General features: G+C 39.8%; 1 protein-coding gene across 2 annotated transcripts; it reads left to right on the forward strand.

Annotated features, from left to right (window-relative positions):
• The first annotated feature begins 1,087 nt into the window (after positions 1–1,087).
• On the forward strand, positions 1,088–56,433 carry LOC120720925 (AT-rich interactive domain-containing protein 3B-like). 2 transcript variants are annotated; one of them, XM_040010798.1, is made up of 9 exons: positions 1,088–1,523; positions 2,506–3,138; positions 29,545–29,619; positions 30,269–30,341; positions 47,723–47,906; positions 49,921–50,180; positions 52,550–52,822; positions 53,590–53,682; positions 54,849–56,433. In XM_040010798.1, exons 1-9 carry the CDS (start codon positions 1,488–1,490, stop codon positions 55,049–55,051), a joined length of 1,830 nt encoding a protein of 609 aa, XP_039866732.1. In that variant the 5' UTR covers positions 1,088–1,487; the 3' UTR covers positions 55,052–56,433. The 2 variants fall into 2 exon arrangements, with proteins under 2 accessions (XP_039866732.1, XP_039866733.1); XM_040010799.1 differs by lacking the exon at positions 1,088–1,523 and adding an exon at positions 1,543–1,675.
• Positions 56,434–61,976: the final 5,543 nt, after the last annotated feature.

Raw genomic sequence — 61,976 nt, forward strand, 5'->3', positions numbered from 1 at the left:
CTTATGTAAATCCAAGAGCTGGCCAATCCCTTTTTTTCAGTGCACACTGTTCTTGAGCTAATCTGAAGGCCACATGAAGTTTAGAGGTCTGCAGCAAAAGTTGGCGACCTCTGTACACTATGTCCCTCGGCGTCCGCTGACCCTGCTACTGTAGTAGTAGGGTAAATATTTAGTAGTGAGAAAATTTCACAACTGGACTTGCTGCACAAGTGGCATCCTGTCACAGTACCACACTGAAATTCACTGAACTTCTGTGTGGGTTCTCAATCACCTAGGTCATTTTCGTCTAAGGGACTACCATGGAAAGAAAGTTTTTTGAAAGTTAAAGAAGTGGGTATTCGTCAGGGTTCAGAGGAATTAATGTACAACACAAACACCGAACCAACAGCCATCTACATATCTCAGTTTCAAAACACATAAGCACCAAAGCCTTGTGACCAAAATGATAAAGAATAAAAGTAATATTGTTTATATATAGTTTTTGGTTACTTTTTATAAAGTCTATTTTTTTTTATTTCAGTTTACTATAAAATTTTCCCCAACACGTTTTAGTTCTTAGTTTAGTTTTAGTTAACTGTAATGGCCTTGGATCAGTTTATGAGCTAAGCAGCATGAACCATACACTGTCTGTGGTTTCCTCAAGGGGGTAGCAGGGAGCCACACTGCAATTTAATGATTATGCTGCGCTTCAACCTCAGCGCAGCCCTGTCCCATTAACTTTTTGTAGAATTATTTTAAACCTTGCCTAATAATGGTTCGTGTTTCATTTTAAAGATTAATTAAACAGGTTGTTTTCTTTAAACGGGCCGACTTACTAACCGTCTACCTATTGAGAGACCAATATCCATGTGCAGAAAGATCAATTTCAAGCTTTAAAACTATCCATTTGTAACTGACAACATCCACATCTACTTGTGCTTACATTTTCATATATTGTGCCTGCATTTGGCACTTTAAAATCAGTTCAATACCTTCTGAAAATATACCAATTTGGTTCGAGTTTTTAGTTGATCTTATGCGAAGAATCGGAATTAACACATTACAGGTAAAAGAGCTTAATAAAAGTGGTGAACTGAAAAGGGCTGATACTTGTTGCTGTCGCTGGGCGGGCCTAACGTTGTAGTGCGCCATGCTGGGGGTGTCAATTGAAGGCGAGGAAAAAAACCGACTGGGAGTTACCTCAGCGCTTTCCGAGATATGAGATCTGGCCGTTTTCCAGTCGGTGCACTTTTTTATTAAAGAAGAAAACCCCGAAAATCACGGGGCAAAAAAGAAAGAAAGAAAGAGACACATACGCATTTGAAGAGGTCACCCAGAAAAACAGCGTTCAGCGGCTTTCTGCCGGCGGATCAGTCGGAATCTGCGGTGTACGCTCGGAGTCTCTCTCCCCCAACCCCCCCGTGCGCGCGCGCGCGTGTGTGCGTGTGTTTACAAGTGTTTGAACGACTGCCAAAAGAAGAAGGGAGGAAAACGCCAAGGAAGGAGGGATGGTGGACAATTCAAGCAGTAGTAAGGCACAAATGGTGAGTCGGGGTTCTGCTTCTCGCCCTTTTGCACTTTCCTAAACGGCAGCGAGCTGAAAACGCTCCGATTGTTTTTTTTATTTTACGGCATTGGCTCGTTCAACGTTGTAAAATTCAAAGAAAAAAACTTTTTAGGGGTAATCTGACTTTTGGTATGTTACTTTTATTTATTCATTTGATAGTTTTTCGACAACACTGTAATAACTTTATTCATTTTTCCCTAAAGCGTTGTTGCATATTTTGCATTTGTTGGGAGTATCCTGAAATCGTATCCAGGTTTGAGGTTGTGGCACCTCACTATATAAACGCGGAAAATGTGTTTTGCCAGTTTTTTTTCTTTTCTTTTTTTCACTTTGATGGTTGTTTATCTAGTTTAGTTAAACTAGTAGTTAATCTAGTTTATCGGGATAACTACTTTTATGATTGTAGATACATGAATATCCGTTTAACTTTCTTACTAATACACACCTCTTACTGCGTTGTCGTTTTGACAAATTATTGCAATACTTCCTTAAGAGCTTAGCAAAACTCAGGGTGGGTTACTGCATTTCAATTATTTCCTCTAATCTTAACAGAGATTTTTCTGTGGCTGGTTACTGTAATGTTTACTTTCCAAACTCTTTATGTAGATTAGTCCTTTGTGTAAAAGTTTGATTTGGCTACTTTCTAGTCTAGTATTTTTTTTTCTGCTTTTATTCATGCTCAGGTTTTAAGAGCTCCAGTTACCAGCGAGATTTTTGTAATTTTTTTTCAATTTCTTTATTTAGCTTAAAATAATTTAAATTTGTTGTTGGGATATTGTAGGTTTAAAAGTACACAAGGATTTTACTTCTTTAATCTGAGGAAAATCATGTGGGTGAATTATCCAAATTTGTTTGAGTTAATGTTTAAATTGGGCTTCGTTGGCTCCATTGTAGCTTTCAGGAGTAATTGGGTTTCAGTATACAGTAAGTCATCCACGACTCCTCTCTTCCTCTCACAGCCCGGAATGTCTCAGGAGCCTAGTGTGGCCTTTCCTCCAAGCACCTCCGCAGGAGGAATGAAACTCGAAGCAGTGATGGAGCAGCTCCAGCGCCAGCAGCAGGCACGATTAGAAATGGAGCGCAAGGAGAGAAAGATACGAGAAGCCCACATCATGTACGCTCAGCAGGTTGCTGCCCAACAGGCCATCTTAGCAGCTGCCCGGGCTTCTGGAGCCAGCTTCATGGGGAAAGGCCTGCCTGGAGGCATCGCTGGTGGTGGATTGCCTCCCCGGGTGTCCAATCAGAGCAGTGTAGACTCAGACAGAGAGGATGACGAGGACAGAGGTCGGGATTCTGGAGATGAGGACGATGACAATGAGATGATGGAAGGGGATGAGGGCAGCGATGATGATGAGGGAAGCGCCAGTGGTCTGGAGTTCCTCCGCAAGCAAACCCTTGCTTTACAGCAGAATGCCTCACGAATCCCAGCCCGTCCATTTGGCAGTTACTCTGCATCGGCTCCCCAGAGGGCTGCTTCCCCACCTGTTAGAGTGAAGCAGGAACCTGACGAGGGCCTGTCTCCTGCAGGGGCACACTCTGCTACTTCTCCTAATGGACAAGCTGACTGGGGCTTTGATGACCACTTTAGACAGGTTAGTATCTTGTCAGTTGTTGCCCTTCTTTCCACAGGATTTCCTTTGTAATCCATCTGATCCTATTATGTCCTTTCACAGTTATCTCATTCAAATATGAGTATAAAACTTCAGAATTTAAAATTGTCCATCTTTCCTTAAATATTGCAAATCAAGGCAGAATTTTTGTTTTGTTTTGTTTTTTTTATAATTTAAATTATCACTATAGTTTACTGAGATCCCAATGAGTATGTCCTTATACTGCTTGTCAGTTTTCCATTTAGGGTCTTGTTTGTATTCTAAGTCCAGCCCCCTGCCGTGAGAGACAACTTAATCTTAACTGTGGCTTGAACCGCTCCAGGAGTATCTTTGTGAGTCCCTTCAAATCTCTGCGGAGGTTTGACCGCCGATTGGCTTTTGTGGCAAAAAAAAAAAAAACAACTACTAAGTGACTGCTGGCAGAGGGCCAGGCCAAGGCACAATGTTTTCACGCTCACTAGTTCTCTCCCCACGCGCTCTCATTTTGTATGCCTCTCTCACTCTGTGTCCCTCTTGGCGCTTTGCTTGGGCTCTGGTTTGGCTCTGATCCAGGTAGTGGAGTCAGGCGAGACATAGCTGCTGTAAGGCTGTGGGTGGTTTGCTGGGTCAGTTGGAGGATTTCGGGTGGGTGGAAAGGTTGGATGTAGCACACAGCAGAAGCAGTCTGTCACACCCCACTCTCGCCTCCCCAAGAGTCAGGGCTCTGTGCCAAGTGTAGGCTACTTTCACTTGAAAGTAAATATTGCCTCAGCACAGTCTTACTGAACTCTGGAATGCCAACTGGGAACCAAGCCGAGCTGCATGTTTTAGCATCATGGCAGGTTAAAGAGACCGCAGCAGGCTGCGGGTGATATAAAAAGCCTTAGCTGTGCAGTAGTTGGCAGTGTCGCAAATATATCTGTGCTCTATCAGTGGGCTGAGGGTGCTGGACTATCATGTGTCGGGATTTTATTACTGTCTATTTAAAGGTAAATGTCTTTGCATGGTGCTTCTCTAGTTCACATTTCCAAATTTAGCTTTAGAGCGTGTACATTTGGTAGTGACACGTAGAAGTGCCACAGCGTGAGATGGTGAGAGAAGCCAGTATATACATGTTGTGGAAGGAGGCACAACGTTGTTTATATTGTTCATTTGCTAAAGTCACCGGCTTCACATGAATCTTCACACTTTATCGAAGGGATGCTGCTGGGACTGTTTAAATGGAGAATAAATGAAACTGTCTTTCTTATGTTCTTCAATATTTATTATTTTAAGTGCTGCTGAAATGTGCAAAACTTGGCAGTAGATGTCATTGGCAGTGTCAACACCAGCAGCCTTATTTTCTTTCGGGTTAATTTCCATGTCATGCCAGCATGAGACACCATTGACTGTCATCTGATGAAGGTAGCCTGTGGGTTTAATGGCCATTGTTCTGGTATCCGGGCTAAGGGGTACATTTCCAAGAAGCTAATAGCTGATTGTTTTCAGATTGGACAATGTCTTCCTCTCTTGCTCTTCCCATGGACCGCTTGTGTGCATCGAGCCATATGCTCGCTCAAATGTGATTGGTCAGTGATACTTTCATTATGAAAGAAAACCAGAAAGCCTGTTTTTTTTCTTATGCCCATTGCCTATAGATTCTGCATAGTCATATACAGAATCTGTACACAGAAACACACTCCTGTTCCTGTTCTTATCAGGATAATTTTACCCTTACAGACACTCATTGATTCTACTCTGAATGAAACCAGGTATGTGTGCAATTAGTCAACTAGATCAATTTTTTAAAAAGTTGGTAAAAACTGTTTTTACTTCATTAATATACAAAGGCAGTTAACTGTTGGGTCTGAGATTTCATCCCCTGGAGGCGACAATGGAAATTTGTAAGCAAGCAAAGTTAAAATAACACAGTTGAACGGCCCCGCAAACAGTTGCACTTCTCGTGCAGTTATTTTAGAAAACTAATCGTTATATGTCGACTTCGTCAACATCAACTCTGGACAAGCATGTGAAGGGTTTTTTTTTTTTTTTTTTTTTTTTTTTTTTAAAAAGCTATTGGTATAGCAAAACTAGCATTAGCCACTCTCGGCAAACTACGCTGTTACACATGGGGCTAAGTCAGCAGCATTTAAAATGTTTTAGCAGCTTCAAAAGTCTTTTAAATACTAGAGTATTTCTACGAAAGACCTTTAACGTCTATTCTTAAAAATTGTGTTTTTTCAAATTTTCAAAGGTTTTCTTAGTGTTTTTGATTTTGGACTTGCCAATTTGTAAAACTTTCTACTCGCATTTCATTAACACATTAGTCACTAGGAGAATCTTTGCTTAATTTGCAAGCTAATCTGCTAAGATAAGCAGGTATGAGCTTGTTTCAGAATATGCCTCTGGCATCAAGTGCTGCATTAATCTGAACAGTTAGAAGTGTTCATTAGATTATATATTTTATTAAATTAAATTAAACGACTATTTCTGGACGTGACTAACAGGCATATCAAAGTTTGATTGTCATGTGACAAATCAAACATGTGACAAATGATGACTATATAGTTTCTGTTTCTGAATATATGTATAAAATTGGGCTTTCCTGCATTGTGTGGGATGTGTTTTAGTTCCAGATGTCAAGGTGTCAGAATGAGTGGATGAGTATTATTTGCAGGGATGAGCAGGCTTTGTCTCGGCATTGTTAGAGCTGAAGATCATAGCAGCAAAGTTGTTGCTGACCAGTGTCCTATCTGTGGCCTGGTGTCTTTTATTATAGAGTGAAGGCTGAGCCAGGGGGTTGGGGGAGGCATTATGGGACGAGAATTGGTCTGGCCTTTTTTTTTTTTTTTTTTTTTTTGTTTCCTCCCTTTTATCTTTCCTGTCATTATGTCAGCTCTGCAGTATTTAATGACGGCTCATCTCTTCAGCCAGTTTCAGGTTGCACTGCTGTAGGGGGAGGGGGGGCAGTAGAGGCAGAACAGTTTTTTTTCTTTCCTTTTTCTTTCTTTCTTTCTTTTTTTTTTTTTTTTTGATGTCATTGTCTTCTAGAGGCCAGAGACAAGCCTGGCGGATGCCGCAAATACCAACCCGCTATAATAATGGGGGGAGCACATTTATTATGTTCTAAAAGCAGTGACAGAGGAAAGATGAGACGACAGCTAAAGAGCCAGTTGGATGGAAGACCATTTACATTAACATTTAAATTTCATGTAAACGGTCAGATTGGACCAAGGCTTTTATCCAAAGAACTCGTTGTATGATATCTGCCATGCTTCTTGAATCATAGCAAACCACATTCAGAGAGAGACTCCGGATTTCATTCAGCACATGACATATTAATGACATATGAATAAAATAATAATGCTCATGTGCTAGTTCACCAACAGTTTACTGAAAATAAAAGTGTTGATTGTAATGATCTCTAAACAATAGGTAGAGTGTGTCAGATATGATGATGAACAATCAGTGTATATATGTAACATATAGATATGAAGGGTTATTTGTTTTAGTTTTTTTTGACCGCACACAAATGTTGATGGACTATACAGGTCAGACTGAGTGGACAGACATGGTAGCCAGTGTTTTCTTGTCAGTGATGTATGTATGGTGACCTCAGCCCCATCCTAAACAGCAGAGTAAATAATTGTCAAACAAGGAGATGGACAAAGGCGTCGCGTGGTGAGAGAGCTGGACCGGATAACCGACCGGCCCCAGCGCTCTGGCCTTTGGACACAGGCTACATGACCTCTGTAATCCAGCCCCCACCCGCCCCACCTCTCCTGTCACAAACACACACATATCCAATGTCCTCCTCTTCTTGCCATAATCAGTCTGTGACTAATTGTTTTAATTGTGCCTGCAGATTGTGTACTATGTCCAACTCTATTGGCAGCGATATTGCTTTGGTTGGATTAGCTGGATGTTTAACATGTTGGGTGTTGTGTCTGTAGAAGCAGTAGCCTTGTTTTAGGTTCAAGAGTTTACCAGTTTACATCCAGATTTTATTTGAGGTTTTGAGTTTTATGTATGTGACCTATGTCGTTGTAGAATATTGAGAGCAAAACGGTTTGGTTCAATCTTCCTTGTGTCACATAAACTAATGTCGATGAATATTAGCACAGGACATTTAGATTATAGTTTTGCATGGTAATACATTTGCATGCAGTTGATTTACATGATACCTGAGTAATTACCCTTTGCAGCCTGATTAGATTTGTAATTTTATTTGCTTAGACTGGATGACTTTTTGTTATGGAGATGCTGAAAACCTACTTGCCTTAGCATTTCAGGCTTAAGTAAGTCAGCGCAACAAATGAGGCCCAGTCAGAACAGAAAAAAGGCAGAATAGGTGTTCGAGTTGGATGAAGGATGCGTAACACAGGGAAGTGGTAGAGATGCACTGATTGATTACCTGATGACTGGAGTTGGGTGTTTTATTTAAGTTGATCTGCCATGGCTGGCTTGTCAGCCAGAATTGAACAATCATTTTACCTGACGTTCTCATAATGATAACAGTGGAGCCAGTAATGTCACTGCTGCCTTTATGGACGTCTATTCAGAAGATCACTGGTTCAGTTCTAGTCGGAGACAAAAATCCTATTTGGGTTTGTGTCAGAAAGGGAATCTGGCGTAGAGGTAGAGCAGATTATCAACCAATTACAAGGTTGGTGGTTTAATCCTTGGCTGCTTCAGTCTGCATGCCAAAGTATCCCTGGGGAAGATACTGAACCCCACGTTGCTCTCCCATGCATTCATTGGCGTGTGGCATAGAAAAATGTGTATGAATGGGTGAATTAAGCATTTGCGATAGAGCACTACACCACAGAGTGCTACAGTAGAGTAGAAACGCACTATATAAGAACAAGTCCACTTACCAAATCTTCTGTCCTTTATATATTGCAGCAATTTCAGTAAAAGTGATGATCATGCCACAGATGGATTTAATGACCAACTCAGTTATGCCAAGATTGTTTACATAAGGTATGCAGTTGTGGAGAAGACGTAAAACTACACCTAGAAGGGATTAAAGAAAATATGCAGCCAACCGGACCAACTTGAATCCGATGTCTGGCCAATGGTTATGAATAAGCCCTGGCATCGCTATCACTCTTAAGCCCTCTTTTTGCTATTTGCTACTTCTGTTGAGGCAGCGCTGTTGCATAATTTAGCTGTCGCCCCAGCAACATCAGCCAGGAAGTGGGGAGCTACACAGCTGCAGCAAGGAGATCAATAAGGATTGTGAATGAGCTTTAAGAGGTTGGAGTGTTTGCCCGAATTTTCCCCTCATTTATGATAGATGAGCAGGACATTGTATTTAGCAAACTGACTTTTAGTTAGAATTTTGACAGGTTTGCGGAGACTTTACCAGCAGGTTGCTGTTTTTGTTGGGCGCATACAGCTGTTTCTCCGTGTCTTATGTTGAAGTGGGAGAAAGGAGCCATATATATATATGCCATATATGCCAGTCTGACCTTGTTTGTGCTTTCTCAGTGTTATGTTGTTTTCCCATATGCCATAACTGTCAGTGGGTTTTAAAAGTACTGTGTATTATTTTGTTTACTGGAATTCCTGTTATGTTGATTTTATGAGGCTGGAATTGCTGTCTGACCTCTGCTTCCACAAACTGCCTGCAAATGGAGGTCATTCAGATGAGACATAATGAGGAAGGCTGAGTTCCTTTAAAACATGCTGCAGTGCTTGTTCAGAAGAAGAAGCTGCACGGTAATGCGTGAGAACTGCATCATTTCTGCCATGCTGTTGAGCCACACAAGGAATTGAAAGCCTCAACCCTGACCGTTCACTTATTGGTGTAAGTCCTAACAACTGCTTGCATTTTCAATTAATTAATAATTGAAAAACGCTGAAAAAATCCTCTTTTACAGCCCAATAGGCATTTCTAAATTTCGTACTTGTCATTTAGCACAGTGTAGGTGGGATATGTTCGTTTGGTTCTTTTTTTAATCTTGCATATGTGTTGCACTTTTGCAAGTAAAAATTCTATCTACTTCTTTTTGTTTGTGGCAAAGTAAATTCCACAGTTTCTTTGTTACACGCTTTACTGATTTGCACTCGAATCAAAGTCCTTCTAGATGCCACTCAGCATCTTTAGTTCCTTTTGGGCAGTCATTTTGGGATTACAGTCAGTTGCGGATTATCTCAACTGGCTGTAATTTCAGTTTCACACTGACAACCAAACTGCATGTATATGCAGTTTATCTGCCAGATTTGATAACATGCTTAAAAGGTTTGGTGCCTAAAACCTAAAATAAGATTTGAAAAGCATTTCTTTTTTCCCCACTGGAGCTTATGCTTTTATTATGATCTATACTTCTGTGGAGTCCTACAGATTTCAGTTTAGATTTTGTGTGTGTGTGTGTGTTTCTCTAATATCGATGGTCAAGTATATTTCTTGTTCAGTCTTTCTTCTGAGCACAATTCTTTTTAAAAACCTTTTCAGCTTTTTTGTCATGTAGATAATGACTGCTTTGGACATTAAAACGATTTTACCTAATTTCTAAATCTGCCACATTGATTTCAGATTAGACTGGCTAAAAGGGTCATATTTCAGCTGTGTTTTTAGCGCGTTAGTGTGAGTCCCTTTCTTTCTATATGTCTTCATGTCATACATAAAATCAGCCACAGCAGCATCATAATGAATGTGAATCTTAAACTGTTTACTGTTTAAGTTCCCATAAACATGTTCGGGTTTGTTCCTCAAGCACTTAACTCTTAAAACTCATTTCCCACACTTTGTTTGGGGATCTTTAAACAGATCTTTTATAACACAGTGAGGTTGTCTTATATCCGTGGTTCAGTGCTGAGTGAACTTTGGTTTACCTCATTAAGGCCAGATGTAAGCTGGCTGGATTGGATGGAGATGTCTGGGCTTTTAGCCTTGTGTTTCCATCTTTAATGTCTGATTGATGCTGCTCTTAATGTAGCTTAATGTTGGTCACTGGCTATGGCTCCACTCGAATTTGTGTCAGGATGGAAACAAATAAAGGTGACGCATAATTGTGTTTTGCACCCCCATTTGCTAGTCGAAATATTGTAGAAGTAACATCACAACATCTAACTTCATTTCATCTGCCCGTTGTCTTAAATTGATACATATGAGGAAATCAAAAGAATAAAAAGCACATTATCTAAAAATTATTAGAATTAATTCACTTAATAATCTCAGTGCTGTAGCACAAGTGTTTGCTCAAACTTTTAAGCAATAAAATACATTATTCTCTTTTTTTCTGATAAAAGCAGCCAGCTTATCAAACATCTAGTTGAGAATGTTTTCTCATTCGAATCTCTGAATCAGTGTGTAAAGTGTAATTGCCCTGGTTATAAAACAAGCCTCATTTTGTGCAGAGCTCCTCTTAACAGTTAAGTGCAAAAGACCCCCCCCATCTGAAATAGAGGTATTGAATTTAGTAGGGAGATAAAGGGGGAGGGAAAGGGGGAGGAGATGCTATGGAACTAGAAGAGGGGTTAGTGGTCTGGCTCAGCACACTAAACTGCCCCACCCAGAGGAAACATTCCAGACAGAATTAAAGAGTTAACTCTTCAAACAGTGAACATTCCCACTGGGGGCTCCCATTGAGGGGTTTGATGGGGGTGGGTGGGTGCATGCCCATGTTGTAATCGTGCCTCTGATTGGTGATCTTTCTATTCATTTTGCTCAGTGTCACAGGGGCTGTAAAAGAAAGAAAGCCAAAGGCCCTGAATGGGAGGAGCTGGATGGGAGGACACAGTAGTCCAGGCAGAGACAGTTTTTTATTTGTCTGAGTCCCAAAGGGCACATCTGCTGCTGACAGGCAGGAGGAAGCTTCTCATAGTGAAACCAGTCACCTCTGTCACAGTGTGGCTTGGTTAAACGCAGCACTAACTACCAGTCTTGAGTCTGCCATCCACGCTCAAAACTATAACACTTATAGTTAATCTTATAGTAGTGTTTCACATGCTGGGCACAGCAGGCATTTGCCTTTAAAAAGTTACATTTTAAAAAATGTCTTTGCACATTCAGAAGATAAAAATGTTATCATTTATCTTTTGAGGGGATACTCCCACTGGGTTTAAATCTGGGACTCTCCACCATTTGACCCTTAGAACTCAAGAAGCTTCTCGGATGAGAGGTGAAACGTCTTCAAGCAACTTAAAGAAGTCCATATGCTTTTCTTTCCAAGCTCCTTAGACTACGGTGACCTGGATGACTGAGAACCTTCACAGACATGTTGTCATTTATTATCATTTTTGAAGTTTAAATAATAGTTGAGTTATTACAGATATGAGCCATCGTATCAGTGGCAACAGCTGTAATAGGTGGTTGTGTGTAAGAGTGCTTTTACATCCATTTATGGACTATTGAAGCTTGTATATGTTTTCCTGTTTTCACTGTGATTTAGATCAAACTACACCGGCTTACACATAAGTCAGATATTAATCTAATACTTTATTTGAGCCTAGCAGATAAGAAGGGATGAAAAAAAGATTATTGTATAGCAATGGTCATGTATACAGTATACCTGTTTACCGGACATGATGTCTTGTTACATCAATTTCAAACAGGGAGACATCTGTAGTGATGTGCAGCACATAAATACATTCAGATAGAGGAGATAATACTGCCATTCTAAGACTGTAAAGTGCCATAAATAGTGTCTAATGAAGAAAAAAAACAAAGCTTGAAAGAGAGCTACAACGTCTGCCTTCTTTCTCACCTCTAATCAGCTGGCCCCTCGTGGCCTGAATGTGGGTTTGTCAGGGTTGGAAAGTTACAGATAATAGGCGACACAGTCAGTGAAGTTGACTTTGGAAAAGTGTGGGCGTGAAGAGATTTCCAGTGCCACCTGACAGGCACTCAGACAGTTTGATGGATTGCTTCTGCAACATCATGCAAATGACATTTAAAAAGACCCATCTTGTCTGGCAGTGATGGCCACAGTTTTCCTTTCTGTTTAATTGAATTGAATAACAAAAATTGTCTCATTTAAATGCAGATTGCGCATATCCGTTGGGGTTATTACACTCTTAAATTGACCCTGGAGGATTGACTTTCTTGCTTCTAATGGAACTGGAGTTACTGATGTATGCTGTAATTTGATCGGTTTGTAGTAAAACCACAAGCCCCCACCCTTCGCACACCATCTCTGGTTCTTTTTGTTTTTTACAAGCACTTCTACTGAACATATCTCAACACCTGCTCTTTAATGACGGCAAACATAGAAAGAGGAATAGCCAAATTAAAACGGAGAGACACCCGGCCTCAACTTTGGCAGCTGGGGGGAAACGGAGGCAAGGTCATATGACACCTTGGAGAGAAGTCTCCTTGAGTTTTATATAGGTTGGCACCATATAACAGTATGTACAGTGCACGTGTGAATCGGTTACTGTTCACACTCGTGCAGTGACTCTTGGCACACTGTGTGAGGTCATGTTGTCCCCGTGATGTGTATGCTCTTATTTGTCTATCTTGATTTCATAAAATTAATTACATTTTAATGAATGATGTGCTTTATGTGACATGTAAAAACAAAACAATGTTATAGCTGCTTTTTTGCTAGCATCAAGTCTGTAAAGCAACTCGCATCTAACCAGTGTTAGTTTAGTAGCTCTCACATTAGCATTCCCCCACTGTCCGCCATTTTCCTAAGGAAGTTTCTCCTTCACTGCCAGCTAATTACCATTGGTTCTTAATAATTAAGGGAGCTATACCACAAGGAGTCATTAAGTAGTGACTCTGGTAAGTCAAACCGGTGGGTGGAATTTGTTGGAGCACCAGCATGTTCGAATAAAAGAGAACGTGAAGTGATATTTTTGTCGTATAGATATTTTGTCCCATCCTTTTTACATATCTTTGAATCTTGATGTGAATACTTTGCATTGAGACGTATAAACAAATGTTAGTCTTTTTGCAAGAGATGCAAAAAGAATAAAATAAGCAGGTAATGAAAACATTGTCTGCCTCGGTTGTGTCCTCGCTCAGGGTGAACCTTTTGCAAGGGTGCCGTCAGGGAGTTCTATGAGGAGCTCTATTCTCAAATGAGCTCAGTCAGACAAATTGAAATAGTGTTTGTGAGAAAATTACTTGGAATTATTTGAATTGGAAATTGGCTTTAGTCGTTTTTCATTGTCTAGTGGCTCTTTTTTTTTTTTTTTTTTTTTTACATCATTCTTTGAATAAGGAAGCTAAATGGCAGATTTTTTTTTTTTTTACTTCTTTGTGTTCGCAATAGTGGATGGAAATGCACAGAAACGCTTAAATGATTTTCACATCCATACACTTTCTTAACTAACTTCGTTGAAGGTTTTAGTGTTGTAGTCCAGATTGGATTATGGGATTATTATCCTGATACTGATAAACTAAAAATGTCCCAGCCCTGCCAAAATCACCAACAGCAGGTGTTTCAGAAACATAATGCAATTAAGGTATAGACCTTGTCATGGGAGGAACATAAAGCAGCGTGACATTTATGAGGCTGTCTGTGTTGTAGCCACAACATCCTCCAAATGGTAAATTGCAGATGGAGTCAAAAGATATGGTCTCTTTTTTGCACCTTGTAGAAAGGCAGAGGCTGTGATGAGGTGAAGGGTGAGAGTTGTCTATTGTTTTTGGCTTTCTTGGCCGTCTCGTGCTACTGGTTTGGCTCAGCTCCAGGTTAGAGTCAGGGGGCTAAAAGTGCTAACTGGACCACTGTGTCAAGGCACTTGGGTAAACATTGCAGCTGACTGGGACCTGGCACAAAGCCACGCAGAGTAGAACAAGTTGAAAGAGGTGCAGAAGGGTTTCCTTTCACTGTTGCCTCTCTGCTTTTCAGTCTCCATTCCACTGGCTGCCAAAATCCCATGTAGTTTATAATAGCTTGTGGCCAGATTGTTTTTCTGCCAAGTCTTCAAACACAAGCTTAGTATAATCATGTACTTGTGAGAGGGAGAAAGGAGCAAAAAAAAAAAAAAAAAAGACAGACTCCCATACGCTCAGAAAATGCAATGTGTTCAGACTCCGCCATCCAACATTTACATTCTACGTTCAGGGATTTACATGCCCCTAAGTTTCACAGTTCCTGAATCACAATCACCACAAGAAGTGAGCTTTAAGTGGAGTGTCTGTAAAAAAGCCACAGGCTAACCACTGGGTAAATCCTAAATGTTGTAAAGGTTTATGGAAAGTTTCATATTAAAGAAAAAAGAAGCTTGTTTTTTATTATTTATATGAGTTTTGGATATATTATTTGATAGTATCTTGTAGGGCTGTGCGATATGACCAAAATCTCATATCCTGATATAAGAATTCTATCGTCCCGATAACGATATAAATAACAAAAATGTAACATTTTCTGTAAATTCTGTGAATCTCGGGCAGCTCGACTTGCGTGAAGTGTTTCCAGCTGCGCGTCATGTAGCTGGAGTCGAGTGTTTTAACCGATGCATGAAACGATACATTTTTAGACATAAGTTGTAACGGCCGCCGTTTTCTTTGTATTTATTACACGGCGTGCTGCGGGGAAAAGCCTGTTCTAACGTTTGAGTCTAAGGTTTATTTTTTAGCACCTGGCGGCTCTTTTTAAATTCTCATCCGTAAATAATCTGCTCTTTCACGTGATTCAGTTTATTTTGAAAAGTCTCAACAGGATCTTGAGCTTTATTGTGAAAGGTTTATGTGGAACATAAACAAGCGGACATGCGATGCTGTTACCGTCGTTGTTGCTAACCACAACGCATAAAAACAGGCGCTTGTCCATCTGTAGTGTGGTTATATTAAATATAAGAGAAAGAGAGAACTTTAAGAAATGAATATAGCCACTACAGTGACCATCAAAACGATGAAAAAATATTGCCATAAACAGTTTATTTTGCGACACCACGTAACAAACGATAGTGTAAAATGAAACGATAGACGTTTTTATATCGTCATCCGATATATATGTTATATCGAACAGCCCTAGTATCTTGTACAAAACTAAATAATCAAAAAATAAACTGATAGTATATTTTAAGAAGCGTAATGAAACTTCAAGCTTTCATTATTGTAGAGATTGTAGATTAATGTCAGCAGCATATACAGTATATTGTTAGATTCACCAATGAATTGCTTATACTGAATTATATCAGATGCCAAAAAACCCACCAGGCTCTGACCTGCAGTCGATCTGGTTAATAGACAATCGCTCTGTGAATGGAACTATGGACCACATCAACTTCAGTCGATAATTTCAAAAGCCACGGTAGTAAATGATTAAAGAGTAGCACAGAAAATTAGAATTAGTAACAGCAGGGGCTTCACTGCACCTACATTATTATAAGAAATAAGTGTAGTGGCTTTAAGAAACGCAAGAAAACTACACCTCCATTGTTCAGTTTCTTTTCAGCCTGTAATGTATGGAGATTTTCTGTTGAGTTCAATTATTAGTCAAAATATAATGTATACTGCTGTCAGTGCCCAGGCATTGATCTTTTCCGAAGAAGCTCTTTTTCTAAAAAAGATAAGCATAAACATGGGACTTTTTTCAATAATGTTTGTCACAGATTTGGAAGTCCCCCCAACCCCCAGTGGAGCCAGCCTAATTAGCCAGCCATCTGGTCAAACAAAGACAACTCAGGTTTTTCCTGCCCTAAATAAATGTGATTAGAAAACCTAAAGAGGCCCTGTGCTTTCAGTAAAATAAGGAAGTGTGGAGGCAGACGTTCATAAATTCCAAAAGGATTAAAACATAAAGCGAAATGTAATATTTGCAGACAGTAATTTAAGTTTCTCATTTAGAATTTGGAAATAAGCTTTTGTGAATGCATACTTTAAGTGGGTGCGCATAGACAGAAAATGAAAGTGCAACAATGATGTTTGTGAAAGTTTAGCATGCTTTTCTTTTTCATATATTTGAGGCACTGGCAAAATGTTAATTGATTTCAATATAAAAACTGCACTTTTTTTTTTTTAAATTTATGTATTTATTTATTATGTCTTTCAAGCTGTATTTAATCTGCAGTTATGTGTACTTTAAGATGAACACCACTGTAGTAAGTGACCAAATATTTTCCAAAGTGTCTCGAGCTTTTGGTGTTGAGGTTGAAGCTGCGAGGAGGTGGGGGTTTTCTGTTTTTAAATCGGTCAATATTAGTCATCTTTAGGTATAAATATAATAATTCATATTTAAATATTTATATATTATTTAAGTTCAATTCAGTTTTGTTTGTATCATGCCAGATCACAAGAACAGTTGCCTCAAGGCGATTATCATTACTCCCCATCCATTTGAGAGATGAAGCTACTGCTGTCTAAATGTAGAGCAAGGTTTCAGTTCTTCATCTATAGATTGCCTACCTTGGTGTGGGCAGGTGGTCCTGCAGAAGGCAGTGGGAGGGGAAATGCATAGTTTACAAAACACACAGTTTTTAAGCTGTGTAAACTCTCTATTTGCACATGTTTGCCTAAATACATTTACATCTATTTTTAGTATAAAAAGCAAATAAAAAATTCGGCATGTCAAGCTCTACACCACTCTGGGTTACTTGTGCGGTGTGTAAGTTCTCTTTTGTACATGATGGGAACAATAGTGGCATTCAATTTTAGTGGATTGGATAAATGCTAACCTTGTTGTTCAAACGTTTTCTTCCTTTTAAATCTATTTTTGGAAATAATAAAGGTCTGTACATTGTGCTGTTGTACTCCATGTGCCTTTGCTAATGTTCTATTAACAGTGAGCACAGTTTGTTTGCTGTGTTATCTAGATCATATTCCCTGCTGCTATAAAACTCAATTCCCCCATGGAATTCATTATATTTTATCTCATTTTACCACATATACACTGCACTCAGTTATGCCTGTTCATGAACACACTAAGCTTCAGCACCGAGTAGTTTAAAGTATCTAATTGGATTCCTCATATTGAGATATGTCTCAGATTTAAATATTTAGATAGACTAAGCACAATACTTGCATGCCAAATGTAATTTCCCTTTATACCAGCCTGTGCAGAAAAAAAATGAACTTGCACAGGACCTTTTCTAAACTCAGTTTTGTAACATATGTACAGTGCTGTGAAAAAGTATTTGCCCCTTTCCTTATTTCTTAGTCTTTAGCATATTTGTCGAATTGAAATGTTTCAGATCATAAAAAAATTGTAATATTAGACAGAGATGATACACATTATGTAGTAGGACAGCGATCCGAAACACACTAGCAAGCGCACCCCTGAATGGCTAAAATTAAGCTTTTCGAGTGACCTAGTCAAAGTCCAGGCTCACATCAGATTAAGATGCTTTGTCCCAATCTCAAATAGGGTGTTCATGCTCAAAAATCTTCTAATATGGATTCATTAAAACAATTCTGCAAACAAGAATTGGCTAAAACTCCTCCACAGTGATGTGAAAAACACACTGCAAATTATTGCAGTTGCTTTATTGCGATGTTGGCTGTCATGGACGGCACAACCAATTACTGTGTTAGGGAAGTTTAGTTCTAGGTGTATTTTTTCACACATGGCCTTAATAAATGAAATTATCAAATAAAAAAAGCTTTTTTCAGGTTATCTGTATCTAGTATTAAAATGTGTTTAATCATTAGAAACATGCAAGTGTAACAAATGTGCAAAAAACTAAAAGAAAATAAATCAGGAAGGTAGCAAATACTTTTTCATTGCTCTATATATTCTGGTACAACTAAAAACAAACAAACAAACAACAACAACAAAATTATGTAGGTCCCCTCATGCTGCCCAAACTGCTCTGACCTGTGAAGGTACAGACTCTGTCTAGAGGTGTCCTTTGGTATCAGACATGATGACAGTCAGAGATCCTTTTAGCCCTAAGTTGAGAATTGGAGCCTCCATGGATTGAATTTGTTTTTTCAAGAGATCAAGACACCAAGTCAACACCTCTTTGTGATGTTCCTTAGTCCATTCCTGAACACAAACGTGAATGGGTGCATTATCCTGCTCAAAGTAGCCAGTGCGGTTAGAGAATAACATGTTCATGTTCAAGCGGTGTATGTCTACCATTACTCCATTATCCAGTTCTAATGCCAACATGTCTATTGCGGGTACTTTTAAGTGGTGGACAGGAGATTGCGATGCAAGCTTTTTTACAGTGTTTTGAAGCTCTTCGCTAGTATTAAGGTTTTCATCCATGTGATCTTCTGTGGGAGTGGGCCACAAAGACCACCCATTTTCACTTCATGTTTCAAGAGGCCTAGTGTGCTGACGATGGAATCAGTTGTTGTCATTCATTTACTTGCCACTTTTGGTAGCTGCTAATTATTGCAGACAGGTAACAACATCTGTCTTTTTGGAGATGCTCTAACTGGTTGTCAGTCCATTGCCACCCGGAGATCCATGCACTTATTCATTTCCCTGCTGCCAAACCATCAACTTCAAGAACTGATTATTAACTTGACATTGACAGTTGTCTTAATGTTATGGCTCATCAGTGCATATGCTAAATGTATGTGGAAGCAGGTGTGGCTAAATGCAAGTTAAGCTGTTTGATCCCGATGGCCTGCCAATGACTTACATAGATGCTCGTCTGCTTTGGGTGTGTCTTTGTGTGATTTGTTGAATAAGAAATAGTTTCAAGTGCTTTGTAGAACCATTATGGTTATAAGTTCAAGCCATTTCCACTATATCTTAATGTATAAATGGTGACTGAGTAATGACAAGTAAGAATCTGGTTGATCAAGAAGTGTGAACAACATTATTCTATAGGTATTTGCAGTATTCTGCAAAGCACAATTGATCCCAATGAACAACCACGATATGGCATTTCTGGAAGAGTATGTTTTGTTGCAAAAATATTACAAAATTGTTCGTTTCAAGGTTTTGGTCGTTTCAGCTATTCTCTGCACCCAGTAAAGATGTAGCATATTGTCGGGCTGTGGAGATGAGCTCCAGATGCGTGACGATTGCAACATCTCGGCCCGGATCCCCAGGGGGTGCTGGCCTGTCAGCGGTGGAATGCCCCTGCACACTTAACGCTAGCTGAGAGGAAACAGATCCCTTTGGTTCGGAAGAGAGCGATCACATCCTATCGATTAGACTCTACGGAAAGCTGTGAATTGTGCTTATGGTTTTAACATTTGATAGTGCAAATTCAGAGAGGCAGTCATAACATTAGCGTCTCAGATAGAGCGCCTACCCCCAGCCCGTATCTGCCCCACTGTTATAAGCCTGACAAAGAAGTAATTTACCCATCTGACTGCAGGCATTGCGACCTTTGTCATTTCACATGTAATTAAATGTGACGTGAAGGTTTTTTACTTGATTGTGAATGCATCAAATTCCTGCCACTGTCAGTATAATGAAAATGTCTATAAAGGCCTATCAGGTGTGTGTGATGTCTCCAGCTGCCATTAACGTGGGGGTGAAGTGGATGCTTGCTCTTTGAAAGATGTGAGATATGCAAGGTATTTTTAACCAAAGCTTTTAACCTAGAAGTAGTAGCTAATAGCTCCTTTAGCCTCAATGCAGTGCTATGGCTTCTTGCTTAAAGAGTCGCCAGTGACACGTGGAGTCAAAATATACATTTATTATGCAGCCATTAGCTTTCAAGCTCTTCGAGAATCTTCATACTCTTGTGTCATTGTCATATAATCTAATATCTATCAAGTATGATAGATGAAGCAAAGGGGATAGGCACCAACTATTAGGCACCAAGGGGCCATTGTTTTACCTTAAAGTTCAGTTTTAATTATAAACACTATGGTAAGGAGTTAAAGTATGAAGTACTGTATGTGACTGACTAAAATGTTTGCCTGTGAAAGGGTCTTTGAACCAATGAGTGTGAACTTCTGGCCACACCACCCTACAAACGTTGCATTTGTGTGAGGCAGCGAGAGGGGCCAGCTATGTGATGGGGGATGGGGCCTCTGCCTGTGGAATGTGGTGTCTTGGTGAAAGGGCTGGAGCTGAACAAATGCAGTTTATTTGGCAAACCAGACCTGCTGGTCACCAACAGACATGTTTACCCAAGGACTAAATAGGGAGATTCACCTCTCTCCTCATGTCTGTCTTTTTTGGTTCGAGTGCAGCCACTTTCTCACACTCTCTGGCTTTAAAATTGTACAAATACGTTGATCCATCTGGAAGTTTGTTTTTCCCATCTGTGTGCCTGACTACCTGTCTATCTCTGTCTTTCTATCCATTACCTTTCACCCCCCACACCTATCTTTTTCTCTGTTTCTCTTTTCCAGCTTTGTAATTGGAGTGATTAATGGAGGGAGGGGTGGTCTTGCCTGAAGGCCTGTTTTTCAGTGGCTTATTCAAAGGTGCAGCACCGCTGAGGCCAGGGCAGGTAGCAACACGTTCTGCCCCTGGACGTTTAGCCCCTTGTCCCCGCCACTTTGTCTGTTCCCTTAAAAGCCAGAAATCTCTCAAACATGACTGGACACTCAGAGGCAGGCACGCCCCTGGGTCCTGTTCTCTGCTGCCGGTCTGCTCTCATGTGATTTGTGACCTTTTTTATGCTCCATAATAATTCTTAATGAGAGCACAGAGTAAGGAGTGGATCTGGCCGTAAGCAAGAATTTTACCATATGCTCCCGAGTGGCAGTGAGATTTACTTACATCTTGTCGCACATGGGATCACGATTAGCTCTTTGTTGGCGGTGGTGTATGACCAGCTCACCATGAGATTCTTTTCAGTAATTAGGAGATAAAGGACGCCATCCACTCAGCTCAACTTCCCATGCACCCACCACCCGCCCTCCACCCCCTCCTGATAGACAGTGCCCCAATAAATGATTCCTGGAGTCCTACAGAGGGATCAAGACCCCAATTATTTGATTAGGATTAGAGATGTCTGCCCCCCACATTGTTCGTTATTACTGCCATGCTGAGAGGAAGCACATTCACTTTCTTTGAGATCGTGAAGGCAAATTGGCAGATGGGCTAATTAATGGCTAGGCTTTTATTCTCTAGTAAATGTAGAAAACTAGGGATGCACCAGTTATCAACATACTTTTTTTTTTTTAGTTTGTTTGCCTTTTTGACACCGATAGAATAAATAAATAAATCTTTCAAAAATAAATTTAAAGCTCTTCGTGACTATTTTTTTTTTTGGGACACTGTGCAAAACAAAACTGTTGTGATACTACAAATAGACATCAGCAATTGTCATCTTATTTGGGAGAAAATAAACAACTGTAAATGTAATCTTCTTTAATCTCATGTCCAGTTTATTACAGAAATATAAACACGTGCTTGTATTTATTTATTTCAGATCTGCACGTTGCATTGTTACCAGCTTTTTAATAGCAGACAATGAATAATATTACGGGCGACCGTGGCTCAAGGGGTTGGGAAGCGTATCTGTAACCGGAAGGTCGCCGGTTCGATCCCCGGGCTCTCTGTCCTGGTCGTTGTGTCCTTGGGCAAGACACTTTACCCTACCGCCTACTGGTGTTGGCCAGAGGGGCCGATGGCGCGATATGGCAGCCTCACTTCTGTCAGTCTGCCCCAGGGCAGCTGTGGCTACAACCGTAGCTTGCCTCCACCAGTGTGTGAATGCGAGAGTGAATGAATAGTGGCATTGTAAAGTGCTTTGGGTGCCTTGAAAAGCGTTATATAAATCCAATCCATTATTATTATTATTCATTATTATTTCAGTCAACTATCCAAAAAATCGGGTTTAACAACAAAGCAGGCCTGTAGCCTCTTTCGTGGGTACTTCCCATTTATCACTATTGTTGGCTGCAATCCAGATATGTGCTGGAGGCCTTGATTGTGATTAAATTACTGCTGCCGTGTCTGTTTAAAAGATTTTCTTTGCTGAACTGTTTTGACAGGCAGCAATTTGGCTAAAAAAGATTAGTCCGGGAATGAGATGTTAAGAGTACCTGTGGGATGAGAGGGGCTCTCCTGTTATTGTGAGATCCTGTTTCTGGTGTACAGGAATGTTGGTGAATTTAAAGCCAACCTCCCTCCTATCTGTTCTGGCAGAGCTCGCACTGAACTTTCTGTTGCCCTTCATTTAGTGCCTGCGGTTGCTATAGGGATTTTGCTTGTATGAGCATGTATTTTGTTTTCATTGAGGTTAGGTGTGGCTGCCTTACATTGTTTATTTAAGTAAAACAGCAATTTGATGAGGGTCCTCTTTGAAAACCTGTGCCGTGTTACTTAAAGTAAGGTTGTGTTGATGAAGGTGCAGAGGAAGGTTAACTCTGGGAGCAGTGATCTTGCCCTCGTCTCAGTCTCTCTGGCTTGGCGGTAGATGACTGAGGATGATGAGTATTGACTTATGCTGTGAGATTGCGTCCGGAGGGGGCTGGGGACTTCCCTGTGTTTGCACATCCAGGGCTATTGATTTGGACTGCCTGTTCAATGGCTGCGGCCCAGGGGACTTGGTTTGCAATGTTCAGCTGTGTAGGGTGCGACACAGGGCTGTAACGGTGCGTGAATAAGGAAGACGGGGGTTATGGGTATGTCTCAGGGCTAACAGGGTTCTAATATGGCACAGACATGCGCCTCTTGTCATTAGCCTTTGTTTAGTCTACAGGGTCACTCTTGCAGTCTGCAGAACAACAACTATTTTGTACTCCATGCTTTAGATGAGCTTGCTTTTACTCCCATCCCAACAGTCATCAACCTGTTATCTATAGTATGAAAACGACCTACTTCCCTCAGGTGCAGTACTGCTTGCAGACTATTCAAATGGATGCTAATCTGTTTTAAAAAACAAATGTGGAAGTTTTCTTAGTCTATTTTTCCTCCCAGCTGCTTTTAATATCTTAAAACAATTCCCAACTAGTTGAAAAGTGATTATTTTCTAAGCTGAGTGGTTGGTATTTGAGTCTCCCCCATCTGCCTTCATCAGGAGTGAAGGCAAATCACATGATGCTTTTATTAAGAGCAAGCCTCTTCATCTAATAACAGCACCGCTATCAAATTGGAGAAGTGCTGTCAACATCCTGAGCAATCAATGCCATCCATCCCCCTCTCCCCAAGCAGCAGCCATTAACCCTTCTTGTTCCGGCATGCCTGGCCTCACTAAAATGGTGGCTCTTCCTCAGACATCTTTCTATAATGGCTGAGTAGAATTACCTCCAAGCTATTCACCAACATTCAAGTATGAGTGCGTGCTGTGTTGTTTGTCCAGTGCAGGGTGATTCAAAGAATGTCGGCTTGTTAAAGGTTGTGCACTGAAATGTGTGGCAGTAATGTTGCACAAATGCACACTGCATTTGTCTGTATTTTTATTTTATTTTTTGCCAAAATTGCATGTTTTACTCAAGGACCAGCAGATTACTGCTATCTCTGTCAGTGCCTACCTTTTTCTTTCTTTCTTTTTACTGAGATGATTTAACAAAAACTGCATAATTAAATATTAGCTTTAGCTTTATAGTGGAGCCTGGTTTTTATTCACCCGTGTGCTACAAAGTCTTTAAAGTCAATCTATGAAAATGTTCATCATCTCTGGGAAGCTTTGGCCCCCATTTAGAAACGATTTCTATGGGGAGAACTTGTCCAGGCACAGAGGTGTGATCTGTATGTCAACGTGTGCACAGATTTTCCTTCATCCCCCTGTGGGATGACAAACTCCTGCACACTAATGGTCATCTACCTTATTCTTATCCCTGATTTGGCGCTGTGCCAGTCAGTCACGTATGGCCGTAATGTGATTAGGCCACCCACAGCCTGTCCAGTAAACCTGCTAAGAGCATGTGAGAAACGGCGAGAGAACACAGGCTGTTTAAACATATGAAGGCTTCTGTTTATCCTCCACCCAACGCACACACACGTATAGACATCCGCATGTGTAAGTAGTACAAATGCATAGACACACACGCATACACGTGCCATACCTGGAAAAGATATATAATATCATTTGACCCTAATTGAAATATTAGCTCACATAAATATACTCCGGCCATAAGTTCAAAATGTAAAAACTGTCTAGAATCTATACTGCATTAAAAAAGTTACTTGAAGTATAGGTGCTAATGTAAAGACACATGTTTCCAGCAGTTCATTGAAGCAATTACAAATTATATCAGACAAGCCAGGCCTTGTATATGACTGCCATAAATATAAGCAGGGTGTGGGAATCGCTTTCTTTAAGAACTGCTTTCTGGGTTGAGCACTGAAAGTGATGTAGGGTATGAATCGACTTATCATAAGGAGTGTTTCCAACAATTCACTATCCACTCTAGCATTTAAAACAACAACAACATAGTGTTAACATTCCTCAGCTGACCAAGGTCTCAATTCAAGAGCCAACATGTCTATTCAGGGTTAATCGCTTCCATCTTACAATTACTGTGCTTTTTTTTTTTTTTTTTGACCCAACTGAAGAAGCAGAGGGTCTTCTATAGAGCCATCTGAACGTATTCACATTCTTACAAGTGGCAGCTGAATTTACACTCTAAGACTTAATTATAGGGAATCTGTCATAGTAGAGCCTGAGCTCGGCACTCATTTTTAGGGAGTAAAATATCCAGCTATTGATTTTATTTTTTTTACCATACACAAAAAGATAGCGTGACACTATTTTCCATTTTTTGTTATGTCACATTTTAATACATTTTCCAATAGTGTTTAAATAATTAGGAACCTAACATGAAAACAGGGGAGTGTCACTATGCACGTTTGTGTGCTGCAGGCATCACTGAGGGTTAGAATATTTCCAATGACTAATTTAATAGTGTTAATCATTTCAATCATTTCAAACCATTAATCACATTCTTCAAGAAGTAGCTTTCTTTTCCTTACTTTTTTCTTTTTCTTTTTCTTGCTTGTATGCTTGCTGACTCTGACGATGGGTACAACTGTTCATTTTCAAAGTGCTGAAGAGCTATGCTGTTTCTATGGCTGTGAACTGTCTTACTTTCCGCCTTGCTTGTTTACAGCTTCCTGGCTCAGATAGAAAGAAGAAAATTTCTGTTGAAAACTAGTGAGGGAAGCAACATTTAGGCTTCTGTTCATCCCTAGTTAAGAGTAGTTTCATTCATTCAGTTTTCACTTCATTCATCCCTACTGTAGATTAGAGTCAAAGCTACTCTGATGGATACATTATGTGAGAAGACAGTTTATAATATAATCAGTGCTTATCTTCTGTAATATAATCTGGTGACAAAATGGAAAAAATATTAATATCCAGACATATTGGACAATATATGTGGAAATGGTTATCCGTCAGCCAAAAACCGATGTCTTATTTCGCCTCTACTTTGAAGTTGTTGGTTTAAAGACCAAAAAAGTATTGTAAAAACATCAACAAAGTGGTGCAGACATTTTGTTTTAGCAGGAAGGCAGTTAGTTGTTGTGGCTTTGGTTAAGATGTCTAGTTGAAGTAACTGATAATACCTTTTCAAGTCGTTGTCTGTTTCATCACATGTTAGTTTGCAGTTAACTGTTTTTATCTTGGCCACCATCTGCTCTTTATCACATCAGCCAATCTACTTTTCCTTTATTGCAGCTGAAGAGGAAAAACTGACGGTCGTGGTTTAGAGCAGGAAAGCACTCCACAGTTGCAGTAGTCTAATGTGTGTGTTTGCGTCGGTTTTAAATGTGTGCTTGTATTGTGTGTTTTTAAATAAAAACAAACAAACAAAAACAACAACATATAAACTTTAAAGTAGTCACATTATTAAATTTCTCCTCATCTTTCACCTTTGTTTACAACAGTGAAACTGTAATGGACCCTTTATGCTCGTTGTTCTCAGCCTCACAAACAACACCACAAAAAGTTAAATTTACATCAACTGGCATAAGCTGTACTTTGGTGTGTTTTTGGCCGCTCGTACGCATCTCAGTTTTTGAAATCTTGCTTAAGCTGTGACTAGTTTTGCTGCCATTTTAAGGATATTTCAGTACAGAAGCTCAGAGATTCAGATGTACAGCGGTTTTCATTTTGACAGCAAATTTTGTTTTAGTTTGAGTCATAGTCTTTTGACTAAAATGCCATTTAGTTTTAGTCATAATTTAGACATTTATTCTGATATTTAGTCAGATTTAAGCCTAATTATCATAAGATTATCACAGACTAAATCCAAAGTTGATTCAGCTCACTAAAGTCTCAAGTGTAAAAGTTTGCCATGTTTTTTCCAGGGAGAGTTGTTCCACGCGTTTTACAAAGCGTCTTATTTTCCTTGACATCAAATGTTGAACGTGTCCATGTGTCTACTCTTCTCTTCCTCCCAAATCTTGACATTCTTGAAATTTTGTCACGTTTTCATGAGAAACTGAGAGCACGCGAGCTCCCCCCTCACTACCTGTCTTTGCGGCAGCAGCTCAAATGTGCGCATCTAACCTTACTGCACAAGGAGATTACTTCTGATTGGATCACCTCAAAACTCCTCCTGCCTTTTTACACAACTTAATTAGTTCTGATTGGATCAATGAATCGCATTTTCATCTTGTTTTTATTTGCTGATGAAAATGCCAGTACATTTCATCGTATTTATCATCCTCTTGCATTAGTTTTTATTTAGTTATTGTCTCGCTTTCGTCAGGAAAAAAAGGTATTAGATGAAAATATGCAGAAAATTATTGATCCATGAAATTAATACTGTTGTACAGAGAGATGAGACTTTCTGGAAATAATTTCTGTTTCGTTGTTTCTGGTTTTGACGTCTTCTCTTCCTGTACCTCTTGTTGTGGAGGTTTTGATGTGGAGTTTTTGTTTTTGCTGACAATGGTTATTCAGGAGAACACTGCAGAGAGTACTGACACCCTCAGCGCTGGTATAAATGGTACAAAGCGACACTGCTGTCGCTGTTTGCACGCAACATGAACAATGCGGTGAGAATAATAGGCCTAAGGCATAGAGAAGGTATATGTGTGGGCAACTAGGTGGGAATGAAATGTTAATAACCACTGGTCTGCAAATACATCTTTAGTAAATTCTTAGATATTAGATGTTACTCCTTTCACTGAACGAGGAATAGATAATTAGACAAAGTAATAGAAGATCTGGTGCCTCTTGTTGTATTGTCTGAAAGATTAGAAAAAGTATGTCAACTGTAGAAAGCATTTTCTTTAATATTATTATATTTGTCTTTTAGATATGGGACTAGATGTACTCACAAGTCAGGATATAGCAGTAAGCCTTTCATTGACTGGACACTGGTGTTCTGTCACTTTAGACCTTTGTTCCAGGCTAACATCAGGAACACCTTGACCCCTGCACTCCCATGACACAAGTGTCACTCAGGGAAGTGTGATGTTTGTATGCGTGCCTGCAACCCAGACGCTACAGTCTGCTTCTTTTGTTTTAACATCTAACACTGATGAACTGGGAGCTAATTGTAATGTTGCAAGTCCCAAAATACTTTACTTTGAACAAGAGCACCTGTTAAATAGTAAGAATTTTTGGACGATGAATCAATGAACAAACATAAGTTTTACTTTGTGTCCTCTCAGTGCAGAAACGTAACCATCTTGATCTTGAAATATTGAACTCTGGGTCACAGAATGGGGAACATCCTGTTTGTATAAAAGGTGCTGCCAGCAGTTTTTTCCTAACCATGTAGGACTACATATGTCTGCAATGTGAATTATCTTCCCTTATAATCATTTATAATGGTTAAAGTTTAACAGACGTGGTCAACTGTGAGCAAAGGTCTATAGGCCCTTCAGATGTACCATAACTTATGTTTACTTTTACATGATATGTTAATCTGGATCACATATAAGAGATTGTATAATATAGGAAGCTGTTTTTGATGATGAAAAAGGTTTTGTTGTGCACACATTTTCAATACAACACTTCACAGTCTGTGAAGTCCAGTAGGATAACGTAGTGTTGATTTTTTTTTTTTTTAAGTTTTGAACATTGAACTTTAGAACTATACGTTTTTTACACAGGGGAAGCATTTTCGAACAAACCCTTTTATGGTTGCTCAAGGAAAAGAAAGCATTTTATCACATGTCGTCATTGCCCCTGTTAACAGCATTACAGCATTGGATAGTTTGTGCTTGTGGTGTGGTGCAGACCATGTTTGCCCTTCTAAATAGCAGATGTCTCATTTTGTCTTCATGCTTTTGCCTTGAAACCCACCATTTGCAGTAGGTTTTCAACTTGATGGCTGATGGTATTTGTATAGGGAGCAATTGTTGACAACCGTTACACATACTGAGAGTGAGAGGGTGAAAATGACTTGCTCTCAGGGGCCTTGACAACCTTTGCCCCCCTGGCTCTTGTTTCAGGCCCTGTAATTGCCACTGACCAATGGGCTCCTGGTTGAAACTAGACTCCAGGCTGCAGCTATTAACGTCCCCCTCCAAACGGATCTTGTTTTGATTCCTGATGCTTTTATAGGTTTTGTCTTTAGGAGACATTCCTGGTCGGCACATACCGTGCACCCCTTTCTGCCCTTATTTTCCTTCCTTCCCGTCTTGTGGGGCCATTGGCCCCCCCTTCCTGCACTCACAAACATACACATAGCCTTGATCAGCTTTTGCGTTTGTGTGTATGTGTGTGTGAGTGTATGTGTGTGTGTGTGTATGTGTGGGCGCCAAGGCTGCTGACCAGCCCACCCTTCTCTGGCCCCTCCTGACTGCCATCTACACTCCATGAACTTGGCCACCCGTCACAGCTGCGTTAAGATTGAAGGATGGGGGGCCCTTGTATCCAGCTGGGTCGGAAGACATTGTTGGGGGCAGGGCAGGCCCAGATGCAGATGGTTTAGGTCAAATGGAGATGTTTGAGGATGAAGGGGGAGGGGGGATTTAGGAGCTCAGAGGTACCATAACTCCAGAGGTTACTACTTCAACCCCTGGACTATGCACCCTTAGTCTTTGAGTATATATTTGTTTTGATAAGTGTGTATTGCAGATTGTACTTTGTCCTATCTGGCTTAGCGAATGCGCCACTTTTAAAGCTTGTTGCAAACTATTTGAAGGGAATTCAGGCTTAACTTAATAAATGTTTGGTGTAACAACAGATCAGTTTTCTAAAAATAATAAATTTGTATATACATTAGTGTTGCAGTATATCTTTTTGCTTGATTAAACAAATGTTAAACTGGAAGAATGTGGGTTCAATGGGAAGCATTCACTTTTACGGCAAAGTTCTTTATGTTATGGACTCCTTGGCAAGGGTTTGAGTCCAACACAGAGAGGGTCGTCTCCTCAGCCGATTCAGCACCCACAGACTGGAGCCTTAACATTTTGTCGAAATTTCCCAGTGGAGATGCATTTAACAATGTGCCTGTTTGGGATTGTCAAATCACACATTACCTACTTCTGCCCACCTGAAATTAGTGCAGCTAATTTCTAAGTTTGCTCTACGCAGCCAACTTCCCAACTCACCCAAATGGAGCATTTTCAGTAGTATTTTCAGTAATTTGTATATTTCAGTAGTTAGAATGCATCTGAAGCAGACTGTCTCCTGTTTTGTGTCAAAACTTGAATTACCTGAAGTTATCCAGAGCTGATGTGTGAAAACCTGCTTATTTGTTTGTTTCGTTTTTTTACTGACCTCATCTGTATTTACTCTCATTTGTTGCAGAATGGCAGTGCAGGATGGGCAGATGAGGCTGACAGCAGCAGAGGAAGAGGAGAGGCCTCCAGAGACTTTGCTAAGGTGAAAAACAAATAAAATCCCAAACGTTTTGTTACAAAAGTAGCAAAAGGAGCCCTTTATGACAGTTTTGTGGTAACATACATTCTCATTTCAGTAGCATATGTAGGACATGTATATAGGTCAACCTTTTGAAGTATTATACAATTGCAGAACTATAAAAATGCAGGATCTATGTGTTCCTGAAACTCTAAGCCAGCTTCAAAGAACTAAAAGTGTCGAAACCTGAAAGATTCATCTGTGCACACCTCAAAGATAACAGTTAGCTGCTGACATGTATGTTTTGTGGTTAAGTGAGATGAAAGCATCTGTTCTAAAAAGAACATTTCAGGGAGAAAAAAGAACAAATATCTTCCAGACAAACATTATGTATAGAGTATATGAGTCATAACAATGGTGCAATTACAACGTTTTGCAATGCTATTGTGAACTATCATCATACAGTCTAACATTAAAAAGAGCAGTAGAGAAAATACAGACATTCAGGATTAAGCACTGGACAATAAACTGTATACTTAAGCACTTTGAGGCGACTGTTGTTGTGATTTGGTGCTATATATAAAATTGAATTGAGTAGACACTGTGGCTGAGCAGCCACACAGCTCTACTTTTAGCAAACAGTACCCCAATAACGTTCTATTTTTCTTTACAGCTGTATGAGCTTGATAATGACCCAAAAAGAAAAGAGTTTTTGGATGATCTCTTTGCCTTCATGCAAAAAAGAGGTAAGCATACAAAAATATTATTTTACTAATATCAGATCCTGTGGCTTGGCTTGTACTGGATGGAGCATTGAATTGGAGGTTTATTTGGGACCTAGATAACTTTTTAGACTTTAAGGAAGACTATAAGTTATCATCATTATACTTCAAAGTTATAATATTTTCTGAGATGGAAATTATTATATTGTTGCATTCCTACTCTCAAAACATGTAAGGTGCTTTAAACTTTAACTTTCAGTGTGACTCTATGGGAATTGCCACAGATGTGTCACTAAAGTTAATTTCTTTTTTTAGAGAGCACCAGGAATTTCAGTGTTGATTGAGCAATGTCACACCTGCAGCACAAATAGATTACTTCTTCATACAATTGCTAGAAGCCATACAAAATCAACGAGGATGAAAGTACATACAGAATGTAACTCCTTGTCTGATGCCAGTGAAACATGTTTTGCCACTAAACAACTCACACACTGGCTGAGAAATACTTCATTAATTCCCTCTCAAGCATAAAGGCCTTAAGGTATCAGCAGGTAAGATCTGCCTCAGCTGATCCTGTGTTTCTGTAGCATCAGAGTCAAGTGGATCTGGCAGTGGCCTAGCTTAGTTGGCCAGCAGGCTTCAAGGATCAGCTGACTTTGTGCTGCTTTGACACTGCTTACGAGACCTGTCTGACCAGGGCTGCTAATGCACTTAGGCTTTTATCAGACAAACCTATTGCAAAGCAAATTACACTGCTTGAGCAATACCTCCCAAGGTGAATCACAATGTTATTACAGTGGTGCATACTTCACATTATGTTTTGGCAGGCTGTGATAGGTGATGATAATCTGTGTGTGTGTGTGTGGGTGTGTGTGTGTGTGTGTGTGTGTGTGTGTGTGGTTCACTTCAATATGTTTTGCTACAGGCTTCAGTGGTGGGTACCGTACATGAGTGAAACTTTATTTGATGCATAGTTTGTTTTGTTGGACTGACAGATGATCGCTTTGTGCAATTATTTTTTTTTTTTGGGTAAATGGGCCCGTGTGCATCGACACCTATGTGTATGTACTTGCATATGTGTGTTTATCCACTAAGGTGCACGAGAGCAGCAGCTTCTGAGAGACTGGTTAGGTCTTACCACCCAGAGGTCTTGTTTGGTGGGTGATGAATTAAGCCGAGTAGGAGAGGGAGGGACGGGATCTGTCAAGGCCCTGTTAGCATCTCTGTCCAGTGGCAGACGCTGGGAGTGGCTGCCTGACCCTTTACTCACGCTGGTCAGATGGAGAAATCCATCAAGCTGACTAAATCGCCACCTGACAGCAGATAACTAGCTGATTACAGTGTCACATTATTTTTCATGCAGTTTGAAACGAGTCAGCACAAACATTGAGTGAATAATAACGCTGATTTAAAACAAACAAATTAACATGTAACTTGTAAATTATATTGCCATAAAGTAAATTAGGACGAAGCACAGTCCTGGTAACTCTTTGGTGTTTAACTTGTTTAACTGAATTACATTTCCAAAGAGAATTATCGTGAGTGTAACTGGAATCGGCTTACGCGTTTCAGGTTCCCATGTCAACATTAATACAAGCGATCAATGTTGAGTCCAAGAGTCAGTGCTAGTTGTTGCAGTTATCACTAAATTTCCAGAGTGCTCATCTACAAGAGAAAGATACTGCAAAAGACAAAGGAAAGTTATTGTGAGATTAAAAAGTATTATTTATTTGAATAGTTTTATTTTACAGTTACAAGTGCAAAGTTGAAATCTAAATATCCATGGCTGCACAGTGCTTTAAATATAGATGCAGGATATGACATTAGAGACTTGATGAAACCATTGTACAAGAGAGGGTATAATTTCAGCTAGACTAGAGTGCCGTCTTCACCCCTCCCTTAAGTCAGGAGCCACTTGGCTGACCTATGCTGTCCCTCAAGCCGGAGTCTTAATCATAGGGCATTGCTTGGCTGGATTTCTTTTACACTCAGTGCCAAGAGTAAATGAGATGAAGAGCAAGCCTCTCTAAGCTCTTATTCACGGTACCCTCTAATTTCTGTGCATTGGCTCCTCCCTCCATTTCATTTCATAGATATGTTGTCAAGATTATTGCAGTCCATTTTTTGTAATTAAAGAGCACTTAGGAAGCCTGTTTTTTTTTTTTTTTTTTTTTTCTTTAAATGCAATGTCATTATTTGAGACTTTCTAAGAAGGGCGTAGCAAAGGGAAAATACCTCTTAAATTGAATGAGATTACAAGTGGACTCTGAAAAATGAGGCAGAGTGTGAGGTTAAGTTAAATCCAGTGGAAACTCTGGCGAGAGTGAGACAAATGGTGAAGTGCTTTTCCCACCTTGGCGTGGGGCCTCTGAGCCCTGAGAGGGAAGCAAACGGCGGAAGGAAAACTTACGAGGGATTCGCATTTCCTGCCTCTGCTGCTTAAAAACAGGCACATGTGTTCGTGTGTGTGCGTGTCTGTGCGTTAATGCTTGAGGAATTTTACCAGCTGTCCTAAATAGAGTCTGAGTGTAAAGGGAACCCATTGATGGGCTTTGAATCACAGACATGACAGAAGACACACATACAACCCCCCCGCCTCTTTTTGTCACAGATGATCACTGTAGGGTCAGAGGAATATTTGTTACATCCATTACTGAACCCAGCCAGCTTTCACCACTGACCTCTGTGCTATTTGTTGCTCGTAAGGAGCTCAGCCTCATTCAGCTGGAGACCCTCATGTATATATTAGTCATTTGCTCCAGGTAGAAACATTAGCTAATGGCCTGACATGTACATGTAAATGCACTAGGGCTGCTCACATAGAAAGAGCGCGGGTGGAGGATATTAGCCAAGATGAGTTACGGTGACATCACTGTTCATTACATCCATTACAGGTTTTCCTGTCTCACCCCCAATTGCTGCAAAGAAAGCTTGGCGGTGGCTTGATGCTTTTAACCACCTCAAAGGTTTCGATTAAGCATATGGGTGATTGTTTGTTTTGGTTTGACACTCGACCGCTTTGTCATTGGGGATGGGGGTTTGGACCAGGAGGTGGGCTTTTGAGAAGGTGGGGGAGCGGGCAGTAAATGAGGCAACAGTTGCTCGATGAAGGAAAAAAAAAAAAAAGGGAAGAAACTCAGAGAGTGATGCAGCCAACTGCCTGTCAGTGCTGTCCACTTGAGATGATTAATGGCCACGAGCTGTGATGGACAGAGCCAGAGAGGGAGAGAGAGAGAGAGAGAGGCTCCTGTTCAGTGAAGTCACCAGTCGAGAACCCCTGCCCCGCCCCACGAAGTGTTTTACTCGTTCTCCTCTCACCAGAAAACCACACACATCGTGGTCAGAGATCAAGATCCATCTCAGTGTGACACTCTTAATTGGAAGTGTAGCTTCAGCTTAAGAGGGACCACATGCTGTGCTATCACAGCTTTAGAGTTATTTTAGAGGAAAATCCCAGATTTAGCTCTGTTAATAGTAATAAAGTGGTAAGCAGGACTTGTCTGTGTGATTAAATTATAGTCCTGATGTTGGGGCTAGGGGAAGATTTATAGAATGAAATGAAGGGTTCTTATTTAGCTGTAGCTCCACAGTGAATTGCACGAGGAGAGCAGTGTTTGTTCCTTTGAAGCTCCCAGAATTTGCTGCAGGAGACAGAAAAATGGCACTAAAGGGATTTTGATCAAAACAGAGCAAGTCAGCAATTTAGTGACGTAGCATTATTTGCATATTCCTTTACACTCAATTTTTTTTTTTTGACTAAAAAACAAATGTTAAACATGCCTTTGTATTACCTTTTACAAAGCACAGCATTTTTCGCTCCAAGGTTTAGATGGATTTTATTTGAAGTATTTGTGGTGTGGGAACAGTGGCCTCCCAGCAGGACATTAGAGGAAGTTCCCCAACTGTAACCCAGAGACCGAGTGCTCTGTCCACACCAATTACAGCATGAATGGGCTCTGGGGGATCCACGTATGCATTATATTACTCCCCTGGTCAGCCTCACACTGGCCCTCGTAACAGGCAGCCCCTCTGTACAAACACCACACCACAATAGGAACATTCTCTGGCTCTGTGATATGGACTCGTTTTCCTTTAGTTAACACCCCACAACTTCTGGAAAGTGGCAGCACCTGGTTGGTTTAACAACAAAGCCCAAGGTTTTGTGAGCATATTTGTCCATTTCAGATGAAGTGTTGGGTTATAGTTAAAAGGATTTTTTTTTTTTCAGGTGGTGGTGGCGGTGGTGAGGTGTAGGGGCAGAACTAGAATCCTGCTAATTGATTTGGCAGGTAAAAGGCTGTAGATGTAAAAGTTTTCATTCATAATTTTGTGATAACCCTGTTTTCCTATTACATTTATAATCTGAATCATGACAGATCTTCTCCTTAAAGCCTGTGAAGCATGTTTTACACAGAATCCACCAATAAAATAGAAAGAGGAAATGTCATTATGTCCTCTCTTTTCTTTCTTTTCATTCCCGTCCTCTTCCTTTGCACCCACTGAATTCTCCTCCCCTCTCTGTTTATTGTGCTACAGTTACAACCGCTGAAACTTGATAACACCATGGGGGATAGGGTTGGAGGGCCGCACTGTGGCCTGCTTGCTTGGTGAGACCGGGGGAAGGAAGGACTGGCTGGATTAAGGGGCCTCCTGTCCTACGCGCAATGATTAATGATCTCTAAATAAGTGGAGGCAAGTCTTTTAGATATGGTAACCCTGATAGACATCAGACATGTGACTGTCAAATGTCTGATGTCTGTGAAAAAGACAAAAGAAAGGATGAGGGATGAATGTGGCCAACATGGAAGTAAGAGCCGAGTGCAGACGGGGTGCCAGGGTCACTGAGGAGAGGTTAAAGGAGACATCAGGCAGCTTGTATGGGAGAACGCAGTGTTCTTTGATTTCCCTTTCAAAGCACTTTGCCAGTGGTCTGAAACTGACTGAGGTTACCAATCAGACTGAAAGATAATGAGGGAACTGTACAAGAAGATTAGAACTGGTAGTAAAGGGGCCCTTCTCTCAGCATAGGGTGGAAACCCAAATGATACATAGATTCCAACCACCGCTTTCTAATCATTTTCCAAAAGAAGAGATGAAACTCTGCCTTTTGGACACATCCTCCCATGCATTTTTCATCAAAGATTTGGTGGTAACTGCCCTGATACATTTGAGGGTTGAGATTGTCTTTGGTTTGGGCAAACCCCACCCATCCCCTGCCAAATTACAGCCCAGCCTTAAGGGCACAAGCATCTAGAGTGGTTATCCATTTCCTTCAAAACAAAAGGAAATAGTAGTTTTCCTGATGTTTTGCGTGTGGGATGGTTTATTGTGGGAAGCTTAGATTAAAATCTTGTGACTTTTAAATTTTTTTTGTTTTTGCTTCTTTCTTTCCAACTAAGGCTACTCTTTGTGTCCTTTCCTCTCTGCGTTTCTTCATCCCAGCCCCCAATTGCTTCCACCCCCTGTTATTTCCTCTGTTCTGTGGCCAGACTATTCCACAGCCCTCGATTGCCACTGTGCTGTCCATCTTTAATTACGACCGTACTGTACTGGGATTTGAGACCCTAAATCGCCATGGTCATATGAGTAGGCACGAGGACAAGTGCAGGCCCTCAAACAGATTCATGCTTCCCAGTGAGGTCATCGGTCAGGGTAAAAATAATACTGGCTGGCTGCTCTGTTCATTCACCCATCTTGTTTTGCACTCACTGAAAAATACTTACAAGTGAATGCTCTTATGGGAAATGGGAAAGTAATAGGGTAGAGGATGTTATTGAATGGAAAAAATAACACTACTTGTGATGCAAGTTGGATAAAATAGTAACGGTTTGAAGAAAGAAATTCAGAAAACTGTGGCCGAAAGTGAAACAGCAAGAAATCTGTTCCTCAAACAATGTATGCAATACAGGAACTTAAAATGTAGTATGTATATTCCTGCTTAAAGGAAGTAGGCCGCAGTGTATATTGTAAATTAAGTTAAAGAAACGCAAAGTTAAAAGTAAGAGATTTCAATAATTACAAATGATTTGTGTAAGTTGATTCAGCATAAGCACATTAATAATATGGTGCCAAATCAAGCTTTTCTGTAAATATATGTATGCTTTTAATTTTATATTTGTGTTCATTGGAAACTTGTTTACTTCATTGTGCTGTTTCATATAAAATATATTTAATCTTTAGGCAATCAAAATGGGGTTTGTGGTTCCATCGTAAAGCTTTCTGCGCACAGAATTCTCCTGTGATCGACAAATTCCCTAAGCCTCTGCTATCTGTATATCTGCATGTCTTGCTTCTCCATCTGTGTCCTGTGTGTGCTCTTAAAGCAATGTTTCCTGGCCTCCACACCCTTGTGATGGATGGTATGAAATGCATTACAGCCCCCAGAGGAGCCCTACACCCGTACAATAGCCCTGAGCTCACTTCCACTGCAGCTTTGCAGCCTTGCTCCATAAGCCACACAGCAGCAGAGGTCTGAGTGCCTAATGGAAAACAAGACGTTTGATTTGAGGGAAGAAATGGACATGAAACACACAAGTGCTGTTGTCTCTTTGCCAGTGGCGCTTTAGTTGATGTGGTTTATTGTTTGGGGTACATGATTACATAAAGGCAGTGGTTACTTAACAAGTGGTGATATATGAGTGTGAGATGAGTTATCATCATTTGCAGTTAGGCTTAAAATAAAATCTTTAGTGTTGCAGTATACAGTGTGTCATCATCAGTTTTCTAGTGGTTTACTTTCTTTTGTATCGTTGACTCCAAAAGAAAAAATAAATTGTAGAGTTTTAAGCCCTAAATTAACAAATAACCTTTATCGTGAATTCACTAAAAGGGTTTTATTGTACTTGTATGTTACTTACAAATGAAAGCTTTTTTCTGATGTTGATTTCATTTTCAGTCACTCTGCATTAGCATCAGCTAAGACCCTGAAAGGTAAACATATGACCCACTCTCATGGATCTTAGAAGTCAAAAGTAATTAGCATTGACAAGAGGTAAAATTTGCAAGATGAGTGCACAACCCCCAACAACCCCCTTATGTGCGTGAACAGATTCCCCTTTCTCCCAGGCTTATAGCATTTGATGTCTCCGGTATTGATCAGTGGTGCTCGGCCTCAAATGGTGCTCATCAGCTGATGGCTTTATCCGTCAATCCGGGTGGTCATTGATTGAAGCAGTTAGCTGTGTTATAAAGCTTGCTTTATGGGACAGAGGGCCCCCTCAGTGCATCAGTAAAGTCATCACTGCCTCATGTGTACTCCTTAATCCAGCAAAAACTAGTTTGACTAGTGACTTGTCACCAGTGTTGGCCAGGCGTATTTTGGTCTCAGGATATCCTGCAGAACCCAGGTGTCCATAGCCAAAAGTTTTATTTATGTCCACTGTGGAATAGTCAGACCCAGGCATCTGTAGCCAACAGAGTTACAACATGTGAAATGCTGTTTTAATTCAAAAGATGGCCTTTCTTAAACCTGAAGTACTTTTGTTACTACAACTAAAGATAACTAAAGGAGAAAAAAATGTTTTGTGTGTAGTCCTGTCCTGTTTGTCCTGTTTGTCTACCTCACCACTTCTTTTCTCCCCTTGTGTATTTTTTAACCTCCTAGGACCTGGCGTCCACATATGTGGACATCACATTTTGGATTATTTAGACCAAAATATTCCATTTTGCTCTACAAGGGCCTGATATCCACTTACGAGGACATTATACTGACACTGTTCTGTCGAAATTTTATACGAATATCCTTATATGTGGCTCTCATTTTTCTTAGAAGCACAAATCAGGTTTAAAAAAAAAAAAATCTTGTAATTCTTTGTTTTTACATTCATCGGGTCCCAATATGCCCAAATATCAAAGAGAAATTAAAAATGTATGCCGTGGAAGAGTTCGAGTATTAGGAGGTTAAAGCAGAAAGACCTGAAACCCAAGTTTTCTCTATCACACTGCCTTCAGTTCTTAGAACTTATAGCCCTCAACTGAAGCCATAAAGTAACGTGCAAAAATGCATGTAAAACAGTCCTTTTATGAAGCCTGGGGGGGCTGTTGTACTTACTAAATAGCTGTTGTGTGTCTGTTTGCACCATGGCATTTTCCCCTCTCTCTATTTGTGTCCAGGCCTCCTTCCTCTAGTTGTTGTTTTTAAGCTTTATCTGTGTTCTTTTTATTTGGTCTAAATATTACTCCTTCCCCTCACTGTCGTACTCTTCCTGGCTTCAGTTGAATTTGAAGGGTGGAAAATTTTAAGCCTCACCTCAGCAGCTTAATCAGCGAAACACCTCCACCCCCTCCTCCCCCCTTTCATGCGTAGACCAAGCTGTATTCTCGTAGCTGTCACATATACATTCTTTACACTTTTTACTGGACGATCAGAGATGTTTGTTTTCAGCCAGTCTGCTCGGTTACTGTAGTCTCACTTGATTTTCAAGTTAGGCAGAGATTTGGAGCAGAAGTTATCCTTGATATATGGCCTAGTTTTAAAGTTTGACATTAGGATATAAAAAGGCAACATGGCATTTTATATTCTCTTGTTGAATACGAGTTCCAGCAGTTTTGGCAAACATGTAAATAGCAATCATGCATACTAATTTTTAACCTATAATAAATTGCTTTTGAGGACTAAAAATATGTGTACAAAACAGCTTTCACTGATCTTTTTTCCAAGTGAGAGTAACTCATAGTACAGGCCTGTATCATTAGTTTTACTACATGTGTTAACAAACATTTTTCCTCCCAACACTCACACACTGCAAAACTCTTGCTGTTTTCTGCTGTTAGCCCCTGTATCTGTACCATGCTCATAGATTTTTTTTTTTTTCTAATCCGGTCATAGCTATAAGTCACAGAAAAGGAAACACCATCACACAATTTTAATAACGTCAAGCTTTAACAGAACAAATTGTAAATACATTTCATGCATGAGTTGCACAACAGGTTTCAGTAGTTCCTGCAGCTTGGCTGGAAACATACAGCCTGTAATGATAAATGTTAGTTGTTAGAGAACATTCAAGCACTTCAACAAGGTAAAGAATTGTTAAAAGAACGTCCTGACAATCTCTCCGACCACAGAGGTTTTCAAACGCATTCCCGTGAAAATGTTTGCTTAGTTTCAATTAAAAGCTGTTGGGTGGAGTAACTTAACCAGATCTGTGATAAGTAAAAACACCCTGAAGGACTTGTAGGTGGATCCATAAACATCTGTTGACCACTGGTCAGTCAATAATCTTACTTTTTGTCAAACACTAAGCAGAGCAGAATTTAATGCATTTAATACAATTTATAGGAGACGGACAGCAAGCATCTGTCAGGATGTCCCGATCAATCAGTGACTTTAAATATATACCTAACCTTTGTCTAAATTTAATATAGCCTAATCTTATTATTTTAAACCTTGAAGGAGTTTTTCCTTTACTGCTTTGAGCTTACTTTGAAGGAAGCAGAAATACTACACATGGTCCTACGACGTTTCCCATTTTATATAAATAGGTTTTCCCTTGATATACTTATCAACAAGCAAAATATTCTCTCTCTGGACTGGGATAAATGTGCTGAATGTATGTTTCCCTTCTCTCTTTCTGATGTACAAGACATTTTAAAAATACCAGTGACTTTGAATAACCCTGCAGCATAAGACACCCCAACCACCACTTTTATCCATCCATCCACCCGTCCACTCATCCATCTCTCTGATGGCTCCGGTGTTGATTGGGGTCTGGTCAGTTGATCTGCCTGGTCTCTGGGAATCGAGGGGACTTGAGTTACAAATGGAGAGGCCGTCTCACTTTTCGCGCCATCCAACCTTTTCAATCCCCTTCCCCCTCTATTTCAACAGGTGACCCATCTTCATGACCCACAGAGAAGGAGTCGTGTTTCTTTTCTTTTTGTCTTTCTTTCTGTACATCTATCCATCTCACCTCTGAGATACTTTACTGACAGAGCTGTCAAAAGATTAAGGATCCACCAATACTTAAAACACCATATAAAATCTTGTCCACTTTATCATTGCAGAGATTTCTGCACTTGAAAAATTGTCAAATTCAGTTTCTAATAGTGTCATTGTGTGTATTCTTGACAGACTTCCCAGTGTGTGAACAGCAGCCTTTGAGATTTACAGCTTCTGACTTTTGTCTGGAGACTTGCCAGCTTTGCGATGTTTTACACGATCCCAGAGCAGTTGACAGTGCACAGAAGACAGCTCCTTTAATATACTGGCTGCCTGCTCACTGTAATAATTCTTACTAAGAAGCTCCTCTCCCTGTTTTCTAAGCAAATATAGCTTCAAGTGAATTATCCATCACCGAGTGTTTGCCTTTTTTCCCTCAAGTATTGTTCTTTTTATTGAGGTAGAAGGAAAACCTGGATGAAGGAAGAGAGAGGATCTGCTGGCTTTTGAATTTAAAAAAAAAAAGAGGAATTTATTAACCTTTTATTTAATTTTTCATCAACAAAGGGACATGTTAAATTCATCATATGAGAAAATGTTATTATTTGTGCAAGTCTGTAAGCTGATAATGGTGCCTTATGTAGTCCTTACATTGGTTAATCTCTTTACTGTGCTGTTGTTGGTATAGTGACATCATGCAGTGGCCGGGCTTGATAATGTTGTCACACATTATCTCTGTAGATGGATGAATGTGGCTTAACTTGTTCCAGTGTAATTCATTCTACGTGGCGTCCTTTATTTTCACTTCAACCTCACAGAGCAATAGAAAGCCTTTGTTTTTCTTGGTTTTTGTGTTCCTTATCACAGCAGCGGTCAAATACAGTTGACAGAAGATAAGTCATTTCTTGGCTTTTCCTGTCTTTTCTTTTTTTCCTTTGTCTGCCTGTCAGCTCACATTAATTGCATTTTATTGACATGAAAGTAATGAAACCTCTGCAGCCAGAGATACAGGAGTATATTGACTGACTTATATTATATAGACTTTATTAGATGACTCTCTCTCTCTTTATGTGACTCTGCCAGCTGCAGCTTTAGCTTCATGCTTAGAATAGCAATGCATCTATAGTGTAATGTTACATTTAACTTCCCTTAGGTGGAGGGCACTACATATCTTAACACTTGATATGAATTGGTCCGTCGTGTGAGGCTTGGCTCTGTCTGGACTAAAGATAGCAAATTCCATGCACTCAAGGCTTTTTTACCTTTTATGTCCCTGGCCGTGCATTAAAAATAAAACAAACATGCCCCAGTGAACACCAGGGTCCTGACAATATTCTAGCCTGAAGTATGAACATAAACTAAACAGCCAGGGGCTGCCTACATAAAGTAAACTCCCAGCATGTGGAGCCCAGACACTTATCTCCCTTGTCAGTGTCTCCCTGCCCCAGGTTAATGAAGGGTTTGGGCTGGTCTGTGTTGGTATTCTCTAAAAATGAAAACATATTTTTCTGTATTTAGATGCAATGTCATCAAACAAAATTCCTTCAAGATGGATGGGAACAAGGATTTCTTTCTATTGAGAGTAGTATCTAATATACATGCACAGAAAACATCTGAAGTAGCACATTAGGGATTCATAAAAACTTCATCTCAGCACTTCAGAGTATAAAATATCATCAGTAAGACCGGAGCAGTCTCAAGGAAATAAATATTCTGGTATTATTGTTTAACTAACAGTGAATGTACTTAAATTGAAATGAGGAAACATAAGTTAAAAGAAACAAGAGATAACTTTGGTTTAGTCTGATCTGCTGTGTAGACGTGGTGTTTGAGGTAGCGAGGAGGAAGAGGAGAAAGGTCTCGGTCAGCGGCACTCTAAAAGGGTTCAGACACTGCTACAAGGCCAGGGGCTGTTTGTGCTGGCTGACACCTTTCTTACTGCAGTAAGAATCCAGTAATCCAGTCTTTCTCCAGCTGGCTAGCTACCACACCTCCCCCTTCCTTTTCTCCTTCCTTACATCCTTCCTTTCTTCCCTCCAAAGGGGACTTTCAAGATATTAATGTCATATTAAAAATAAAAGTAAAAAAAAATCTAATCATCCCTGCGAGGAATTTCTAAATTGATCAGAAGAGTTAAAGAAACCAAAAACGATGAGATGATGTGATGTGGTGTTTAATCCCCTCCCTCCTCTTTTCCCTGTCTTTCTTCACTGTAGATGACAGTGAAACCTCACACCAGTCAATGTTCATTCAGTAAAAAATTCATTTCCTGTGTGTTGTCCGCAGTAAGGCTGTCAGGCTGTCACTTAATTATTTAAAGAAATGCCCATCAAGTGAAGTCAGCAATATTTAATTTACCACTACTGGCGTCAGGGGCACCCAACTGATTTATTATACAGACCCTTTAATGTGAACAGCTGTTTCCTGCTAAAAATAGGTCAGAGGTCAGATAAAATGAACTTGTTCCTTTTTTTTGGTCATTTAGATACAAAGTCATGCATTTTATTCTCTCTCTAATCAATAATTATAATACATCAAAAGGGCAAAATGGGTTCTTTTTTCTTTTTAATTTATCTGGTTTATTTCTGCCGTATTTCCTTATGAAGTGATCACAAGCCTCTGAAATGATTTTTAGATACTGTTTTCTTTATTTCATATGATACTGTGTTATTGTGAGTTTTTTAGATGAGGAGTTTATATTTCATAGTTTAAAGCACTTGAATCATTACGGGAAAGCATCTTAATTATAAAATATAAGAATAATGATTTGTTTTTACTCCTCAAAATATTGTTCCACGAATACATTCCTCTTGCATTTTTGTCCTTATAATCTGCATCCGTTATCGTCTGAAGTCGAGTTGTTTGAAGGCTAGCCCTGTGGCTCTTGTGTTCTTGGTGGAAGTTGGAGGAAAGAGTTGGGTAGTGGTTTGGGGGCCCTCAGCCACGGCACTTCCCACCAGAGCGACCTCTGACCTCTGGTGCCATTAATCACTATGCTTCTGATGGCCGTGTCCCTGGGGAAAAATCAGTCCGGGGCAAAGGATGATGGGAGGTGAGGCCTGCAGCCAATTACAGATAGACTCAGAGCAGACGAATGGACAAATCAGGTCTTTACAGAGAGATGAAACGCCCAATAGCTGTCTGCTAGAGGAAGAGACGGTCTTGTGTTGGTTGTGTTGGTAATCATAAAGTCTCTAGTCTTCTCTAGTGGAAATTAAGCATTGAGGTTGAAGTGGGAACAGGTATTCCACCAGAGCAGAGTGCATGCGAGGCAGAGTGCCACTGTGATCAAAAGAGATGTTTGGGCCTGGTCTAATTAAGCCTGTTAGAGCTAAATGTCTCCAGGGTTGGAAAGGGAGCAGATGTTGAACACCAAAGGCTGGTGACATGCTGGTTTTCGCAAATGAGGGAACTGTCTCTGGCTAACTGCCCAAGCCTTGCTAATGTGATTTTTGGTCAATTACAGTATTATTAAAGGTGTTTTCCCACTGCTTTCACCCGTGGCTGAGCAATGTTGAAATGTGAAACGTGACTGATGTCACACATGGAATAATTAATCCTTTTTTTTTTTGTTTTTTAAAACCACATCTGGTCCACTGAAGATGTATAAATGGATATTTGTGTTTGTTTTCTTCTGTCTGAAATTGTTAACTTTTTGGCTTTATGGGTTATGTTCTAAAATTGTATGTAATTAATAAAGTCTTGTTTTGACTTTATTGTACAGCAAATGATGACAGAGGTGTTGGCGTGAATAAAAATCCTAACCAGCTGCTGGCCTGTCACTATGGGGCCAGCGTTGTTGTCTCATTTGTTGTGCTGTCATTGTTCACAGCCTGGCCTGTATGAAAACATGGCTTCCTGCTGACCTGCAGTTTAATTCACACATCAATAACCCCTGGCTGATCTCTGACCCCCTTAGTTGTATTAATTGTTTAATGTAGGATTGATGTCCAGCACTGCATCAAAGAATGATGGTCGCAGCGTAGCGCTGCTGGTCCTTTTGATGCATTGCTTGTTAGTAGAAAATTTAGTAGAAGCTCTCCATTCTTCACCTGCTACATTTGAACATGTCAATTGGCCAATGGCAGCTGTTTTGCTGGTTTTTGCTTTGTGTTGATGTTGTGTTTTTTAATATATATACAATTTCATTATCAGTCAAGCTTTGAAGTCAAACTTTGATGGAAGCTGGCACCTTCACCCAAAAATTAGCGCCAAAGAAAAAGCTGCATGCCAAAATGAAAACAAAACTGAGCGGTTTAAATCATTCTAGAAAATGTTATTCATTCATTTATTGGGGTGAATGAGCAATTTATCCAAATCTGTTTAAAAAAAACAAAAACAGCAACAATATAAATTTAAATTTGGTGTTGCTCTTTCCACCTTACTCCCCTCTAATCCACAGCAACTAATCCACACTATTATTACTCCAATTCTTTCCTTCCGTATTGCACATATTTCATCATTTTAGCAGAATTTTAATTGCCGTTTTATTTACTTATTTTGATACTCAAATGATCAGAGATAGTGGCGCAACAATTGTGTAACCAAAATAAAAATGTCCCAATTCTAATTCACTTATTCATCCTTCGATACTTTGGTGAAGCTTTTAGTGTCCAGCTAGTCTGGTGCAAACAAATGGGCTGTAAATATGGCACATTAATATAAATAAATATATATAATATATATAAATACTTCCCTCTAAATATATCCCTCAAAAGAAAAAGTGAGGTAGGAGTTTTGTTCATTAGGATTATGGTTAATTTAATGTTTTGCTAAATCCAGTGGAAATGCACACCTGGTCTTAAACAGAAACCTTAAACAAATTCTTGTTCCTTTCTACGACTCATCTTCTCTCTCTTACCACAGGAACTCAAACTCAAATAATCTATAAAAGAAACTAGCATCTTGACAAGCTCACTCTTGATTTTCCATTAATTGGCTGTGAAGATAGGATCCCCTTTTCCCAGAACAATTTTGTGCAGCTTTAACAAACTAAAAAAAATCCATCAGCTATAAATACTACATTAGATGTCACCATCGACTGTGTTATTTATTTATATGGATAAAGGTGAACTTTTTAATTTACTTCATTTTACAGGTACGGTGGTCTGTTTTGTGTGTTGTGTGTGTGTGTGGTATTCTTTTAGGTGTTTTCTGCTTTTTATGTGTTATTGTACCTACCAGCTTTCTGGACTGTCCTTAAATGCTTAACCCTTAGCAGCAGGTTCCAAAAGCCTTCAAGCTTCATTAGTGCACAGAATAATGAAAAAGTAGCACCAAAGTTAGCCTGTACTTCCAAAGCCCGTTTAGAGAAAGATTTATTAAAAGTGACTTTTGTGTAACAGGTTAGAGACGATTGATTTTCAGTGGATACAGTAGTAGTAAAACATTTCCTTGACCACTAATATTAAGACACCTAAAAGGTCATAGTGCTTTGCTAGTGCCATCATGGTGTCTTGATCTCCCCACTCCAAAGGTCCATGTGTTCACCTAGGACCTTTGCACATGGCTTAAAGACATGTTGCTAACTTAGGAAAATGAATCGGGGCTAATCTTCATGGCCTGATCACACTGCTATTTCACAGAGTCATTAATGAGTCCAATTCCAGGTTAAGAGCAGCCTGTGGAGGGGCTGCGGATTGACTGGCATTAACTGTGAAGACAAATCTGTACGATTCCCCTGTGCTGGGCCTGGCAGCAGTAACGCAGAGGGGTGTGGATTTACTCCGTGCAATCCTCTAAATAAGCTTCATTATACCAGCCTATCCATGAGCCCCCCCCACACACCCCCACACCCTACCCACCGCTGCCCGTGGATTAGCAGGTTGTCACGATCCTTCAGTCCCCTCCTCCTGCCTCATGCTTACACTGTTGCACATTGCACTTTTTGATTCTGTTCCGTACAGGAACCGCCCACTACCCCTCCCTCTTCATCCACCCACCGTATCCGCCCCTCAAGCTCCCAGCAAGCTTCGCTGCAGATAAGCTGTTGACAAGATTAATGCATCTGTATCAAAAGTCTAGAGCAGCTTTGCTTTGTGTTGTTTGTGAATCCCCTTTTCCAGGTCAAGCTAAATTGCTTAACTGGGCTAATGTGTTTTCAAGGCAAATTTCACAGGAAGTAGCCCTCGCCACCCATGTCTAACCAGTATCCTAACAACCCTTAACAATATGTAGAGGTCACAAAAGTATATTGGGTGCTTCACCATTGACTGATATTTTGAAGCAGAATCCAATTTTCACTGTAAAAACTTCAAATCAAAGTCATTCTTGCCTCTAGGCCGATTTGTGTTGGCAAGACAAAGTGCCTGTTTTAATTAATTAATTAATTAATTAAGAGTCATAACTTTTACTTCAAATGTCACTCAGAAACTGTATGTGTATGTAAGGCTGATAAAAATGCTTAAAGTTTAGTGTTGTTGGCCCAAAATGAGCTTAAGCATGTTTTCGCACAGGTTATATTTATAGTACACATGCTCAGTGTTTCATCACAATACAGCTTTTATTTCTGGCTCAATCCAGACTGCTGGCCTAATCAGCCTCACTCAACCTACCAGAGCTCTGAACAAACACTCACATGTTTATTTGCGATCTGATTACCAGAAAGAAAAACGGTGAGGACACTTTAAAACGTTACCACAATAAAAAGTAGATATGCCTGCCAACACACATTTCTATCTGTCATGGAACTCAACTGTGTAATTGCATCAATGTAGCAACATGATTGACTCATATGATTCCCCTATCTCACATTTGTTTGACTCTTTGTGGACAGGGGAGGGGGGTTAACTGCCATCTTTGCTATTAAGATATTCCTTCAGGACTTTCTCCTCTAGTGTCTCTACAAGTCAAGATATTTCAGCAGAAATTCGAGTGTTAAACACAGGTCCTTTTCCATTGTATTAACATTTACACCTTTTTGCATGTTCCAACCACAGACCACTCTAAGGGTTGTGCTCGTGGGAGTTCACGAGTACTTCTGAGTGGCCCTGGAAAAAGAAAAACTGCTGGCTGGGCTCACTGTGACTAATTAAACTGGAAACAACTGCCATTTTTTTTAACATAGCAGAGGAGAGGTTTATGGTCATTAAATTTAGCCATGCACTGTGCTTAAATAGCAACACAGCCAGTATGTTGATTCTCTCTGCTGCTTCTGTTATTGTTGCTGCTCTGCCTTGCTTTGAATTGACGTGGCAGTCAAAGTGGTTGTTCGCTGCATTAAAAACAAAAAACTTGAAACGGCTGATTAGGATTGTTCCACCTTGCTCCCGCCTTATTTTTTTTATTTGATTTTTTTTTTCCAAAGTAAAGATGACTATTGGTAAAAGTATTTCATTTTAGAGGGAACTCCATTGTGTGTCAGTATTTGGTCAGAAAGAGCCCATTCTCAGCGTTAAGGTTCAATGTCTGAGTATTAAAAACTTTATCCATGTGAGACATAAATGCACTTTGAACCAAAGACATCCTTTGTAAGACATTGTTTATAATTAACTGAGCCATATTTGTTTTCTTTTCCTGTCTTCCGTAGGAACCCCAGTCAATCGTATTCCAATCATGGCCAAGCAGGTCCTAGATCTGTACATGCTGTACAAGCTGGTGACAGAAAAGGGAGGCCTCGTCGAGGTTATCAATAAGAAGATCTGGAGAGAAATCACAAAGGGACTCAACCTGCCTACCTCCATCACCAGTGCTGCTTTTACTCTGCGGACACAGTAGGTCTTTGCATTTGTGACACAAAGCTAACTAATTAAAGGTGCTGGAACCGATTAAAGAATTTCAGCAGCTTTCCTCACCGTGTGGAAGCCAAAAGCTTCTTCAGGCACTAAATATGTTCATTTCGGGAGCATTTCAGCCATCTTTTCCAGTTGTCCTTCTCACTATGTCTTTTATTTTAATAATTCCAGCTGTCTAGAGAATTGTTGCGACAGCTAGTTTTACTTCCTAGTATACATACGGAAACACGCCTCCTGCAAGCACATGCAAGGATCCGCTCTGGCTGCAGCTTCTAAGTAGACATGTTGTTAGGAGTGTTTGGATTTGTGTGTTGGAATGAGTATGAATGTCATTCATTGGAACCCATACCTGTGTATTTATACACACACACAAGTTTTCTCCACTGGCCAAACTTTTCTCTTTACCCCGAACCCCTCAGTGCATTACATCACACATGATTGATTTCCATCGATTTATTGATGTGAATTTGGTCAGAGTTCACAGTGACTAAGGTGGGGTTTGATTGACAGCTTATAATGTCAAACCCTGACTAAAACTATATCGCTCTCTGGATGGGAACCCTTTAGCAGAGGTAACACCTCTATCTTGTCCAGCAGTACATATCCCTAATGAGCATTGATGTATTTTTAATGTTGCTGGACTGTTGTGTAGCATTGGTCGGCTAGCTCTGTCTAATGGATGCTGCTGCTCGTGCTTCTTATTGATCCTTGGTACTTCTATCCCACCATTATGCAGTAAGCACGCATAATGTGTATAGTGTGCTCATTTATGGCATGGAAAACATTGCAGAGCTGTGACTCTGCATACTTGCAGTGCTGCTGTGATGTCATGCAAAGTACACCAAACATGTTTTGAGCAAAGCTTTAAAGCAGTAAATTCTATATAAATTCATACATTTAAGAAAGGAGGTTACTTTCAGTTTACTGAAGTGGCTTGATTTATAAATATGCAACCTAATGTCTGTTGTAAGGATCAAATATTAGAGAAATAAAGTTGCAAATGGTTTTTAATGTGTGAACGTGCACAAAGGATTTTACAGAATCATTGTGACAGCACTGCTGGAGATAAAAGGTTAGGTCTTTATTCAAAGCAGTCTGTTTTTTGTTCTAAACTAAAGTACAGACAAAAAACAAAAAGTCGCAGTGAAATAAAACAGAGTTATCTCTACTATCTGAACAAATACACTGAGCTATATACACATTCGGATAAACAGTGCATCTCTCGGTGCACATGTATTGCTTGAAGCAGAATCCAATCTATGTACTGCAGCTTTAAATGTCCCCATGTGTGCTTTTTTTTTTATGTTCTGTCACATTAATAGAGTGCTGGATGCTCATCTTAAAAAAAATGGTCAGAGTGTGTTAGCATATGTGCAAGTAATCTTTGTTAGTCAATAGGTCAAAATAATTTTTTTTGTCTAGTCTTAGCTCTCTGTGTGAGAAAATTGTTAATAGGTTCATCTCAGGTGTTCATCTCTAACTGTGGTCTGAGAAGCCCCGCCCATTTGCTGTGCAAATATTTGTTTGCAGCCAGTCAGACGAAAAAAAAAAAAGTCGTCTTGAAGTTAAGGGAAATGGAACTAACACAACTTGCTTTAGAAAATAAGGACTATTTTAAACTGCAAATGGTGGGAGCCTACTGTAGAAGAGCCCAACAGTAGCTAGGAGTAAATTACCAGAATAGGTTCACCTTAAGTCAAATAGCACTGGACAGTTTTTGAAGAACCAAAATGTTAGACTATTGACAGGCTATTAATGAGACATATTCAGTTTCATATTGGAAGAAGGAGAAAAATGTTTTCTTTTCTTACATATTCATAAAAAAGGGTGCTGATGCCACTGCTGTACATGTTAACAGATTCTCTCATTTAATATTATATTTCAGCTGTAATGTTTTGATGTAGTCAAATATTACAATATTATTTCTGATATTTTCTGTGCAAATCTTTCTGTCGTGATCTCACGTGTTACTGTGCTTTGCGTTTTCCTTAAGGTACATGAAATACCTGTACCCGTATGAGTGTGAGAGGAAAGGCCTCAGCTCCCCAGGCGAGCTTCAGGCTGCCATCGATAGTAACCGACGTGAGGGTCGCCGTCCGTCCTACAGCAGCAGCCTCTTCCGCTTTTCTCCCTCTCCCAGCACTGCTCCCCACATCCTCTCACCCCCAAAGATGCACCTTTCCAGTCTGGGAGCGGGGGCCTCAGTAGCTATCAATGGCCTTCAGGCCTCACCGGGACCCTCTTTGAAGAAAGGTACGTGTTTGAAAGCTTGAGGTTAAAGAAAACACCAGAATCTGATCTATGCCCTTTGGTTAATAAATAGAAGTGGGGTTTACTTTCTGTTGCCTATCTGGCAGCTCTCAGATGTATATACTGTGTGTTAGTCTAAAGGTCCTTTGGATCAATTAAGGCCACAATGAACTAAGTAAATGTTTATATCAGAAACTTCATACTGGTTACTATAGCTGGGTGCTGCTTGTTAAGACCTTGAAAGAGATTGTAGAGAAATGCTGCCCTCTGTTGCAGTTTTGAAAAACTACACCTGTGAAAACAATTGATAAACCATAAAATAAAACATTAGCTACAGGAAAGGCTCTGGTTTTAGTAATTTGATGAGGACTTTTCCCTACATATGGTGCCTGACACTTCGCAGCATTGTGGTCTGTTTTTGTCAAATATCCATGTGAATGTGAGTGTCTGCTTCCGTGTGTGTCCCTGTGTGTTTGTGCATTTTTAGTGTTCATGTCTTTGTATATGTATGGAGTACACCCAGTTATCTGGGTGGAACCAATTCTGCCTCAGGCTATCGAGGCCCTCACCTTTATTACGGCTTAATAACATAGTTGGGGACACTTTGTGAACTTTGCCTTTAGTCCACATAGTTGGGATCTGGTTGATAACTGTCATTACACTGCTATCTTTTCTGAAGTTACTTTAACTTTGTTGGTGTGTGACTCAGTTGTGAACCCCAGCAGAATCTGTGCTTTAATTTAAAAAAAAAAAAAAAAAGGATTTTGACTCATATATTGGATGTAGCTACAAACCAGTTCTACTTTGTTATAAATCAGTGCGTTAAAAAATATTTATAACAACAGAAATTAAATCAGATGGCCAAAGATCAGTTTAATCAAAACGTTTTAGAGACATGTAGAAGGCTTGCAGTTTCTTCTTTGTTTCTCTTTTTGTGTACTTATACTGCTTTCATTACAATCCGCACCAAAACACAGCCAAATGTATTTGTTAAGAAATGTAAAGGAGTCCAGCATAAAGTTTCAGACACAAATTTTGCTTGTCTTCTGCAAAAATCTGACATTCAGGCTGCTTTTTCTGCTGTTCAGCTAAACATTTCTCACACAAAATGCAACTTTTTTGGAGATAGATATACATACTAGTAAAATATAACCGTAACCTATACTGAGTTTTCCATGGTTTTTTAGAGGTTGCGTTTCTAGGAAGTGGTGGTGTTATTTTAAGGTTGTTTCCCTGTGATTTTTTTTATTTTATTTTATTTTATTTTATTTTATTTTATTTTATTTTATGTTATAGAGAATAACCCTTGTAGTACCCCTGTACTTATCGTCCAAAGTCTTTAATCTTCACAAAATAACATGTTTTAGAAATAATGCAAACTTATGTGGATAACTTTAACTTGCACACATAAAAAGAATAAACATGTTTTATCAACACAACTCCATTTGTGGAGTAAGCGTAGTCGGGGCCTACAAGTTTCTGGCTGTTGTATATATTTGTTTTTGCTGGTGAAACACCAAGTTACCGGAGTATTTGTGTTGTGTTACCAGCGCCTCTCTTTAGAAAAGTTCAGTCCTGGGTAACCTGTATATGTTGTAGTTCAAGTGTCCCATTGTGTGAAGTAATGCTGCCTGCTTGTAGCCACTGTGAAACGCATGCCGATAGGGGTGATTGGGTTACTATAATTCGGCTGTGAATAGGAGACATTTCAGTATAACAGTTACTCAGATGTTGCGTACTATCTTCACTGCCCCAGAAAAGGAAATGACACATGTAACCTAAAACCAGATGTCTCCCTACTTCACTTAGAAATTGTGGATCTTCTTGACAGATACATCTGGGGCTTGTCTAAACTCTGGTGTCTTGCAGAATTTGAGGCTCTTTCACACAGCACTCACATAAGCCTTTCTTGAAACATAATAATCATTTGTGATCATTTCATTAAAATTTGTAGTTCCAGTTGCCAGCTTACCTTTTGTCTGAGAGCAAGAAACCATATACATATTTTTGTTTTGTTTTGTTTTGCCAACACACAGACCTCACACTTTTGTTTTTCCATCCATTCTGATGTATGTTGCCTAAATACAAAATTGGAATCATTTGGCTGAGCAAAAACATTGAGGTCCTTCATATCAGCTTTTCTATAGTAGAAAAAAACCCTTAAGTACTGGGTTTAGTATAGTACTATGGATAGTACATATACCCACTTGTCCAATCAAGGTGTGGGCTTTACTATTATAGCTCCCATTAGGTAGGACTGATAACCTTTCACATTCACCTTGATAGATTCATGCATTTCAGTTTTCAAGTTACACAGAATCACGAATCACTCCTTTTGACTTATTCAGACTAAACTTCCATTTTTCCTCCAGATGATCTGACCCCACCGATTATGGCTGCAAGACCTTCCATGGCGCTGGCTCTTGGTCAGCAGCAGGTTGCTGGCTTGGCCAGGGCTGCCACACTGGAGCAGCTTAGAGAAAAGCTGGAGACTGGTGGTGGAGAGGGGCCAGAGAGGAAGATGGCCCGCCTGGCAGAAGAGCAGCAGCGCCTGATGCAGCAGGCTTTCCAACATAATCTACTGGCCATGGCTTCCCAAATGCCTATGAACCTGCGTCTGGGAGCCCCTGCTATGCCTACCAGAGGTCAGTGTTGAGAAGTTTGTTGAGATTATGTCTAAAAAAAAAACCTGGAAATGAAATACAGTGTTTGTTTTTCTATTGAAGTTAGAGGTATCATATCATGGAATCACAGTTTTAGTGTGTTTTGAGACATCTGTAAACTTTGGTGAATGTTTGTGGTGAATATCCACCAATATTCTCCAAAGTCTGGATATCTCTAAAGAGCATGCTGCTATCATGGACCCAAACCTATTGCTGTACATGGGATTGGTAGCAAAGCATGCATTAGCCAACAGAAAAAAATCTTTAAGTGTAAGATATTGTTAACATCTTTTCACTGCTTAAATTTTTTCTTTCTGCGGGGAAACCTGAGCTCGTTTCTTGTTCTCATCAAACCTACCAGGCTAACTCTTCTGCCAAAAACAAATGTGTTTTCCGTTGCAGAGCATGTAGCTGCAACCGATTTACCAAAGCCCATCAGTTAATATGTTTTAAGCTGCTGCACGACTTTGCAGAAATCTGCATACATTCTATTCTGTAATTATTTGAATAATTTCATGTGTTTCAGGAATAGCTGACAGTGCTCTTCCCTTGGTTAGATGTTGTTAAATTGTTTTTCTTGACCATGGAAATAATTCTGTCATCATGCACATTAGTTGTGTAGTTTAGCATAAACTGTCATGGGTCAAGGGTCACGAAACTGACTAAATACATATTATGTATTAATGGTGAAATTATCAAGAAAGAAAATACACAAAAATAATCTCTCCACTCTTATTTATGTTTTTCAGAAGAGAAGCAGCAAGACATGTCTCTGAGTATCTCAACCAATGGAAATTCCAGCATTACTGTCTCAGTAGAGGTCAATGGCACAATCTACTCAGGTGTGTATAATAATAATAATAATAATAATAATAATAATAATAATAATACATTTTATTTATAGGCGCTTTTCAGACCCTCAAGGTCACCTTACAGTAACACATAAACAATATGACAGATCAGGTGCAATTCTAAACAGATGGGTTTTGAGTAGTGATTTAAAAGTGGTGAGACAGTGTGTGGTCCGTAGAGCAAGTGGAAGTGCATCCAAAGTCTCGGGGCAGAACAACTAAAGGCTCTGAGTCCCATGGTAGTCAGGCGAGCAGGTGGAACTGACAGAAGGGAAGCTGAAGAAGAGCGGAGTGTACGAAGGGGTGAGTATGTATGGAGAAGATCGGATAGATATGGAGGAGTAAGGTTATGAAGCGCTTTGAAAGTGAGGAACAGGATCTTGAAATTGACACGGAGGTGAATTGGGAGCCAATGGAGCTGTTTAAGAACAGGTGTTATATGTTCAGTGGATCTAGTTCTGGAAATAATACGAGCAGCTGTATTTTGAACCAACTGCAGTTTATGGAGGGATTCATGAGGTAAACCATAGAGAAGAGAATTACAGACGAGATGTGACAAGAGCATTGACAAGTATGGCGGTACTGTGTGGTGTGAGTGAGGGACGAAGACGGTTAATATTACGGAGATGAAAGTAGGAAGACCGAGTGATATTATTTATATGTGCTGTGAAGGACAGAGTGCTATCGAGGATGACACCAAGACTCTTAACCTGAGGGGAGGGTGTGACAACAGAGTTATCAATGGATAACGAAAGACTGGTTGGAACTGTAGTCAGTTTTGATCTGGTGCCTGTTAAAATGAATTCTGTTTTATTGCCATTAAGTTTAAGAAAGTTGTGAGTAAACCAGACCTTGATTTCACTTAAACAGTCAGAAATGGATGTGGGTGGGAGAGTAGCTGTGGGTTTGGAGGATAGGTAGAGCTGGGTGTCATCTGCGTAGCAGTGAAACTGGATGTTATGCTTCCTAAAAATATTACCTAGGGGTAGGAGATGGATGATAAAAAGTAAAGGACCCAGGACAGAGCCTTGGGGTACACCGGAATTAACTGGAGTAGATACGAGGGTGGGTTTGGTAAATTTATTTTGCTTAACCTCTGGAAGGATTCAAGCATCAATGTTCATTTTTAACTAATGACATTTCTCCTTTTTCTTTAGGAACCCTGTTCGCCCAGAAGTCTGGTGGGGCCCCGGGGCCATCTGTGTCTGCTGCTACTGCTACTGCTGTTTCAGCCTCCCCTGCTGGAACCAGCGCAAGCTTTGGTTTTTCCGCACCTCAGGCCCAGAGCCTCAGCCCCGCATCCTCCTCCTCCTCCAAGGGTCCCGGCTCGGCTGAGCCGACCCCCACCGGGTCACCCTAACTCAGGCTGCCCTTTGTACCTTCTCCCCAGGCCTCTGCTCCTGCAGGAGGCCCAGCATGAATATACAGTACAATAAGAAACCGAAAAGAAACTGTTGCACAACAAATACCTCATCAACCTGTCTTGGCTGTCCAATCATGAACACAGAGCCTGAAAATTTAATGATATATCCAAAATAAATTGCTATGCATTTTATTTTGATCTAACACACACACACACACACACACACGCACGCACATGCACGCACATACACACAGGAACACAACACTACAACCACATCATGCACAGACACACATCACATATATATACTTGTTAATCCTAATCGACATGCTAAACACAATCAGCTCAGCCAAAACCCACTGACAGGTGTAGTCACAACCGAACTTGAAAAGTTTTATCTTAGAACATTTTGTTTGTTTGTTGCCATTTTGTTGTCTTTTTTGATTTTGTGTTTTAGAATGATTTTTTTTTTTTAGTTTTTTTTTTTTCTTTTTTTTTTTTTTCTCCTTTTACATACCTCAAATCAAATAACCTGCAGTGGTGTCTTTACCTCAGGAGCTGTAGTATATTTAACCTGAATCAACTTTATTTTTATATTCTTTTTGACCTAGTTGCAATCAGGGGAAGTTGGGTAACTGTCACCAGTGGAAACCTGTGTACAGAGCACCCCCCCTCACAGTGATGGGCCTCCAACTGGGCCTGCTCAGGTGTCTTCAACGTGCTGTGGCGTCAAACTGGTGATGATCTGATACTGTAGATCAGCAGATTAAATACCTCATTTCATCCTTTCAGCTGCCCTCAGTTGAGCTCTTGAGAAGTCCATTAGAAAGGTTGCAAAGCTAAAGTTTAAGTAGTTTCAGCTCCACGTGCGCGCACAAAGTTGGGTTAACAGTAACAGGCCCGTTAGAGCTTGCGATTTGTGTTTCACCCATAGCGGTACAGAGAGGTAATACTGAGGCATTCCTAGCTCCTGCAGACCAGATTTGAGTTTGTTGTTCCCCTATTTTTATTTTTTTGTGTGCATCCTTCCTCCAGCTGCAGCCACAGAGCTGAATGTCGAGTTGGGTGGCATCGTCATCTCTGACCACACATTGGCCTCTCTGCTTTGGGGAGGGGGGGGCGGCGTCTCTCTCAGGAAAAGCAATGTGACAACTGCAAGGAATCACTGTCAGTTTAAAAAGACACAAAAAAAGAGGATTAATACGTGAAGAATGCACAAGCCTATGTGACTGTTTCAAAAATACCTCATCAGACTCTCTGAAAAGGAGAGTAACACTACATACCTCAAAAGGCTGTGAAGCCATCGAGACTTGACGCCCCGAATCCTACGTGAACTGAAACTGTTATGGACGTGCTGTCACACTGCTGGTGGTTTTTGGGGACAAAGAAGTGGGATGGGCTTGATATATTTCTCCTGTATTTACTTGTAGAACGTGTTTCATGCTTGCTTCTTCTTTGTTTTTTGTTTTTTTTCCCCCCTTTTTTAGGTTCATCAGGTTGTCTGAGAAGAATGATATATCTGAGGTGCTTTTTCAGCAGAGAGGAACAGACAAGTTATTTTTTCATTGACATGTTAATTTTCTTTCTTAAAAAAACAAAACAAAAAAAAAACAATGGTGTTTCCATAGGGGTAAGAAAACAACCTTAAGTTTGACTGTGTATGTTGAAATTGCATCTTTTTTGTGACAATGGCAAAATCATGATATGCATTTGAACAATCATGTGACCAGTGTTTGTTTTTTTTTTTTACACCTCCATCCTCTGGTTATTGCACAGCTACATACCAAAGACTAGCACAGTCAGTCCTTATGAACGCTTTGTACAATCCTGCTAACAGGATGCTGATGCATAGCAAGCAGGTCTGTGTTGGACTGCAAAAGGTGTCTCTTTCAGACTCTTTCAAACTGACTGTGAGGTTTTTTTTCACAATTAGTTAGTGGAAAGTGCATTTAAAACTGTAAAGACTGAAAACCCAATTACATGACTTGTACAGGTGGGCATATTCGACCCTTTTAACAGATTTCATTATTTAAAACTGAAGGCCGGATACAGTGGCCTCATTAACAGTTGCATTTGAATAGTTTGTTTAACCTGTTTGTGCAGTCCCTCACAGTCAATGTGGACAGTAGCCCGCATTTTCTTTTATCAATTTACCCCAGGCACAGCTTGATTATGATGAACATGTTATTGTAGGATGCTTTTCTCCCTTTAAAGATTTTTTTAAAAGCATTGAAACCCCACAAAAGAACAACATTTTCTAGCTTTACTTGTGTTGAATGTAAGGCATTTTAACTGTTTAGACCTTTTTACGCCTAGTGTGGTCTGAGGTGGGCAGCCTTGTTGCTTTTCTTAGATTGTATTTTAGCAATTATGTGTCAGGTTTTGCAGTGCAGATCGCAGGTCAGGGTTTAAGAACCTTTGAGAACTGCGCCGTTAGTCTGTCAGTATAGCCTTCGCAACCTTGTATGACACATAACTGTATTTTATAAAAGGTGAGGAGTATAGATGCTGCCTTAAAATTAGTTGCTGGTGAGATGCGGTCCATGCAGGCTTCCCTATGAAAGTTTTTCTCTTCAGGCTTAATCCTTTTGCTGCCCCCCCCCCCCTTTTTTTTTTTTAAAATCACACGTTAGACACAAGTTATCCCTCAGTTTCTTGTGTTATCAAGTGAGTTTTGATATTTATTTGTTTTTTCCCTTTTCCTGGTGGACCTTGCTTTTAGTAACAATCTTCATTATTTAGGCTGCCACTAAAATATTTTCTGTTTTCCAAGTCCATTCTTTCTGTTTCTTGTGCTCATTCTAAGCAATGACTGTTTGATGATGTAGCTTCACTGCCTTTGTACATTAGTGTGTTTGTGTGTGTGTGCAAGCAGGTGCAGTATATTGAGTAAGTAATAACATTAAAGGCACTGCAGGTGGCGCCACTGGTGAATTTTTTTTTTTTTTTAATGCTGAATGAGGGGGTGAAAAATGACTTTTAAGAAATATTTAAGTAGATAAGGTTTATCCACATTTTTCTGCTATATACTCGTACAGTTCCGGTTTGTTCCGAGGTTGAAGGGCATTTTTGGTGGTTCCTCATAGACTGAGTAAAGGGTCACTTTTTCTTCCTCAGTGTTTGCTTCAACCCGGCAACCTGGTCACTGTCTTTCAAGGCTCCTGTCACTTGCCACTTGTATGGATAGGTGCATTATGTATAATGTGTTGTGCCTGTATACCTGCATCCATGTGTGGAGTGTGAGTGAGTGTGTGTGCCCCCCCCTCCACTTCTTCATACCACATTACCTCAGGGCAGGGAGCTGCATTCAGTGTTGCATACAATGTTGAAGCTGCATTGAGGGATAAATGCTGATAGAAGCTGCGGTCACTTCGCAGAATGCTACTTTGGATTTGGTGTCTCTTTTCTTTTTCTTTTTGTCGTCAATAACTGCATTATGGCAAGGTCTCGTTACTCAGGAAGCTGTGAAGTTGAAAGTATGCGGAACCTTTTGATTTTGGAGTCAGTTCAATTTTAAATTGTTTAAAAACTAACCTGATCTGTGTACAAACAGGTGCATATGCAAGTGGTTATTGAATACCTCATTTATCAATTTTATGTTGTTTTTGGCTTGTACAATGCTCCGTATATTAATTCAACTGTGGGGTTTGTGCATATTTTTGTACTGTTATTATTATGGACATGATAATAATGATATTACTGATATTATAGTTTTCTCTTTGATTAAAGCAAACAAAAAAATAGGACAAAACATGAATGCTTGTAAAAACTGGTTTGTGCTGATTGTATTTATGAGGAGCACTTTTCTAAAGTGGTTTTCACACATTCAGTTTTGTTCATATCAGTTAATATAAAGATATGGTTCTCAGGGCTTTTAACTTGTATGTCATGATAAAGTTTTACTTTATATCCTATGTCCCTGTGTGTTGGTTAGTTGCTTTCTTTCCCCCTTTTTCATCTGAGATCACCATATAGGAACACACTAACATGCAATCAACACTCGTGGGGGGGCTTATTGTACATTTTTGCCTTGAAGCTTAAATATTGAAAAGCATTTTTACAATCCTTCAAGTTAATTTCCAGTAAAGCTAACTTTCTCTTCGTAAACAGTCCTTATTAGGTTCAGTCATTTCAATACCAATACCAAGAAGTACAGTATTGTGCAAAAGTGTCGAGTCACCCTTTGTTTCTTTATACTTTGCTTCACTAAATGGCTAGGGTGTCTTCTTTGTTGTTCTTGTTTTCTTAGGTGATCTTCAAGATTTTGAAAGACAGCAGGTCATGTGGAATCAAGAATATGCAAATGTAAAATTTTTGATTTGAACTGTAAAACACATTGGAGGCCGTGTCATGGCTTGGGCCTGCATTTCAGCCAGTGGCAGTAAGGATGTAAAAGTAAAAGCAGGCTTTTGCCTCACTATTATTCAGGCACTGTGTGATCTTGACAGCAAATGGAATAAAAGTCAGCAGGCCTCCAAAGACGAGCGTTGAATGTCCTTCGAGAAGCCTGGAGAACATTTCTGAAGACAACTTAAACAAATTATACAAAGGCTTGCTTGAGAGAGTTCAGACTATTTGGAAGAATTAATGTATGTAGTAATATCAAATATAGAATTCTACACACTCTGTTTTATGTCTTATATATTGTATTTTCATATATGCTTACACATTTAAATAAATAGCTGCACCTATTGTATTTCCTCTTTTTACTAGCAAAATATAAATAAATGTGAGGTGGCTCAAGGTTTTTGCACAGTACTATGTCTCAAGACTGAAATCTTTGGTTTAGCAGTGTGAGTTGTTATTGGTTTCTCAAGGGACTATGAAGCCACACCATTTGCAAACCAGCAAGTTCCTGGAACATTGTGTTCAGGAAATAATGTAATACAAGCAGTAACAATTCTTATCTTTCCACCAGCCAGTGTGTTTCATAGACTTAAAAAAAAAAACACAAAACAAGTTTATTGATCATTAACAAGCAAACATGAATTTGTATTTTGAGTTGATGAACGTGGAGCTGTGGGAGCTGAGAAGGTGACGTTATGTAGGTGGAGCCGCAATGAAGGAGGACCCGGTCATATCAGAGCTCTCATGTTAATAACTGGCAGATGCTCAGGCAGATTGTTCCTGTTGATGGCCCCTTAAAATCTCTATGGTGATGTACACAGCATGTTGGGGATGATGCTGCACCATCAGATCCACAGTTTGGGGGCAGTCTGCCCTCTCCAGTCTGCCCCCAAACTGTGTCTCCAGTCTTGAAGTTCTTAAACTCTTCCTGAGTCAATTTATTCAGCCCTTCAAAAGCAGCACTTTGATCTGTGCTCGACTTTTACACCTTATAGTATGTGTCATAGACTGATATAAATAGTCAATGGTGCATACATATGGAGATGTGAAAAATGTTTGCCACTTTCATGGTTTCTTTTTTCCTTTTTTTTTTTTGCATGTTTGTCACATTTCAGATCCCCATGTCATTACTTGAAATGGCCTAGTCGAAGTCCTGACCTGAAGCCAATTGAGATGCTGTGGCATGACCTTAAATAGGCAGTTCACACTTTAAAACCCTCTATTGTTCTCTATTGTGGCTGGATTATAACAATTCTGCAAAGATGAGTGGCCTAAAGTTCTTCCACAGCGCTGTAAAAGACTCATTGCCAGTAATCACGAACACTTGATTGCAGCTGTTGCTGCTAAGGGTGGCCCAACCAGTTATTAGATTTAGGAAGCAACCACTTTTTCACAAAGAGCCATGTAGGTTTGAAATGTCATGTCCTTCCCCTTAATAATAAACACTTTCATTTAGAAACTGCATTTCATGTTAACTTGTGTAAACTTTTGTATATTTGTGTGACAAACATACAAAAAAATCAGGAAGGGGGGAAACACTTTTTCACACCACTATACAGAAACATATGAACATATTTTTCAGGGCTGAAAAGCAGAAAAAAAAACCCCTTAATTATTAGTAATGCCCAGAACAAAGGAGTGACTCCTATGGTTGCAAAAAAAAGTGGTTCTATAGTCATCTTAAACATGTCCACAGCTCTGTTGATTTTACTGATTACCGTCCTAATGACTTTGTCTCCATCTCTAGTTTTAAGCCTTATTAAATATATCATGATGCTCACTGTTACAGCATGGTAGGGGAAAAAAGAGCACAACACAAATGTGGCCCCCTGCACCTTTACACCCACAGAAGGACCAGTGTGACCACAAAATTTGCTGTCTGGACAGCTGTTTTATTTGTCTTTTTCACACAGAACAATATTAGCGTGGGTGCAGCTAAAACAACAAGCAATATATATATATATATATATATTAAAAAAACAACAGCAACAACAACAATGCAACACAAAAATGAATTAACCTAGCACGTGGCAAGGCTGTTGAAAGAAAAAGACTACACCTACCAGGACTGCTTGTAAAAAAAAAATATATTTTGAATATGTACAAAATTGCTGCCACTTTGCAAGTCAGAAAACACACACACACGCACACACCACTATAAACACATTCACACAGCACCCACTGGCTAGAAATCAGGAAGTAGAGGGAACTGGTCTTTTTTGGTCCTAATTTAAAATTAGCACTTCAGTCTCCAATCAATGTCCAGCTGCTAAATAGAGCTTGTGAAATCTAAAACATGGAACAGAATGAACAACACCACGTTGTACAAGGTAGAATAATAGAGGTGGGAATCACCATACATCCCACGATACGATATTATCACAATACTTAACGCACGATACGATATTATTGCGATTTTTTTTTAAATATCTGCAATATTCAGATTCTGTACATAAAGGTAAACTTTATCAATATTCATTTTATCTAATATCAAAGTCTCGCACTCAGTCTTTCTCTCATTTCAGTCAGTTTTATTGTTGACAAACTGAACGGTTTGTATTACAGTCTAGTCCAACTT

Source organism: Simochromis diagramma, unplaced genomic scaffold (assembly GCF_900408965.1).
Source record: "Simochromis diagramma unplaced genomic scaffold, fSimDia1.1 OVJJ01000603.1, whole genome shotgun sequence".
Classification (NCBI taxonomy): Eukaryota; Metazoa; Chordata; class Actinopteri; order Cichliformes; family Cichlidae; genus Simochromis; species Simochromis diagramma.

Coding starts and splice junctions, on each gene's coding strand:
- LOC120720925 (XM_040010798.1), top strand. CDS start 1,488: ATGGTGGACAATTCAAGCAGTAGTAAGGCACAAATG. Junction 1,524..2,505: donor GCAGTAGTAAGGCACAAATG/GTGAGTCGGGGT, acceptor TTCCTCTCACAG/CCCGGAATGTCTCAGGAGCC. Junction 29,620..30,268: donor CCTCCAGAGACTTTGCTAAG/GTGAAAAACAAA, acceptor TTTTCTTTACAG/CTGTATGAGCTTGATAATGA.